At 41.5% G+C, this 72,089-nt stretch overlaps 2 protein-coding genes across 2 annotated transcripts in view; one reads left to right on the forward strand and one right to left on the reverse strand.

Moving 5' to 3' along the window:
* LOC308092732 (uncharacterized protein) overlaps positions 1 to 3,573 on the reverse strand; it is a 19,707-nt gene extending 16,134 nt beyond the window's left edge. Inside the window, exon 1 of the mRNA XM_080438833.1 lies at positions 3,292 to 3,573. Within this exon, the coding sequence (XP_080294959.1) occupies positions 3,292 to 3,562 (271 nt within the window). The 5' untranslated portion in view covers positions 3,563 to 3,573. The remainder of the gene's footprint in view (positions 1 to 3,291) is intronic.
* Positions 3,574 to 12,122: 8,549 nt separating this feature from the next.
* Positions 12,123 to 30,511, forward strand: LOC308093671 (uncharacterized protein). The gene is made up of 9 exons (XM_080439999.1): positions 12,123 to 12,360; positions 13,574 to 13,708; positions 19,049 to 19,327; positions 24,155 to 24,461; positions 24,855 to 25,087; positions 25,195 to 25,725; positions 26,975 to 27,526; positions 28,105 to 28,512; positions 29,332 to 30,511. Exons 1-9 carry the CDS (start codon positions 12,138 to 12,140, stop codon positions 29,439 to 29,441), a joined length of 2,778 nt encoding a protein of 925 aa, XP_080296125.1. The 5' UTR covers positions 12,123 to 12,137; the 3' UTR covers positions 29,442 to 30,511.
* The last annotated feature ends 41,578 nt before the right edge of the window (positions 30,512 to 72,089 follow it).

The raw sequence follows: 72,089 nt of genomic DNA on the forward strand, positions 1-72,089 counted from the left end.
AAGTCGCACCTCGTGACTACAGGCCAGTGGCTCTGACATCAAAGGGCATGAAGACCTTTGAGCGTCTGGTACTGAATCAACTGAGACCGATGGTGAGTGAATACCTCAACCCCCTTCAGTTTGCATACCAGGCGGACATTGGGTTTGATGATGCCATCATCTACATGCTAAACAGGGCATTCACACACCTTGACACCCTGGGCAACACAGTCAGAATCATGTGTTTTTACTTCAACACTATCCAGCCACAACTGCTTGCTGAGAAGCTTGCGTTGATGATGTGGACCACGGCTTGGTGGCATGGATCACAAACTACCTCTCGGGCAGACCGCAGTATGTGAGACTGCAGGGTTGTCAGTCGGAGGTGCTGGTGAACAACACGGCTGTCCCCAGGGCACAGTGCTGTCACCTTTCCTGTTCACCCTATACACATCTGACTTCCGATCAACTCCAAGACATGTCCCCTACAGAAGTTCTCAGATGACACTGCGGTGGTCAGCTGCATCTCAGGTGACAACACTGTTGAGCACGATAGCATGGCGAAGGACTTTGTGGACTGGAGCGAGGCAAACCGCCTCCGGCCCAATGCTAGCAAGACCAAGGATGATGGTGGTGGACTATGGCACGACCAAGAGGGTACCTCCGGTCCCCAGCACCATAAATGCTGAGGTGGTGGAGATTGTAGCCAACTACAAGTTTCTAGGAGTGCACCTGAACAGGTTGTTAGACTGGTCTGACATACTCTAATGTAGGAGCAGGCTGTTCTTCCTGAGAAGACTCAGATGTTTTGGCGTGTGCAACAGGATGCTGCAAAGAGCTGGTGAGGAAGGTGGGCTCCGTCGCGGGGACCTCACTGGAGGGGGTGGCTAAGGTGCGTACAGTGAGGAGGCTGGACGCCATCATGGCAAACACCTCCCTCTCCCTTCACAAGGATATAGTGGGGCATCCCGGGGTAGATTCACTTACCCCGGGTGGAAGTGTTTGAGACTTGACATGTCTTTTGTGCAGGTAGCTATGAGGATTTACAACGAGACACACGTTGGTCGCTCTGCCAGGTCAACTGTCTATAAAGAATACATCACATGGATGCACCTGGGACGTATCATCAGTGTTGTAGCCTGAGGTCATAGGGTGTTTCGGGTCTCGCAACATACACCCTCGCCCAGGTGACCCAGCCGGGGTTGATCAAGCCCCAACGTACGTCCCAGGTAGCTACCCACGGTCAGTCCTATAGGGAAAGACAGGGCCACTCAGTCCGCTTCTCTGGAACTACTCTGCTGGAACTCGGGGAGGCTCTGGCACGTGGAGGTACTAGGCTCTGTGGGTGGCCTCCTGGCCGGGCTCCTCCTTCGTCTCACCAGGTCCAGGACCTGAGCGCTGTACCAGATCCGCTGCACCAGATCCGCTGCACCAGATCCGCTGTAACACCCCGATCCAAACATTTCCTTCTGGCGCGATGGTTCCTTGGGCCGGTTTGCTTGAATGGCCCTCCTAAAGGCCTCACCGTGGGTTTGTTGAGCTTCTTCCTCAACGAAGACACAGGCTGGGGGCGCTAACCCATACTGCTCCCGGTCATATAACTTGGAATAAAAGATGTACCAAGGACTCTGACCTCTAATTACATTTAGATAGTTATTTTACTGATTGCACTGTGGACACTTTGTCACTTTTCTTTGCATTGCAGTGATTGTACTGGTTGCACGGTTTGACAGGACACAGTAACCTGGTGTTATTGTTATTTTTCTGCATAGTGCAGGATAGTTTGTACAGGTGTATACTTTTGTTCTTTAGTGATGGTTCTTTATTGTTATGTCTTACCTTTGTATTGCTGTATACATTCCTTACGTAACTATGTAACTCTGACTGCTGTGCTGCCTCTGGGTGACTGAAATTCCCCTGTGCGATCAATAAAGGTATCTATCTATGCCCATATATGGGCATGCCCATTGTGCTTATATGTTGTAGTCTGGACCCCTCATTGTTGGTGAGGCATCCTCACATCGACATAATCAGGTGCTACTTTGAGATCCAGTGTTGCCTTCCTCCGCCCATGCACTCTTTTCCCATGGCCAAGGAAGGCTGATGTAGTATCACATCCTGCTAGCGCATGGAAGAGAGGAAAAGCCGGAGTTTGTTACACCTTATTATGTGGATGTGAGGAACATTGAGGTTCTACACAACAAACCTTGTTGTGTGGTTGTGTGCGTGGCCTACTGGCTATTATCTGTATCAATAGGGATGTGCGCCACTCCATTTTTCTAATGTTCGGTAAAATTGTATGTGTAACATACATAGGTTGCTTTTTTTAGGTTGTTGATAGTGGTCATATTGGTAATAAGCTAATTAGAGTGCTCTAGATAGATTTAATAATTAATCGGAGCATTCCAATGTGTTTCTAATGCTTAAAAAAACATAAAATCGACACCAAGTTTGCCAAAAGTGTCAAAGGTTAAGTTTTCACATAGCCACCATCTTGGAAATATGCAAATTAGGGTTTCAGACACACCCAATCGTAATGATAAGCATTCCAATGTGTTTGCAATGGTCAAAAAACATGAAATAGACACCAAGTTTGTATTTGTAGCTCATCAGGTTAAAAAATTACAGCCAAAACCGTTTTACATGGCGGCCATTTTGGATTTGGCCGCTATGGCGACCCCAAAGGTCGCCCGCTCGGGCGCCCTAGCTAAATCATTAGAGCATGCCCTGGGCTACATCTGGGCCAAATTTGGTGCATTTAAGACTGATTAGTGCGAAAATATCCCTAAGGCCCGGGACTATTGTCCATATAGGTGATTATGCTAATAAAAGCTAATTACGCTAATTCTGAAAATTGCTCAACATATGCAAGTTAGCATCCGGCAGTTTCCACATGCTGGGGACCCATACTCAACATTTCTAACATAAAACGTTGGTGTACTCAACATTTCCGGGTTCACATTCTGGCAAGCGGACTATATGGGTCTTCCAGGGCGTTAAAGGGAACTCACTAACGCTCTGAACCAGGGCTAAATGTTGGTAAACAAATAATTGGTCTATACTTTTGTATTTTCACTCAAGTAAATGTCTTATATCGGACTTAAACTTGTAACGGAGTATTTCTACATTGTGGTATAGATACTTTTACTTAAGTTAATTATAGTGTGAGTACGTCTTCCATCACTGCATAACAGATGCAGTCGGAAAACGGTGTCCCTAGAGAAACCATTCAGCTTCAGCTAGTAGCTTAGCTTCTAACTAAGCTGCTGTCCAACGTATGTAAACATGTATTTAAAATGCAGCTCAACCCACCTGTTCTGTGTAGTGTGATGTGTGGGTGTAAAATGTCGTCCAGCAGTTTGTTTCGTCTCTCCAGCAGAGTTTCTAGTGTCTCTATCTCTCTCTGGAAGAGGTTGAACATCAACTCTGCAGCCAAACTGAGACGCTCGCTGACAAACACTCTGACATTAAGCTTCACACAAACATCACGCTGTTTGTGTTTTTCCAAAACACACAATATCTCCTCTCGCACCGACGTCATGTGTTCATTTATAGACAGCCGTACAGACTCTATTTGACACATTTTACCTCCTTTAGCAGACATTTTTCACCGCTTAGCTTCTCACCGCCATGAAAACAACACGCATTAACTTCTGGGTTAAAGTGCTTGGCGCATGCGCAATGAAGGACTAGGCAGTAGGCACGCACGCCAGAGCGATAGATGCCTTTTGCCCCCTGGTGGAGGAGGTGTGTAACTGTCACAGACAGACAGACAGACAGACAGACAGACAGAGAGACACACACCATTTGTGTCAATTAATTAATTAATAATAATAATAATAATAATGAGGTTGAAATCTTGTTTGAAATGACCAAACCTGCCTACTGATGATGTCACTGTGGGCAGGTTTTCTGAATTGTGCCATCGTATGATGAACATTAGTGAGGACCACTAATAAGAAGATATGTTGAGAATGGGTAAAGTGGTCCTCTAAGGGCCCTATAAGAGATATAGTAAATAAATATACAATAAATATACAGTAAACATAATGTTGTATAATTAAAGATGGATGGATAGATAGATAGATATAGAGCAACTTCAACTCAGTAAAATATTATCTAGTGACCTAAGTTAAAACAAAGTTTATTGTTAAAGAGTTTAAGCTCTATATTATGATAGTAATCTATGCTGGAGTGTTCTTCATCACAATTTGACAATTTTATCTATCTATCTATCTATCTATCTATCTATCTATCTATCTATCTATCTATCTATCTATCTATCTATCTATCTATCTATCTATCTATCTATCTATCTATCTAATCCAGTGGTTCTCAAAGTGGGGTCCATGACGAGTGGCACCACCGCCTGGTTCGGAAACTGCACCGCAGCCGAACAAAAGGCACTACAGAGAGTGGTGCGAACGGCGCAGCGCATCGTGGGCGGTGAGCTTCCCCCTCTCCAGGTCATACATCGGAAACGGTGTGTGGCTAAGTCCGGAAGCATCATCAAGGACATTTTCCACCCCAGCCATGGTCTGTTTAAGTCACTGCGGCACCCACGGCCAGGCAAGCGATGGAGGAGCATCGGAAGCAGCACCACGAGACTCTGTAACAGCTTTTATCCAGCAGTAATAAGACTGTTGAATGAGAACTCAGCATGTGGACACTGTGCACTGAACTCATTGAACAATGTTTTTAATGCACAGATGATCTGATCAATGTTTTAATTGGACTCCCCATTACAAACACTTCCTTCCCTTAAATTATTATGTACATTAGCCACTCTCTTAAATGCACTTTACTGTATTTCTATTCTATTCTATCTATCTTTTTAACTGCATTAATGGGCCTGTACAATTAAGAATTTCACCCATATTACCTGTAATGTGATGTGACAATAAAGTTTGATTCTGATTCTGATGGACCCCAGGGGTCCTTGAGGGCCCTGCAATATGTTGATATAGCACCATCTGTTTAATCACTTAACCCTATACATTGGCTTATTGAAAATAGCCCATCTACATGTTCACAACAACTCGTCACGTTTCAGTAAATTATCTACATACCCCAATAATTGACCTCAGCATTGCATTGTTTGCACTTTCACCCAGCTATTCTCCATTGTAATAATATATTGTTAAAATGGCAGTTTTGTGCTTATAAATGAGAAATTACACCCAGATATTGTGTTTCTTCTGAACATTTATGATAGAAATTATCATAATATATAAATTATAGGGTAAAATAAAAATAATAATCACAGACAAGATTACGTTTATTTTAATGGTAATATAATGTACTGCATAGTGCATATAACATCAGGAAAACATGTGTAGCCTCATTATCATGGCTTTATAAACGTATAATAATGACACCATATTTAATGAGGAAAAATAAAATTAAATGGTCAAAAAGTGGACCAAGGTGGTTCACTAAAAAAATTGCCACCATTAACATAATTTAGGTTTAGTTTTAGATTTCCAACTAGGAAACAGCAATACATTTCCTTAAAGTCAATTTAGAGCCACAACCTCACACACTCAAAGGTCTTCTTCACCCTCTTCATCATCTCTCTCCTCATTCCCTTCAGCCTCCTCATCTTCTTGGTCTTCATCCTCATGTATTAGGCTTTATTACTCCCATGGGAGAATTTCAGTTTTCATCTTATTGTTGTCAGACTTGAGCTCAGGGGGTAGTTGGGGATTAAGGATCTTGGAGTCATGTGGGTCATGCATATGTAGGCTACACCTCGACACATTGCCGGGGCCGTTCTGCTATGGCAGATGTGGACCTCACTTCCTTCACACTTACAATAGTCAGTGCAACTGTGTCTTACAAGAATGGTAGGTGGAGTTTCTTTAGCTGTAGGCCTTCAATGCTCTGCAGCTGGAAGTTGCTTGGGAGTAAACAGTGGGCATAACAGCCCCTCCTTTAGCGACCTGCTCCCACCAAAATGTAGTGATGTCCCTTGCCTCTGCAGGTGTCTCGCTCTGATCTGCAACCTTCCACAGCATGACATGCACATGAGCAGTGGTAATTTTAAAGGGGAGAGGGGCAGCCCAGTTCTGATTTATTGATTAATTTGAAAACAAAATCATAATGAAACAATATGTAGGCCTATTTGTATTTTCCCCCCGATGTATTAATTGATTCATCTTGCATCTTGTGTAATTTGCATACAAGTGGCATTAGGCATTGTAAATAGATTGTGTATGAAATGAAAGCCTGCCAGGTACTTATAACAAGGTGTTAATAAAGTGACCACCATGGATGGAGCTCTCTCCCTTTGATCTCAGCTCTGCCCTGCAGGAGTTAACAAGCATAGTTTTTTCCTCTGAAAATCTAAATCAAACTACAATAATAAGGATGTCTATCTGTCACCCTGACATGTAAGCAAGCTGTGACACTTACATGGAATGTTACATTGTAAGTTACATTGTTTTGCTTACTTTGCAGCTGTCTGCTATAGTTTAATTGTTTTATTGGCTTAAGTAGGCTACTTTGCAGATGTACCATTATATTCAGTGTTCATAGGATGATGTATTTGCACTGTATTAGCCGTATACTGATGACAATAGATTAATAGTGTTGTCTCTTGATAATGTGTTGATCTGTGAGCCCACCTGCTATTTACAGAGGATACAGGACAGGTGGGCACTAGGGACATCTGGGCCCCTTGATGTAAAATTGACTATTTTGTCCCAAATGTTTCTTTTTTTTAATATTTGAAAAATGGTCTTAAGTAATGTAAAGTATTTATGATGTTAACATGCGCGGTACATCATTATCAGACTTAATTGTATCCTTCAACTTCTTGTTTATAAAAAATGACTGGATATACAGGTTTTGTAGCAATTTGTAGCAATTGTAGAAATATTACACCTTAATTGTCGAATGTTTAAGCATGTTCTAATCTTGTATACTCTACTTAAAAACAGACCTGAAAATAATGTGTATCTCCTCTTACGGTTGGGTTAGGATGAATTAAAATATTGTGAAAACATAAATCAATTCAAATTTAGACTAAAACAATCTACAGATGGTACAGAAGGGAAGAAGAGCTTAGTTGACTTATTTTTTTTTCAATTCAATTTTATTAAAGTGTCAAATCACAACAAGTTGTCTCAAGACACTTTACATGTAGAGAAGAGACCCGACATCCCACCCTGAGCAAGCAATTTTGCGACAGTGGCAACGAAAAACTCCCTCTTAACTGGAAGAAACGTCAGGCAGACCCTAGGCTCTAGGGTGGCGGCCTTCTGCCTCGACCGTGTCGGGGGAAAGAAGAGAGAGAGAGGGAGAGACAGACAGAGGAGAGACAGAAAGAGATACAGTGCAAGTAGTAACAATAACAATTGTAGCAAATATAATAGTGTAAGATAGTATATGATAATATAATATAGTACAGCAATAGTGTGTATGCAGTATATAATGGTATAATAAAAGAATGTTAAGATAATATACAGTATAGTGTAGTCTGGTATAGTGTAATGTAAGTTTGTATGAATACAATCATGAGGTATGATATAGTATATAACACTATTTGTTATATTTTATTATATTAAACTATATTATATTATTTATCATACTATTGTACTATATTGTGGTATATATCACCATATATCTATATCAAATTGTGCACATGTTGTATTATATACTGTGTTGTATACAATATTATATACTAACTAATACTGTATGGTGTACTATATATTGTATATCACATTATATACATGCCATATAACACTATAATGTATGAATCATCATATTCATTATGTGCAGGTATGTGTGTATAGTGCGTGTACGCCATGAAGTGTGCTTTATAAAAATGTTTAAAAAGGAAGGAAAAAGAGATATAAGACTCCAGGGGCAAGGCCCGACATGCCTAGTGCTTCTCCCTAGACCTTTTTTCGGACTCTTGGACATTGCTGCAGTAGCAGCAGGTAAAATACTGGCGATTTGTGAAATGTACTTCACTACTTATGTTATTTGTCCAATATCCGAAAATAAAGTAAAAATAACTGAACTGAACATTTTGGAAAAAATACCCAATTTAGAGTGGTGCCCACTCTTCCTTGGTGCCCACCTATCCTGTTACCTTTACGGATATAACTGCCACATTATCTGTAGTCTATGATCGACTGAGTTCCTTTAATATGCAACTCTCTGGAATAAGGGATTCTCTGTCTGGTATTATTTCCATATTATGTCAATATAATGTGAAAAATAATTCTATATACCGGTATCTTTTAGGTCACTGTGAGTGGCATCAAGTTCCCCAAGCACTAGGCATGGCACTTTCTAGGAGTACTTTAAGCACATACCTTGCCCTTTCCACAGGGATAGGAGGCAGTATCTTGGAGGAGGACAACCTCCAAACAAGCATCCGATATGCAGTGCATTTTGTCCAGGAATTGCCATTGAGAATGATGGTAATCATGTCACGGTCACCAAATGCAGTGGTGTTCTGTACTTAAGTACACTTTTGAGGAATTTGTACTTTACTGGAGTATTTCCAATTGTCAGTACTTTTACTTCTACTCCACTACACCTCAGAGGCAAATATTGTACTTTTACTCCACTACAATTATTTGACAACTGTAGTTACTAGTTACTTTGCAGATATAAATCATTACATTATAAAACATACATTAACCACTTAAGCTCTATTTTATACGTAGGCTATTTGAAAATAGCCGATCTACAAGCTCACAACGTGTCGCATCGCGACGCGTTGTGAGCTTGTAGATATTTTCAAACATTTTAGGACCTTTACTTTTGGTACTTTACGTATATTTTGAAGCCAATACTTTTGTACTTTTACTCAAGTACTTGCTTTGAACAGAGCTCCCTGTGCAATGGCGGTGTTCCTGGACTTCAAGAAGGCGTTTGACACCGTCTGTCACCAGGTCCTCCTGTCCAAATTAACACATTTTAATTTTTCCCCAGAAGCTATACAATGGTTTAGTTCCTATCTATCCACCAGAAAACAGTGTGTAAGTGTAAACAGTGTTAAATCCCCCTACCACACCTGTTCGGTCGGTGTCCCCCAGGGCTCAATACTGGGTCCAATTCTCACTGTACATAAATGACCTACCTGAAGTATGTAATAAACTACATGTCCAGATGTATGCAGATGATGCCGTTGTACTTGCCCATGGTAAAAGCTATGCAGAGGTGTCAATAATCTTAACCTCAGCTCTGACAAGCATTCAAGACTGGCTTATAGATTCATGTCTGCTCTTGAATGCCAAAAAGACAGTCTGCATGGCCTTCTCCAAAAGACCAGTTGTGTTGGAGTCCTCAAATGTGTTTCTGGGTGGGGAGGAACTTGAACTTGTCCCAGAGTTCAAGTACCTCGGAGTCATACTAGACTCAACCCTAACTTTTAAAAAACATGTGAAGAAAGTCACAAATACGATTAAATTCAACCTTCAAAATTTTAAACAAATTAGACCCTTCCTGACAGTTGGAGCTGCCAGATCGTATCTTCACTGTATGATCCTATCACACATTGAGTACTGTTTTACAAACTGGTCTTGCACTGGCGTGACGATCCTAAAACCCATCGAACAGCTCTACAAAAGTGCGCTCAAGGTGTTTGACAGGAAGCCTCACTCTTATCATCATTGTAACATACTCAGGAGGCTCAATTTTTTTAGCTTCGACAATTTCAAAAAGTTCAAACAGGTTGGGGTCATATACAAGACCTTACATGGTCTGTGCCCGCCCCCCCTAAGGGAATTCATTAAAAGGAAGCCTGAAAGAGGAATCAGTACCAGAGCAACCACTCGAGGAGATTGTGAAGTGCCGCACCGGCAAACAACCTTCGGTCAAAATGTCCTCTCAGTACAGGGTTGTGTAGCATGGAATGGCCTTCCTCTACATATAAGGGATTGTGCTACATTTCCATCTTTTAAATTCAATGTGAAAAGATGGTTGCTTGAAAACCAAAGCTGCAACCATTTGTGATCATATTTTAGGTTTTTTTAGGCTATGTGATGTAATGTAATTGTATTTCACCGTTTGTCTGTTTTCTGATGTTATTGTTTTTCTGTTTTTATGTTTTGTGTGAGGACTGCGGATGAAAATTTGCATCTTTGCTAAATCCGGTGTATTTACGTTCATGTGACGTTCATTAATATGCTCTGTCAAGTAAAGTAAATTTTGAATTCCGGACTTTTACTTGTAACAGAGTACTTCTACATTGCAGTATTGATACTTTAACTTAAGTCAAACATTTGAGTACTTTTCCCAACACTGATATTCAGTGATAGTTACACACCTCCTCCACCAGGGGGCGAAATGCTCTGGCGTGCACTAGATCCTTCATTGCGCGCATGCGCGAAGCACTTTAACCCGGAAGTGGTTGCTAGCTGATTTCATGGAGAGCTCCGTTCCGGTAGCAAATATAACACATCCGGTTTCTGAGCTAGCAAATATAAGGTTTCCGGTTGCCTTCAAAGTAAGAGCATCGCATTTAATGTTTTATGAAAGACATACATGCATTTCGAAAAAGACATTTATACAGTGGTGGAAAGTAACTAAGTACATGTAATCAATTACTGTACTATGCATTTTGAAAAATACACGTATACAGTGGTGGAAAGTAACTAAGTACTACTCCACTACATTTCAGAGGCAGATATTATACTAGTTACTTGTTACTTTGTATATTTTTGATTATAATTACAAGACCACTTCAGCCCTATTTAAACTTTGGAAATTTGAAAATAGCCGATCTACAAGCAAAAGATTTTTATATTTATACAAGACCACTTCAGCCCTATTTAAACTTTGGCAATTTGAAAATAGCCGATCTACAAGCAAATATTTGTATATTTAATTACATTTTGATACCAGTACTTTTACTTAATTACATTTAGAATTCAGGACTTTTACTTTTGCAGAGTATTTCTAGTAGACCTGATGATTGTAAAAGGAACTCCAGCGAGGTGGCAGCTAGTCTTGGCCGCATTGAGGATGAAACACAGAAGCTGCCAGGAATTGCAGGAATTATTGATAAAGAGCATGATCGACAAGACAATTCATATGACACTGCGGTTGATGATATATTTGACTTGACTGCTGATGTTTGTGAAGGTACATCTCCCTTCAAAGACTATTTTGAACAACTAAGGGCTACAGCCAATAATACAATTAAAACCAGCAATGACACAGGTGAAAATCAATACCATGGAGAAACTATTTTAAACAAACTGTTCTCAAACTTCCTCCCAACTATTCCAATATGGTCAGATCTACTCTCAGGTGATTTGCAGCGATTCTCTGGAGCCTATGCTGCACAAATAAACCATGGTAAGAAAAGCACAGCTATTAGTGAGGCCATGTTCAAAAACACAAAAGTGTTGCTTTTACGAAATGAGAAACACAGAATTGACGAATGTATACAGCGCATACGCTCACTATACAAGCAGTCAGCCATAGATTTCATTGCCAAAGTAGGCTACAGGATATCACAGGCATCACAGCGTCCACACCCACCACCTGTAGAAGAGTGGAACAAAAAGAGAACTCTGCCGCCACAGCTGAGACGCTCTTATCACCTCCGAAGTTCCGGCGCCAAGCACCGTCTCCTGTCCAGTGTCCAATTTGTAGACACTATTGTCTGAAAACGGACCTTTTCTGACCCCTGACCTCACTGGACGGCCCGCCACTTTTCCAAATACACCTCTCCCGCTTAGCGGAGAGTGTGGCAGTGTAGAGGGGCTCTCCCCGAACGCGTGCGTACCTCCGAAGTTCCGGCGCCAAGCACCGTCTCCTGTCCAGTGTCCAATTTGTAGACACTATTGTCTGAAAACGGACCTTTTCTGACCATTTATCCATTTAGATAAATTATTAATGTTTAAAAAACCGTTTTTGTTACACAGAAACATAATATGTGTTGTGTAGAAACATAATATGTCGTTTAAATGCTTAATTTATAGTTTTAATGTGCAAATTAACCGTTTTTCAATGGCTCCTTTTTGCTCTAGAGTGTACTCTTATTCTGAAGAGATCGTCCACCGGAAGTCTTATATTTGCTCCGTTATATTTGCTGATGGAACACTGCTTTCATGGAGCACGGTGAAAAAAATTCAGATAAAGGAGGTAAAATGTGTCAAAGAGAGTATCTACGGCTGTCTATAAATGAACACATGACGTCGGTGGGAGAGGAGATATTGTGTGTTTTGGAAAAACAGCGTGATGTTTGTGTGAAGCTTAATGTCAGAGTGTTTGTCAGCGAGCGTCTCAGTTTGGCTGCAGAGTTGATGTTCAACCTCTTCCAGAGAGAGATAGAGACACTAGAAACTCTGCTGGAGAGACGAAACAAACTGCTGGACGACATTTTACAGCCACACATCACACTACGCAGAACAGGTGGGTTGAGCTGCATTATTTTAGCTACAGTCACGTCATATGCTGCCTGTAGTACTTAGGGGAATGTCACGTTTTGTCTTCATTTTTCATAATGGTTGCAGGTCCCTAAACTACGAGACGTGTTGTAGCTTAGTGCAGTGGTGGAAAAATAGAAAATACTCATTATGAAAACTGTCCCATTTGACAAGTTTTCAAATGTATAACATTTCTAAAAATAGCAGATCTTTAAGCTCACAATATTGTGAGCTTGTAGATCGGCTATTTTTAAATGGCCGAAATGTATATGGGCTGAAGTGGTTAGTTTGTTTTGTAATAATAATAATCAAAATCTAACAAAGCAAAGTTTTCAAAGAATTGTAGTGAAGTAAAAGTACAATATTTTCCTCTGAGATTTTGTGGAGTAGAAGTAAAAGTACTGAAAATACTCAAGTAAAGTAAAAAATACCTCAAAATTGTACTTAAGTACAGTACTTGAGTAAATGTGTTAGTTACTTACTTTATACCTCTGATTTAGTGATTCTCAAAGTGGTGTTAAACTGAATGAATTTAATTAACTGAATCAAAACCAATTACCAATTTAATACAAGTTTTCTGAAATTGTATATTTACATATGCAAATTAGGAAAATATGCCCGAATTTGCATAACTTTCCAGAATCAATATTGGAACATTGGACAAAGCCAGAGTCAACATTCTTATTTCATTTTGTTAAGATGTTGGAGTCAAAGGTTTTTAACGAGGGAATATTCAGTATTTGGCTCAATTTTGGGGCTCTGGCTCATGGACTAATTTGGGTCCAAAGGACCCCTTCGGAGACCTCGGATGTCATACACAACGGGATCACACACACACACACACACACACACACACACACACACACACACACACACACACACACACCAGCTGCCAATCACTAAGAAATATTCTATTATTATTTGTATTAGTAGTAGTAGCTAGTAATCCATTTGAGTAGGCTATGTTTAAATAAAAAATACACAAAGATTGGTCATTTCACTACATATATATGTTGATGTGTGACCCTTTTGATAGACATGGCATGATTTGAAATGAAATGAGAGATTATATTTATTTAAAAAAAAACACTGGTAATTGTTACAAAACAAGTTGGAGAATCAATCTAATCCAAAGAGAAACGCATTTTGAGTTCTGCTGTGCTGATGCTACCACTTCTCTCCTCCTTCTGTGTATAAAGAGGTTTCCCCTCGACATGAGGAGAGCAGTCCCTGTCTGGTCAAGGAGGAACCACAACTTCCACAGATTAAAGAGGAACAGTTAGAGGAGGCTGATGTGTCAACATTGACATTACTGATGTGCAGCACTCTTTCAGGTACATTTTTACCCGCTTAGCGAAAGCTGCGGGTCTATGAAGAGGCAGACCTACGACTCATCATTCGACAAATTTGCATTCGACAGATTCATTTGCATTCGACAGATTTGTTCGACAGATTTGAGTCATTGGCTGTCGTTTAAGCCAATGGGATACTTTCCCATACTCTGAACGGGCGGCCTCGTCCTCCCAAGCTATGGGACTATGCAGTCCTCCGAGCGCTAGCCGATCCGATTTTGGCTAATAGTTAGCTTGTATGATGTTACTAACTAACTGTTTTTAGCCAAGCGCGCTAATGTCCGCTCCCCATTAGTTATCGACACAATTCGCGTTATTACTCTCGTAATTTTCATGTATTGTACATCCCAAAATAAAATTTATTAACCATGTTATGGTGCTGTAATGACTTTATATTTTCTCAACATAATACTGTCTTTCACACGGGCCTTGGAAAAGAGGATCACTTCCGCCATTTTCTTCTTTGTTGGTCTAAACAATGACACGGTTGCCAGATTTTGAGAGAAAAATAAGCAACCAGGTCAATGAAAACAAGCCCAAAGACTTAAGTGACTATTAGGCTACATGCGCACTTTAAACCTATATGCATCGGCTATTTGATAATAGACGACTTGGCAATAGCCGATCTACAAGCTCACAACAAAATAATAACAAATAACAAGCAACTACCTACATTTACAAGCAACTTCACAGAAAACAAGGTCGCTTGTAATTAGTATACATGGCAACACTAGTACGAGTACTTTTCCCACCACTGTTGCTGTTTTTAACATGACTGCCCTGTTTACAAATGAATGAATACACACTACAACCACGGTTACAGTAGCAACATTTTTCATGTAAGGTATGACGCTAAAATCAGCTGCATTTTATCAGAAAAAAGCAGATCTACAAGCTCACAACGCATCGCCGCCTTGTGAGCTTGTATATCTGCTATTTTTTATTATGACGTTTTATTGAATACTTCATTTACAAAAGACATTAATGAAACCAAATGGACCCATTTGGGTTTTTCTTTCATGTAAGCCAGTAGTGAAAAGGGCAAACTTGCAGTTATGCATTACAACTCAAGCCTAGCTGTTTCAAACAGTGCAATCAAAAGACAAGTTGTGAGCTTCACTTTTATAAAGGGTTAGGGTTACATTGCAGTATTGATACTTTTACTTAAAGGGATACTTCACTCTCGGGCCGGGGACACATTTAAAAAAAATATTAAAAATAAATGAAAAAAGTTATGGAAAATTCATGGCCCCCTCACACATTAGTAGGACACTCTAATGCGTGAGGGGGCCATGAATTTTCCATAACTTTTGTAAATGTGTCCCCGGCCCTAAAGTGAAGTATCCCTTTAAGTAAAACATTACAGTACTTTTTCCACCACTGTTGCTGTTTTTAACATGACTGCCCTTACGCTACCTGTATTCTATGGACTCACTTCGTTTATTGTGAAAATAGTTTCTTTCTTTCATACATAAATGAATACTAACTGGTCACCACCGGTCTTTTGTCCAGGAACAATGCATACAACACTATCAACCAGTCCTCCTGGGTGTGTGTGTGTGTGTGTCTTCATTTTTGTTGTTCATACATTTCTAAGTGAAACACTGTAGTTTTGACTTGGGTAAGGGTAGGCTACATTATGAAGTAACTATATCAGCTGGTGAAAATAGCAGATCTGTGAGATTGTAGATCAATTATTTTCACTATCATTGATATTGTACACACACACACACACACACACACACACACACACACACACACACACACACACACACACACACACACACACACACACTTTATATTGGTAGCCAACCAATGAACCTCTGTGGAGTTATTTTTGTTGCATTCGAATGGCTGAGATTTTATTTTAATGACAACTTTTACATTTTGTGCTGCAGATTGGGGCAAAAATAGCCTGCCGCAAGCGGGTAAATTATGACTTTGTCATTTCTTGTTTAAATACAATAATACTCACTTTATTGGTCTAACAAGACTAAGGTTCCTATCTTCTGCCTGGCCCAATGTGCATTCTCTATCGTCCCGCTGGCGCAGTGTTTCAATTCAAACTTAGTGCGCCACGTGAATCAGTTACATTGGAAACTTTGTAGAGATGAATGACTATAAGCTTAAAGGATCTACACCATGAATGAAAAAATATATATTTAGTATTTAATATCATATTGTTTATGTACCTCAAACGTTTTTCAAAAGGTTTGAGCCTAAATCAAGCCTCAGATATACTCATTCCAACTAACTTCTCTCTAGCATAAAGCACTTTCACCTGCAATACCACATTGTCCTGTTTGGCACGGGGCGCTTTTGAGCCAGTTTGTAGGCATGTTATCTCCTGCTTCTGTGTGGAAAAAGTAAAAAAAAAAGAAAAGTTAAACATTTACTGAAAAAAATGGGAGGGATTGTACCGAACGTGATGTCACGTTCGGGTGAAAATCTGTTTGGTCTGTTTTGAGACCAATTTACAGAAAACCCCATATATGCTGTGAAAGCCTGAGTGTTCAAACTGGGGTGTTTTTTTGGGATAGAAGAGAGGTAGGGGAGACCAAAAACACACAAAAAAGAAGGAAAAGTAAAAATTCATGCTGTAGTCCCTTTAATTTGAAAATCCAAATGCAGTTTGCAAGCATGATGTCACTGGGGGAAAAAAAGTTTTGTGGAAAACATGTCATACATATATTTACGCCAGATATCTCAAAATATACTCAAGTGGTTTTAAAAGTCTGGGGACCTCCAGGGGTCCTTGAGGGGGTTCCAGGGGGTCCCCAGCAAAATGTGTTTAATATGGCATCAAAACCAGTCTAACTACTGTAACCCTCTATATCGGCTATTTGAAAAAAGCCGATCTCACAACGGGCTCACAACGCCGAGCTCACAACGTCCTTAACGTGAAAACGTTTGAGAACCGCTGATCGAACCGCTGATCTATACTATATAAGACTATGGGTTCACACTTTAATTTATTTGTATACTGTATATATATATCATATTGTCGCTGTCAGGCAGAAACCAGCTATAACCATTTTGCAACTTTAATTCGTTTTTTAATCAGTGCTATTGAACACCCTTAACGTCTGTGTGTAATATTGAACCAATGAAAAGTATTAAAACATGCTACTGACTTAACCTCCCAACTCCATTGGGTCCTCAAACTGTCGTGTGTTAGATGTCCACCCATCCATGGTGAATAATACAGCAGATGCTTTTGGATCAGCTTTAGCTTGTTCTCATATATAAACTTTATTTCAGACACGATAGGTCCATATTAAAAACAGAGACACAACACTTCGCATATTGGGAAAATACACACTGGGTCCCGGAAGTTATTCTAGCGGGGCGCAACGTCACGTCTGAACAACCGAATAACGGCACCACGAGTGGTCTGTATATAGCGGATTGCTATAGGTTTTAAAAAGGGATATTTTAACATCGTCTGTACACATTTTCATGCCAGCATGTTGGCTTGCCCATATAGTTGCACTGGCACTGCACATCATCACCATCACAGAGATCATCCCTGATTATGTGACCAAGGTATTTAAACTTTTTCACAACCTCTAATACTTCACCTGCCAATGAGAACGAGGGAAAGGTGAGCTTCTGATCGTCCTTAGTTCTAGAGATCATAACCACCCTATTTTTAGAGTTGAACTTTATATCAAACAACGTGCCATATTTTGAGCAGACCCTGAGAAGCTGCTGTAAGCCAGCACTGTAAGGAGACAGGACAACTAAATCATCAGCATAAATCATATGATTAATAAGGTTATCCCCTGCCATGAAACTAGTTTTACACTCATTTAACTGTTTTGATAAGTCATCCATGTACAAATTGAAGAGTACTGGCGAAATTATTCCGCCCTGGCGTACTCCATTGGACATTATAAAAGGTGTGGACGTACTCATTCCCCACCTAGCTTGCATAGTTTGGTGAGAGTACCAGAACTGCAGGATCCTTGTTATATACAAAGGGACACCTCGCTCTTGTAGCTTTAAAAACAGTTTACCATGGTTGATACGATCAAATGCTTGAGGCATCAAGGAAACACATACATTTTGTACTACTAAATCCTCTGTACTGACTGACAATTTCCGTAAGTGTATAAATACATAAATCAGTGCCATGTTTTTTCTTAAAATCAAATTGATTGTCAGTAGTTGCTATGTATTCTTTGAGCCTTTCCATAAGGATACATTCTAGTTCCTTGGACAATATGCTTGCCAGTGCAATTGGTCTATACTTTTCTATGCTAGTTAATTTAAGAGTTTTGTTTTTGACTTCTGGCTTAAAGGTCTGGTATAACTTTATGGCTGAAGTGTGGACGTGAAGGAATCATGACTCAGTCACCTTCAACATGTGTTTAAATCATTTGTTCTGAACAACTGCATATGGTCGTAGATCTGCTGCTATAAAAACGCCAATGATGTATTGTAGCCTACTATTGCACCACACTGGTTCTTTTAGCAGCTGAGATATGCCGCTTCAAATGGTTAACAGGTTTGTTGTACTCGATTCTAGTTGAACAGCATGCTTTTGTCGTATCCACTCCCCTTTCTCCGTTGTTGCTCACTCCCCTTTCTCCGTTGTTGTCCACTCCCCTTTCCCCGTTGTTGTATTTCACTAAGAAACCAAAGTGTTCCCCACACCAGAGACCTCAACGCTAATGCAGGGTCTTCAAGTTCTTGTTTTTTTTCGGCTGAGTCGGCTCCCTACATGGTGATCTATGTATGTCTAAAAACGCCCGATGCTTCTGTAGTAGCCTTCTGGTTCAAAGTGTGCATTTATTCATCGCTTTGGCATTGCTTGTCATGTGATTTAGTAATGTTGAGGTAAAGGAAAATGAGCACTACTTTTCCCCAAACACCCTCTCTAAAAAGAAATAAATATGTCCATGTGTAATCTCTGCATTTAAGTTCCGCTATCAAAAACATTGTCCATGTGGAATTTGGGGAACACTAAACTCACTTGTCCCCCTCTTGTTAACAGAAACTGATTTTATACAACGAAGAATTACAACAAAGAATTTTAAAACCTATCACTTCCATTTAGTATATTCTTTTCAGTAGTGCGTAAAGATCACGGCAATGAGAAGAGACGAAGCAAAGTTCAAGCACTGTAGAGACTATCCATCCTAGAGTGCTCCTATGAACCGAACCCTTATGTGGGTGCAATTTGCACCATTGACAATGATGTTGCAAAACACGCCATCTTAGTTTCCTTTTTATATAGGCATTATTGTTTTATAAAACAGACAGAAATAATAAATCCTGCGTCCTCACTCTCTTTCTCGCTCTCTCTCACTCACTCAGATGTCTCCAGTATGATGGTACAGCACATGGTGGTCAAACCTCAGAAGCGTGGCCGTGGCCGTCCGAGAACGTATCCCATCTGTCTGCCCTCCCTTGCGGTACAGTGTGTGGTGATAGAACCTAAGAAGCGTAAACGTGGCCATCCGAGATTGAGTGAATGTGACGGTCCTGTGCCCTCCCCTCTGCCAGAGGAACCGGAGGAAGAGGAGGAGAGAGCAGGAAGAGGCAAAGAAAAAGAGGAGATGGGAGGAGAGGATAGCAATTCAACATGGCATCCAGGTGACAATGAAACACTTTACCTTTGAATTTGAGACTTGGTATTTAAACACATTAAGCAAAGTATGCCAATGTTATGCCCATATTTGGAGATCAGAGAAGAGACATGGAGATAAGAGATTGCATTTTACCAGTAATTGGCGGTTTTAGAATCACTACGACTACGTGGTCGCATCGTGTGCAGGTTATCTATATTTGTTATTATCCCTCTCTTTGTGTTTTTAATCGACACAATATATATTTTTTAATACATACAGAAGTCTTATTTACAATTTAACCGTGTGTATGGTAGCCTATATACAATGTTCACATTGTTCTTGTAATTTTGCTCTTCACGGGGGCAACAGTGTCGGTAGAGAGCTCCAGACTTCTCTTTCCCGATCAACATTAGTCACTTCCTCCTGGGGAACCACAAAGCGTTCCGAGGTCAGTGTGGAGATGTCTCCTTTCCAAGTGAAGGAGCAGCGGCTCTGTAGCGGACCCAGCTGGGTAGTAAGGTAGCCGATGAGTTGATGTGGTGGTAATCTTTATTGGCGTGAAAACTAGAAAAGGCATAATATAAATAATCAATATAGGTTATCATAAACGGAGTTTCCTACATGAATATTGCATATTAGCACTAGCTTCTCTTTAAATATATTTCACCATAGATGGATTTGAGATCAAAGGCAACTCACAGATGGATTTGAGATCAAAGGCAACTCACAGGTTTCCTTCCTTTGTTTGTGAACAGTGTAGTTGAACAAAGGGTTTCACAAATCTGCCTTTCACAACCATCCCACTAAAACACTTTGCAGCACTCACTTTGCTCTGTTTGGCAGTCTGTCCATCCAGACTAGAGTCCTGTTTCCAAATGACTTATTCCTGTTTGACCGTGCAATCGGTAATGAACAGACATTTCCCTCCAGCTCACCTGAGCTAGATTTAAAACAGTCCTTCAACTTTTATTTTGAAAGGTCTCGTTGGAACAAGGAAGCCAGAGTGCACCAGCTGCGAGAGCTATATATTAGACTAGATGTTCCTAGAAAAACCTAGTCCTGTGTTAAGCTGATAAGAGCAATGGCTACCAAAGTATGGCCATTTGAAGTGGTAAACACTGCTATAACACTCCTGTTGAGCAGTGATGCACTTGCAGCACCCAGTTCCACTGTCACACCTGTGCGACCTTGCGTTCGGGAGGTAGAGTGTGTGGGTAAAGTTTCAAGGCAGTCCGACAAACCGGAAGTAGGAAGGAAACACCGGAAGTGGTCGTTTTTGATGAAATTGGAAGTCTGTGGAACCATGCTGGGAACTGCAGTTATGGCTGCCAATAGGAACACAGAGCGGACGGGTCTTAAGCAATTACAACCTGTCCCTTTTGGCTGTGTAAGAGCACCTTTCAAGTTTGTGGCCTTTAGTATGCTATTTTAATTACATTAAATATAAAAGATACAGGTTACATTAAAATAGTCTAAATACAGATAACCTTGTGCCTATGCCCTAAGCACCCTGCAGTGCAGTTGTGATCTTCATAATTGCTCTAATGATTTAAGCATCCACGTGTTCATGTGTGTGTTGTTGAAAAAGGCACCAAGCCATGGGCTATTTTTAGCACCGCCTTCAGTGGCAGCAGGCACTCTGCACCGGGCTGCTCACGTATGAAACCACCCTGGCTCAACTTGACTTATTCCTGTAAGCTCCTAGAAGGAGTATAGTTTTCTTCAGCTGAGCCCACAATAGTCTGGTTGTCTTTGCCTCACTCTCAACTGATCTTCTCCAGGTCTGTTTTGGCCTCCCCACTTTTCTTTTGCCCTGTGGATTCCAGTCCAGTGCCTGCCTAGTGATGTTGTCAGTTGGCTTTCGGAGGGTGTGTCCAATCCACCCCCACTTCCTCTTCTTCACATCATGGCTGATGGCGTTTTGGTTGGTTCTCTCCAACAGGCTGGTGTTTGATATTTTATCGGGCCACCTGATGTTCAGGATGTGTCTTAGGCATCTGTTAACAAAGGTATGGAGTTTGTTGGTGGTAATATTTGTCACTCTCCATGTCTCTGATCCATAGAGGAGAACTGACTTGACGTTGGTGTTGAATATTTTGATCTTATTTTGGAGGGACAGTGCCTTGGAGTTCCAGATGAGTCGCAGCGTGCTAAAAACGTGTCTGGCCTTGTTTATTCTGCTTTTGATGTCATCGTCTGATCCACCATCGTTGCCAAGTATGCTCCCAAGATATGTGAAGCGGTCTCTTTGAGGTTCTCTACCTGTAGTTGGACTGGGAGTTCCTGTTTGCGGTTTAGCCTCATCGATTCTGTCTTCTTCACATTTATCTTTAGGCCAGTCTTTCCTGCCTCTTCGGAGAGTAGTGTTAGCTTTGACTGTGCATGTTGATGTTTGTGAGAAAGAAGACAGACATCATCTGCAAACTCCTAAACAACTTGAAAGGCCTTCAAGTTGTTTAGTGAAGGTCCACTGGATGCCTGTCTTACTGGCCATGGTTGTGTTTCTCATGATCCAGTCGATCAAGAAAATTGTTGGTGACAACATGCAGCCTTGTCTCACCCCGGTCTTAACTTCAAGAGGGCAAGTAAGCTTTCCGTTGTGGATGATTTGGCAGTTGGAATCCTCATACAGATGTTGGATGATGTTGATGAGTTTCTGAGGTATTCCATAGTGTTGCATCAGTTTCCAGATGGTCTCCCTGTCCAAACTGTCAAAGGCCTTCTCAAAATCCCTGAATGTTAAGTAGAGAGGAGACTGCCATTCAATGGACTGTTCGATTATCATACGCAAAGTAGCGATGTGGTCTGTACAGGACCTGTCCTGGTGAAACCCTGCTTCCTCTGGTCTTAGTCTCTTGTCCAGGGCTTCCCTTACTCTCTCCAGGATGACTCTGGTCAGAACCTTGCTAGGGACAGATAGAAGCATGATTCCTCGCCAATTACCGCATTGCGACAGATCGCCTTTCTTGGGTAGTTTGACCAGGTGGCCTCGCCTCCAGTCTGCTGGGACTTGTTCCTGCTCCCAGATCTTTCGGAGGAGGGGCTGTAGCATCTCTGCTGATGTTATTGGGTCTGCCATCTGGACCACCAGCCTTGCCGTTCTTCATCTTTTTGATGGCCTTGATGATTTCAGGTTTGGTTGGTGGGTTGATATTCACATTAAGCTGCTCAGTTGCTGGTGGTATATCTGGAACAGTTAATGGAGGTGGTCGGTTTAGGACTTCCTTGAGATGTTCCACCCACCAACTCAACACCATGAAGCAAAGAGCAAGCAACAACAACAGGACACCGCCACACCATCAACATCTTCGGTACTGGTCTACACATGTGCCATCTGCGGCCGAGTCTGCCTGTCACTTCTCAGCCACAGCAGCCGCTGCGTTAAAACCTACTCCCAGGCACAAGAAATCTATGGTCTTCCGAAACTGCGATGCCGATAAGTAGCTGTCTGCCGGTGTCGGCTCTCAGGTGCATTCAGCAACTTCTTTTCCACACCTTCCAACCAACTGATCTCTAGAGTCAACTGATCTTCATTCGACTGCCAGTCTGTAGTAGTCTGAAGTAGTCAGTTTGGTGCAGAGCCACCTTAAGACGGTGTCTGTCAGGCACACACTGAGTAGTTGTTCCCTAAATAATTCAACAATGGTCTATGGAACTGGTTTAGATATTTCAAAACCGACATGGTGCAAACTAAGGTTATTTGCAAGATTTGCAACAACAATGTTCAAACGTCACTCGATGTTACTGTTTAACTGAACACGGGAGAAATAGTAAGAAAGAAGCCTTCCATTTAGTGAAATTGATAGGATCTCCACTGGGCTGTACTTTCTTGAAATATGTGGGTGAGGGAAGCAACATCTGGGTAATGGATGTAATGGTAATGGATGTAACCTTGTGCTGCACATTTACTTCATCTTTCTCTGACTCAGTTAAGGGGTTTGGGTTGAAAAACGTTGGAAGACCCCTGGTCTAGCCAGTGGTTTTTGAAATGTTTCTCCCCCAAGGCACACCAAAGTGCAAGTAAAAAAAGCACACCTGTATTCATATCCATGCAATATAGCCACTATTCCATATCTCTGCTGTCGGGCAGAAACCAGCTAACTGTCCAATGAATGAACCTCCAAGCTCACAATGAGGTTGGAGGTCAAAAGGGGGTGGAGCCTGGAGTCAGCAAAACCAGCTAACTCCACCCCCTTTGGTGGTTTTAGCTGGTTTAGCAGAAAGTTTGAGGATCCAAGGGAGTTAGCTGGTTTTGACAGAAGCACTTTTTAATACTTTTCATTGGTTCTTCCCAACACAGACGTAAAGGGTGTTCAATAGCACTGATTTATGGGAAAAAAATGATTTTAAGTGTCAAAATTGAGTTCGCTGGTTCCTGCCCAACTGCAACGATATGTCATCACTCTTATTTCCCAAAATGGCTCAATGATATCGAGGTCAGGAGACTGTCTAGAACCTTCACTTCTTCTGCTGTAGCCAATGACGGGTTAACTTGGCCTTGGGTTTTGGATCATTGTCATGTTGGAAAGTACAAGTTTGTCTCATGGGCAGCTTCCGGGCTGATGAGTGCAAATTATCCTCCAGTATTTTCTGATTAACATGCTGCATTCATCTTGCCATTATTTTAACCAAATTCCCTATGCCGCTGTAGTCACACACACCCAAGCCAAAATATCAGAGATCCACCTCCATGCGTCACATTAGGGATGATGTACTTTTCACCATAGGATCATTGTTGGATCATTGTTGGCTCCAATCCAAACATAGTGCTTATAGTTGTGACCATCAAGTTAAATTTGGCTGGCTTTGACTGATGAAACTAAAATGTACTTTACCTGCTGGGTCAATGAAGCCGGACCATCGCCTGACTGTGGAAACGGAGTCGGACCATCGCTTGACTGGGGAAACGGAGCCGGGCCATCACCTTACTGGGGAAACACAGTGGGTCATACAACCAGCACGCCTCTCTACTGGGGCAAAGCAGCCGGAAACACAGCTAGCCCAACCCACCAACATGCAGCAAGCCAACCACTCTACTGCATCAATGAAGGCAGCCCATCACCCTTCGAGTACACCATAGCTGGCCTACCATACTATGGAAGCGACACCGCTGGTCTATCACCCTATGCAGGCCATTCAAGTGGCCCATCACCCTATGGGTAGGGTTGTCACAATTATTACAAAATTGCTTGATCACAATTATGTGAGGTCACAATTATTAAATAATCGCTTGATCACAATTATTTGAGATAATTGTATGTAAGTATTAAGCATAATCATCAGAATATTTTAAATTCATCGATATAAATTAATCTATTTAAAATGTTCATATATTTTAAAAGATTTTCACAAATAATGGAATTAGCCGTTCTACAAGCTCAACGCAATTATTATTATTAAATATGACCTGTTTTGGCCATTATTTATGTTTTAATATTGGTACCAGTCATTGTCAAAGTAATGTATTTTTAAATTGTAGTTATCTGTCATATCTACCATGGGCAAGAAAGGCAAACAGTAATTTATGTTCAATGTGAAACATTTCATGATAGTGACAGCCCTACCACCACTGGTTCATCACCCTACGGAGTCCATGCAGCGTTCCCATCAGCTTATGGGGGCAAGAGTGCTGGTCCACCAGCCTACAGAGTCTATGCAGCTGGCCCACCACCCAGTGGCAACGTCCCACCAGCAACTGCATGGAAACCATGCGATGGATGTAAGGGGGAGGTTGAAAGAATTATACGTGAGAAGCGAAGGGTCGATGAAGTCATCTCGAGAATAGGCAAGTAATTTCTGTTAATTTCTGTTGCTTGGTTCTATTGCTTTGTTTACCTGGTGATTTGAACACATCATAATGAATGTACCGTTTGTGCTATTTCCCTCTCTCAGACCCAGGCCAACTCATAGAGTTTCAGAATCTCATTGACTTCATTGGAGAGCGACATCGTGAGCAGGACACCACCCGCGAGAAGGACACCCCCCGCGAGCAGGACACCACCCGCTTGCAGGACACCACCCGCGAGCAGGACACCACCCTCGAGCAGGACACCCCCCGCGAGCAGGACACCACCCACAAGCAGGACACCGCCCTCGAGCAGGACGCCGCCCTCGAGCAGGACACCACCCGCGAGCAGGACACTACCCTCGAACAGGACTCCACCCGCGAGCAGGACACCACCAGCACGTCTGCCCCATCAGGCCAGCAGGAGCTGTTTCCTGACAGCGGCTTGTTTGTCTCGTCATTCCGCCTTGCTGCCATGCATCAGGCAGCAAAACAAGACTCCACGCGTCTGTTTCATTTGCTGTTTGATATTTTCTTCACTGTGGAGGAGTGTGAGAATGCAGTCGCCTTTGGTCGCCATGGCAAGGTCCCAGAAGGAAAGAGGGTCCTTGAACGGAAGAAGGTCAACGCAATTCTAAGTACGTTTTCTCAAAATTAGGCAACTTCATTACTTAAAAGTGATGCAACTGATTTTTTTTTGCCCCTTTAAAATAAAATGTTTAAATATTTATATTCTGATAGCAATCAACAAACAGAAAATACATTTACAGGCCAGGATAGTAGGGATAGCAATTTCATCAGGACAGAGGGCTTATACATGATTGGTTAGAACATTTTTGTAGGAACATTTGTATTCTAGAAGTTGTGTAAGGTTTGTGTGTTATGAGTTATTTGTCAAATCTTCAGAAAAACTAATAACGCACATCCTCCGTTCTTTGGTGCTGAGCTTTAAAGGAGCTACACCATGAATTAAAAAAAAATATTTGATATTTAATATCATATGGTGCATGTCCCTCAAACCTTTTTCAAAAGGTTTGAGCCTAAATCATCACTCAGATATACTCATCCCAAGTCAATTGTCTCTGGCTTATACAGCACTTTCAGCTGCAATACCAAAACGTCCTCTTGGGCAGGGGGGGGCTACTGAGCAATTCTGTCTGTTAATTAAAAAAAATATTTAAAAAAAAAAAAAAAAAGGAAAAATTCTGCATAAAAAGAAGCATCTAAGAAAAATACAAAATCGAAAAAAAACACTTTGAACATTTTTTAACAATTCCACCAAGTGTTTGAGGTGCCTGTTTCACCCACTTCCGGGGGGCGGAGCCAAAATCCGAGCCCGAAGTATTTGTTCGTAGACCCCCACTTAGGGGGGGTAGAAAAGGTTTCGGAGCGATTCGGGCACTTTTCATTTAACATTGGGTTTGCCATCATTAATGTTTGTGACATCATAAACATTTCCATTCTGAGATCGCCTGTTCAGACACGCCCATTCTGGAAATCCATGAAATGAGAAGGAATGACTGAATTTAAAAAAAAAACATTTTTTTGGGTACAAGAGACACTGGGGACCCCAAAAAATACAAAAAAACAAGAAAAAAGTGATTTTCATGGTGTAGACCCTTTAACTGTAAGAACAGTGATAATGAAACAAAGATGAGGCTCGCAACTCACGTTTATGCTCCAAGGTTTTATTCAAACAAACAGCAGATACGACGTTTCGACCCTGTCGGGTCTTTTTCAAATATATGATTGTATATACTTGAAAAAGACCGAAAAGGTCGAAACGTCGTATCTGTTTGTTTGAATAAAACCTTGGAGCATAAAAGTGAATTGCGAGCCTTATTTGTCAAATTACTCATACCAGTTTTGAATGCTTTTGTCTTACAGCCTATGTCCTGAGATGTACGACCTTGCCTGGTTGGACAGCAGTCGACGAAAGCAAGCTCAAGAAAGCCTTGATCAACAAATGTAGGGCCAGAGACTTCATTGGAGAGCGACATCGTGAGCAAAACACCACCCGTGAGCAGGACACCACCCGCGAGCAGGACACCACCCTCGAGCAGGACACCACCCACGAGCAGGACACCGCCCTCGAGCAGGACACCGCCCTCGAGCAGGACACCGCCCTTGAGCAGGACACCACCCGTGAGCAGGACACTACCCTCGAGCAGGACTCCACCCGCGAGCAGGACACCACCAGCACGTCTGCCCCATCAGGCCAGCAGGAGCTGTTTCCTGACAGCGGCTTGTTTGTCTCGTCATTCCGCCTTGCTGCCATGCATCAGGCAGCAAAACAAGACTCCACGCGTCTGTTTCATTTGCTGTTTGACATTTTCTTCACTGTGGAGGAGTGTGAGAATGCAGTCGCCTTTGGTCGCCATGGCAAGGTCCCAGAAGGAAAGAGGATCCTTGAACGGAAGAAGGTCAACGCAATTCTAAGTACGTTTTCTCAAAATTAGGCAACTTCATTACTTAAAAGTGATGCAACTGATTCTTTTTTTGCCCCTTTAAAATAAAATGTTTAAATATTTATATTCTGATAGCAATCAACAAACAGAGAATACATTTACAGGCCAGGATAGTAGGGATAGCAATTTCATCAGGACAGAGGGCTTATACATGATTGGTTAGAACATTTTTGTAGGAACATTTGTATTCTAGAAGTTGTGTAAGGTTTGTGTGTTATGAGTTATTTGTCAAATCATCAGAAAAACTAATAACGCACATCCTCTGTTCTTTGGTGCTGAGCTTTAACTGTAAGAACAGTGATAATGAAACAAAGATAAGGCTCGCAACTCACGTTTATGCTCCAAGGTTTTATTCAAACAAACAGCAGATACGACGTTTCGACCCTGTCAGGTTTTTTTCAAATATATGATTGTATATACTTGAAAAAGACCGAAAAGGTCGAAACGTTGTATCTGTTGTTTGTTTGAATAAAACCTTGGAGCATAAAAGTGAGTTGCGAGCCTTATTTGTCAAATTACTCATACCAGTTTTGAATGCTTTTTCTACAGCCTATGTCCTGAGATGTACGACCTTGCCTGGTTGGACAGCAGTCGACGAAAGCAAGCTCAAGAAAGCCTTGATCAACAAATGTAGGGCCAGAGACTTCATTGGAGAGAGACATCGTGAGCAGGACACCACCCGCGAGCAGGACACCACCCGCAAGCAGGACACCACCAGCACGTCTTCCCCATCAGGCCAGCAGGAGCTGTTTCCTGACAGCGGCTTGTTTGTCTCTTCGTTCCGCCTTGCTGCCATGCATCAGGCAGCAAAACAAGACTCCACGCGTCTGTTTCATTTGCTGTTTGACAATTTTTTCACTGTGGAGGAGTGTGAGAACGCAGTCCCCTTTGGTCGCCATGGCAAGGTCCCAGAAGGAAAGAGGGTCCTTGAACGGAAGAAGGTCAAAGCAATTCTAAGTAAGTTTTCAAAAAATTAGGTGACTTCATTACGTAAAGGGGTACTGTGTAAGTCCCAAAATAACGATTGTTAGCAACCTCTGCTGGTCACTACCGTCATTGCAGGTATTTAGTGAATTCCTGCATTTCCCAGAATACCATTTGTTTTCACCGGAAGGCAGAAGCGTTTCAAAAAGCGTTATTTTTGTTGTTTTATACTATCTGCGGATCTTTTCTCTTAGCAAGTGGAGCTTTAGTTACCGGGAGCTGTGTTTTCTGTTGCTGTTGTTTTTCCATCTTCAAATCCTATAATGCCATAAAAACAGCGTGAAATTCCTTTTTGTTGCCACCATGGTAGTTCCGGGACAAACAGGAAACCGGTGCATTTCCGTTTCTGTTTTCCCGACGGATGACGTCATTTTCGCGGGAAAGACGCCCCAGTCCACTTTCAATAGAAAATATGTTTATAAAAGGCTTTCGGGGGCGAAATTCACGGAATGGGCGTTGTGAAACATTTGCCACTCACAAAAGATATGCAATTTTACTTTTGTTTTTTGAAAAACTTGCCTAGTGTTACTTTAAAAGTGATGTAACTGATAATTGTTTTGCCCCTATAAAATAAAATAAAATAATCTATATTCTGATAGCAATCAACAAACATAAAATACATTTACAGGCCAGGATAGTGGGGGTAGCAATTTCATCAGGACAGAGGGCTTATATACATGATTGGTTAGATTTTTTTTGTATTATGTTGCATTCTAAAAGTTGTTTTTTTAGGTTTGTGTGGTATGAGTTATTTGTCAAAATCACTCAGTTTTGAATGCTTTTGTCTTACAGCCTATGTCCTGAGATGTACGACCTTGCCTGGTTGGACAGCAGTCGACGAAAGCAAGCTCAAGAAAGCCTTGATCAACAAATGTAGGGCCAGAGGAGGAGCTAAGCAGTAGGCCACTGCTATGGCCTACAGTATGTGGACTGCTTTCTCTCTCACTCTTTGTCTCTTACAGTGGTTTTGGTGTCATTTTCCATTTTAGCATCAAGAGCAAACTTTTCATCTGTGCGTGGTGGCCCTTTTGGATCTGTAGCTGTGAATGGAAATGCATGAACATCCCCTCTCCCCAGTCTTCAGTGTTTCCAGTCTGCTCACATTTATGACATCCATAGTTCCCATTGTATTGCACTGAACTACGTACTAAAGCTTTAGCAGGCAAGTCACGTGTTCTAGCAATGGTAAGCACTTTACACACAAAAGGTTCAGATTCGAACTCTGCAGGTTGCTCAAGAATTCCATCGTCTTCAAGTTTTCTCAGGGTGTCTCTTAGTACGCTAAGACATTTAACCATGGATGTTTTTGAATCACCATACCAAAGCCCAGCAAATATCATATGTTGTCTTTGTGAGCGTTCAATGAAGCTCAATTTGTTAATGACACGATACAAAGGCCACACTGAAACCGTGGCGATTTGAAAATAGGTACCCCATTTGTGTTCCAAGTAAGCGAGATGTTTTTAGGGTCAATAAGAGGACCACCCCTATCTATAAGCTGTTTGTAAATGTCTGCATCATATATAAAGTTAAGCTTCTCCTGAAAACAAGGCTTGAGAAATAATTATATTATTTGAGCATCAATTGGACGAAAGGATGATCCTTTGTCTGACACACTGGTCCCACAAGACCGACATTCTAATCCTTCTACTGGAGTCTACATTCTAACTGTTTTATGTTGTAAAGTAATGGCCCTACATGATCATACTACAGACGTATCAAAATCAGATCCACAAGCTCGGAATGCGGCGCGAAGCGACACGCTTTGAGCTTGTAGATCTGCTATTTTTGCTTTTTTAATTTATTTTTCAGCACCCTGGAGCTATTTGGGAGTTTCAGTGTAACCTTGTTCAAGGACACACTGATGGTGAAAGTTAAGGAAGGAGATTCTGTCCTGCTCACTTCATGGTGACTTTACAGCCTTTTCTTGTGATTCAAACCAGTGATTTTTACAGGTAGAAATATTCTTCTTTAATTTGTATGCACAAAAGCTGCCTTGCTCTTTTCTCATCAGGTCAATTCCTGTACCGCAAGTATTTTATTTTAATACATTTTTAGGGCTCCTCCTAGCAGTGATGCTGCAAGATGGAACCGTATTGTGTTTCATCTCATTATTCTTTTTCGGTAAAAAGTGTTTGTGCAGCAAAAAGTGTGATGGAAATTGGAAATTCCACCCAAAGACACAGAAAATGGCAATCATTGACCTCAAGGTGGCACTGTAATAATCAAGTATAAGTTTTTGCAATTATGTTAGTGATTTGGCGGATAGCTATAAGGGATCTGTGTGTGTGTGTGTGTGTGTGTGTGTGTGTGTGTGTGTGTGTGTGTGTGTGTGTGTGTGTGTGTGTGTGTGTGTGTGTGTGTGTGTGTGTGTGTGTGTGTGTGTGTGTGTGTGTGTGTGTGTGTGTGTGTGAAAATCGAATGAACATTGAAAAAAACTTTGGATAAATCACTGTGTAAAGTTTGGCTAAGTTTGCTAGTTAGTGGCTAGCACTCGGACCCCAGAATACCGATAAGAGTATTAAGACCAGTGGACCAGATGGGTAAAAGTTAACATTTTAGATGTATTGGCGATGGCATGGAGAGGAGGCCTGGGTGGTGGTTACGGCTAGAGAGGAGGCCCGGTCGGAGGTGAAGCCCGGGTGGTGGCGAGGCTCGAGGAGAGGCCTGGGTGGTGGCGACAGCTGGAGAGGAGGCAGAGGTGGAGGTACTACTTGGAGGGAAGGCGCGGAAGGCGCTTGCGGAGTGGTCGGTGCCAGAGAGGACCCTGGAGCTGGGGGCACCGCTGTCGGAGATGTGGCTGGTGGCGGGTAGGACCCTGGGGCTGGAGGCACCACTGGAGGCCTGCGAAGGGGTTGGTGCCGGGGATGGCTCTGGAAGCACCACTAGGAAGGGAGCTGGTGCTGGAGGGAAGCTGACTGGAGGCACCACTGGAGGAGAAGGCGCAGGGGACGCCTGGAAGTGAGCTGGAAACTGCTGGGCCGTAGGCTGGACTGGAAGGTGCTGGGCCGGTGTCTGGACCGAGTAGTGCTGGGCGGCCGGCTGGGTTGAAGGCTGGGTCTGGTACGGCTGGACTGGAGGTTTGGCTGCGTACGGTTGGGCTGGGTACTGCTGGGCTGGGTACTGCTGGGCCGGGTACTGCTGGGCCGGAGGCTGGAGCTGGTAGGTGTAGTGCTGGGAAGCCGGCTGCTGGAAGGCATACTGTTACAGCGTACTGCTGGCAGGCCGGCTGGGCTTAGCACTGCTGGGAGGCCGGATGGGCTAAGTACTGCTGGGAAGCCGGCTGGGCTGAGTACTGCTGGGAGGCCGGTTGCTGGAAGGCATACTGAGTCGGGTAGTAGGAGTTCCAATATTGTTGCCATGCATTTTGCCATATATTTCCATCTGGTCGGTGTATTATTGCTGGTCTATGCCTGATGGCCAAGTACTTCCGGCTCAAAGAACCATGTAAAGTTTGGCTAAGTTTGCTAGTTAGTGGCTAGCACTCGGGACACCAGAATACCAATAAGAGTATTAAGTGGACCAGATTGGTAAAAGTAAACATTTAAGATGTATTGGTGATGGCATGGCATACAGGTTATGGATTTGATGTAGTGGATTGATGGAAACAGTGATGATGATTTTAAGGCTATGGAAACAAAGAAAAAAACAAGTAGTAAAGTACACATAATACGCCTTTGAAAATAGTATGTCTCGGCCTAAAATACATAGTAAAAAAAAAGTACACATGAGCCGAGATGCAGCCTTTTTAAGTAATAAGTTAACCAGGAAGTGAATGGAGCAGTACATCTTCGGATCACGTTATCGCCTGGTTCTGTTTTTTTTTTCCTCGTCCATTTCCTTCATTGGCAGTGTGAGCCTTTGCAGAATCGGAGCCTTTGCCATGGACATGAAAGAGTTAAAGGCCCCACTGCAATCAAGTGCAGGTGGTGCTGATCGCAATAGCATTCAGGTGTGTAGGGTAAATCCCCAGCCCAGAGCTCCTCCCACCTAGGCCTGGGCAGGAGGGAATGTTTCTACACACTATATAAATGCACAATTTATAATAAAAAAAAGTTGAGAATGTGAATGTGGATATAAAAGGTTTCTGCCCGACAGCAGGTTCTGGTGCCAACATGCGGGTAAAACACAGCTCATGGAACCATGAATGACCATCCAGGGTTGTAATGGGAGGTCTTATAGTCGATGGTCACAGCAACACAGCTCGTCAGAACACTGTTGTAGCACTGTGATCCACCCAGAGAAGTGTGCGCACGTTGGAGTCCACCTTCCCAACACAACCGTTGCACAATGTCTGTGCAACGGTGGGAAAACCATTGAAACCCATCTGGAGTGATGGGTCCTGCATTGTTGACAGTGGCAGGCCAGAGTGTGTTCAACCAGGCTAGGTGAGGCGTTCCTCATCACGGTCCTGCAGAGACACTGGAGCCAGAGGGAGCACACGCATCTCTGTGGCAGACAACACGGCATGGACGCTCGATGATGGAAGAACTTTGTCTGGAGATGAGTTTCTTTCATCAGCGCTGGTGCTGGAGATGATGATCTTTCTGTTGGGGGCTTTTCTGATGTCCTCCCCTGAACTGTCATCCTTCTCTTCTTCAGCTTCAGAGCTGTCCTTTGTAAGTTGTTGCTCTGCCTCTTCTGCTGAGCTGTCATCAGAAGGCACCTTTTCCCTTAGGATATTTTTTGGATGCAGCTTTGCTGGAGCTCTGTGAGGAACCCATCTTCACTTTCTTCTGCCGTCTTCTCAGAACCTGACATTTCCCTGTGGCCCACAAAACACTGGTCTGGTGCAAAGAAAAGGAATGTATTTACATTAAGGTGATTTTAACAAATGGTTGAAAGGACTAAGACATAGGGAGGCAGGGCAGTGCCAGTTGTTACCAAAAAAAAACTCTTAAACTAACTCAGGGGTTTAAAGCTAACCTAAATAATCTAATGCAAAAATAAGGGAATAACCCAAAATAAACCTGATGGTGACCATTTCATCTCAACATACCTTTGTCAAGGAAGTAGGCAGGGTTTTCCTCGTTTGCCACACTCTCGCTCACCACAGCAGCAAAGCAGTTTGCAAGGCTCGGATCAGCCTGTTGCGCATCAATGAGCTTCTCTCGAGTGGCATGTATTGAGAGCTCAGTATCTGCTGTGGTGTCACCCCTGCCAGTTTCCCCAACACCCTGTGAGGGTGCTGCACCACTCACAGGAGACTCCTCACCGGCAAGCAATGGCATCAACCAACACAGTGTCAAACAGGGGGATCTCCTTTTGCCACTTCCTAGACTGGGAGCGAGTGAGCACACAAGCTGTAAACACATTTGGGAAGGATATCTCAAGATCATCAGCTTCAATGCTGTTTGGGATGTGATCATATTCTTCGAGTGTAAGAGTCACCTTACCTCCAGCAATGTCATTACACAGTAAGAACTCCACCCCCTGTACAGGCAACTCTGCGCACACAGCCACATTGAAGAATCCAGTGATCATCTTGGAATTAACAAAAACACGATGCTTTGGCACCAATCCCATCTCTATTCCCTGGACTATCGCACTAGCCCCACAGGCAGTTTCAGGTGTAAAAGGCAGAACCCTTGTGAGCATAACAGACTGTGCCCCCCTGTATCTCTCAAGATACGGATGGGTTGCTCATCACTTGAATCTCCTGTAAGAGATACAAACCCATCGGACATAAATGGCTTGAAACAAGAATCTGGGGTCTAGTCAATGCTACTGGTAGCCGGTGAGGGAACAGTTTTAATTAACCCCACCCCCTTTTGCTGGTTAGAACCCTGAGACTGTTGCTGTTCCGTACGCTTTCGGGTTAAACTGTTAACAATAACGTGACCATTTTCTTTTTTGAGATTTCTGAACACGCGGTACGCCGTCACGACTCCCTCTGGGCTGTCCCACGTGATCCTCAGCGAGGTGGAGTTGATGTCGGAGAAGGTAAGGTCCTTGGGCCGGTCTACAGTTGTCACAGCAGTCTCCACCAGTGGGGGGGAGGGCTCTCTCCATCTTGACCCAGAGCATAGATGCTCAAGAAGTATTCCATAGTCGGCATCAGGCCTGAGAACGTTATCTCTGTCTGATCTGGAGCGACCACCCTGGATGGGCCCCTGGGCCGGGGTCCACCTCACAGTGATACTGCTGTCTTTCACATCAGTCACCTCCATCTCAGAGGGAGAGTCAATGCCTCTGTTTTGATAGGGACTGAGAGTTGCAATCGGTTCGGTTGCAAACAATGCAGATGCATCTCCTTCCTCCTCCGTTGGAGAGTCTTTGGAACCCTTGCCTGGTGATCCTCTGTCCTCAGAAGAGGAGCTTGTCTTCTGCTTGTGCCGTCCACATTAATGAAAAGTCCAAGCCTATCACCAGAAATGCCCCCCACCCCAAAATATTTACTGGACATATTTTTCTTTTAGATTACTACTCGTTTATGATGTTTTTGCATAGTATTGTATATAGTTTGTCATTAAATGTTTCGCTTATTGAATACACAGGACCCCAATGGAAACAAGCCATAGTGCTTTCTTGGGTTTAATCCTTTTAGCATCCTTTTTTATAGAACTGCACTTTCTGTGCTTTTTTTGCAAACTGTTAATATAGTTTTCAATCAATCAATACCCACAATATTTATGTAATATAGGGGATGAAGCGGAGTGGGTGGAAAAGGTCTTTGAACTTCTGTACATTGTTTAAGCAGTCTGTGTTCAGACTATCAGGACAACGCAATTTGGACATTTTAAAGGGACTACACCATGAATTTTTACTTTTTCTTCTTTTTTGTGTGTTTTTGGTCTCCCCTACCTCTCTTCTATCCCCCCCCAAAAAAAACAGTTTGAACACTCAGGCTTTCACAGCAAATCTGGGGTTTTCTGTAAATTGGTCTCCCGTTGGTATCCCTCCCGTTTTTCAGTTTTGAATTTTTTCTTATTTTTTTTCCCCATTTTGTTTTTTACTTTTTCCACACAGAACCAGGAGATAACATGCACACAAACTAGCTCAATAGCGCCCCGTGCCAAACAGGAAAATGTGGTATTGCAGGTGAAAGTGCTTTATAAGCTTTATAAGAAGTTAGTTGGAATGAGTATATCTGAGGCTTGATTTAGGCTCAAACCTTTTGAAAAACGTTTGAGGGACATAAACAATATGATATTATTATTTTTATTTTTTAAATTCATGGTGTAGTCCCTTAAGTAAGGGCCTTATCAGTTACTTTGACAGTTTACGTAAGCCATGATGAACAAAAGGCACTCTGCAACAGTTATTGATGCATTGTCATATAATGGTGTGTCTGTTTTGTCCTTGGACGTTAACTGCATGTGCTCACTCCTCACCCAAACCCTCAAATCCTTCACTGAAGATATGTCCATATCCAAGATAGGTCCAATCCCTGTCATCAGGGAACACTTCTTCAAAAGGTTCAGATGAATCATACTCATCAACAACATTGCCATGTAGTTCAGTTAGAACATCCTTCCGGACCCTGATGTGAAATTGGAAGCTGCTTCTTCATTGTCTTTGTTAGTGTCAACAGTTGACACACTTTCTTGTGGATTTGTAATTTGCCATTTTAGCATCAACAGCCCTTTGGATCTGTAGCTTTGGGGAGAGACTGTTCATGCATTTCCATTCAGTCTTCAGTGTTTCCAGATTGCTCACATTTATGACTCCTTTCTTTGTCTCTCTTCCTCTCACGTTCAACTTCTTTTTTTTTTACAGTAAAGGGATCTCTTCTACTCTTTAGTAAACAGAAAATGTATTTTCTGTTTACTAATGAGCTAGAGAGATATGGAGACCCCTGTTACTGAAAAACACTAAAGCAATGATTGCTGTCGGAATATAGTGCTATTTATCAGTTATATATTTAAAAAAAAAAATGTTATTGTTAAACACAAGGCAGTTATCTCTTCACATATCCCTCCTTGGTTGTTAGTGATATGTTTTTGTCAAAAAGAAAAAAATGCTGTTTAATGTCTGTATTCCGATGGTTATCATTGCAATAGTGTGTTTGACAGTAACAGGGATCTCTCCTGCACTTTAGTACATACATTAATATGTCAGGTCAACTCTGAGCTTCAACATTAGTGGTCCAATTGTGTAAACATTTGTGGTCCAATTGTGTAAACATAATTGAGTTTCTCTTTACTAAAGAGCTGGAGAGAAATGGAGACCCTGTTACTGAACAAACACTAGTGATGATTGCTGTCGGAATATAGCGCTATTTATGTTGTGGGCAGTTGAAATGTATCTTCTTTGTATATCCCTCCTTAGTTACACATATTTTAGTTTTGGCCCTATATTCCAATAGTAATTATTGCCATAGAGTGAATTTGTTACAGTAACAGGGATCTCTCCTGTTTAACTAATGGGCTGGTGAGATGCGGAGACCCCTTTTACCGAATAAACTCTCTATAACAATGATAGCTGTTGGAATATAGCAAAAATATTACTTTATTTGCAATGTACACAAGGCAGTTAAAATATCCCTCCTTATGCTACTACCTTACATACCTTACAGTGTTTAATTTATTTTATGCTTTTGTTATGGGGCTGTAATAAATGTTGCTGTTTTAAAATGGTGTTTTAATAGCAAATAAATGTTTTAAACTGATCAATGTATTGTGAGTGAGTATTGTTTTTACATAATTCTAATTACTAAAGATAATTAATTTAGATTAAATTCTCAATTGTTCCTCATAATTCTCAAATATTGCTCAAAGCAACCTTCTCATATATAGCAATAGGGCATTGAAGAGAAATGCATGAGATGAGGAAGAGACATTGGACACTAGGGCTCATACTTCTCAGATTTGACTCATAGCAGGCTCCGATTCATCTCAAAATGTTCTCTTTAAGATCTCCTTTCATTTCATAGAAGGCTCAGATTCTTCTCAAAATGTTGTCTTTAAGATCTCCTTTTAAATAACAGACATGATTGAGATCATGAATATAAATGTGTATATATACAATTTCAACATTTGCCATATAATTTTTTTCATATTCAAATTATATTTGAAACCTGAATTTCGTTCTGACAACACTAGTAGGGAGTCACACTTTTTCCCTGCCTGAAGTGCACAGTTCATTTATCATAATCCAGGCAAAAGCTTTTGTGATATTGATTGTCCACTGCTGTGGTACCGTGATACTGTGGTAATGAGGTGTCTGATGAAGATGTACTGATGAAGCTCAAAGCGTTGAAACCGTCCGAAGCAGCAGGTCCATGACATCCCCACCAGATTTTTATGAGATGCAGCTGAAGTCATCACGCCCTGCATAACTTTTTATAACAAACTTGTCCATTAATTGTGTAATTCATGTTAGTTCCCCCTTAGTGGTGACGATAAAATACTGTGGTACAATTCACAATCTGACGGTACAATTCACAATCTGCCTTTTCAGAGAGATTGTGGTACAGTTAGTGCACATTCTATGATTTGCAGTTCTATACCTTAATTTATACTTCTGTTGTACGTTCGCCAAAAAATAACAGATCTACAAGCAAAACATTTGTTGACGCAATAAATTGCTTGCAATGAAGATCTGTTCGTTTTGCACATGCATGCGTCCCCTTATAGCCGCCGACATCAGTCATATGGAACTGGTTTGGATATTCCAACCTAAGGGCTATGTGCTGGCGCTGCAGAGGGTTCACAAAGTTGAGAGATTTAAAAATAAATACATTATGTAAACAGCAGTATGTTAAAGTGTGAGATTGAGTCAAAAGTGACACTGAGAGATGTAGTTGTTCACTACATGTATAGCCTTGCTTTTAAAAGGGAAATTAAAACATTAATTCATACTGCGAAAAATATTTAATCATTATGTAACTTGAGTCAGGGGGCACGGTGGCGCAGTCACTAGCATTGTTGTCTCACAGCTAGAAGGTCCTGGGTTCGATTCCCGCCGGGGACGCTGTGGGTGCTGGGGGCGTGTCCTCTCCTCCGCATCAGTGCCCATACCGTAGGTGGGGTTGGTGAAAGGGCCTTTCTGTGTGGAGTTTGCATGTTCTCCCTGTGTCCCCTAGGGTAGGTACCCTCACAAAAAACATGCAGTAACCCTGGTCTCTATACTGCCTCCCCCTGGTCAGCCGGAGCGCCTAATGAAGGGGAAAGGAACTGGTTGGAATAACGTGTTCCTTCCACGCACTACGTCCAATCAGGGAAACTCCGCCCTGTCAGGTGATAAGAAGTGGCTTGCTAGCTCCTCATGCATTGAAGGAAGCATCAGCTCAGTTCTGGGCTCTCCCCAGGCTGGCAGAGGGAGAGTATCGCATAACCTGAGTCATATGTGCTATTTCTGCTCCATGTTTTGGAGTTACTATTTCAATATCCTGTCCAAGGTTTTGGGTTTCAAAATACAGACTAACCCCCTAATAGCGATATTTGGGGTCACAAGTGGTTGTTGTACTCGGATCAACTCCACACAATCAGACATATTAGCTTTTACATCCTTATTGGCGAGACATTGGATTCTACTTTTATGGAAGTCTTCTAAAGCTCCATCCACCTCCATGTGGCTCAGGGATGTAATGTCCTATATTAAGGTGGGGGGAAAAAATATGTAAAGGGCAACTCTGCAATATTTTCTCATAAATGGGATCCATTTATAACCTACTTGAAATCACTACAAACTCTTCCCCCTGACTAGGTCCCCCCATAACTCCCTCCCCTGTTCCTCCCCTCTTTCTCTTTTCTTTCTTTTCATCTTGTTTCCTCTCTCCGTTTTTTTCTTTCTCCTTTTTCTTTTATTAAATTTAACTTATCCCTATTTATAACAGCCTTATTTAACTCATTTCTGACAACAGTAATTTGTATTTCTCTTTCTACTACTCTTTTTTTTTACTAATCTCTTTTTTTGTTGTTGATGATGCAGGGTAAAAAAAAAGAGAGATATAATTGTTCATGCATATATTGTGCACCTGTACCTTTGTAAACCTTAAACTGAATTCCCTAATAAAAATACAAGTTTCAGTGCTCAGAAAAGGTTTACAACCCCTGCTTTATAATTTCAGAAACTATGGGAGACAGATCGTAGTACACTGTGATGTAAGCATCACAGCTACAACTAATTAAATGAATAATGGGTGTGTTAGATTTAGGTATATCATTGTGCAAGCATTGACTATTGACAAATCCACGGAGCGCTGCACTGTCAGACTCCTGCTGCCGTGTGCATTCTGAGACCGCAGTTATGATTGTGCTAGGGGAGTGCTCTGTGGTTTCGTCTATAGTCAACCGTATTATAGTCAATACATCCTAAGTGGTCACCATTCAGGTTAGGGCGACAATCAAGGGATGATTTGAGAATCAAGTAGTAAAGTTGAGTAAATAAAGTCCTGATGATGGAATATGACAAGACATAATATTCACTTTGAATTTTGTAGCCAATAACAGATGTGTTTGATAAATTAGGATAGAATTATGGTTTGGAAATGGAGCACTTATTTACAACATATATTCCTCCAAGTACCATAACTATGAAACAGAGGATTCATGGTATATAAATATGTTAAGTACAAACATTCAGTGGCTTTCTCTCGTTATATCTTTTGCCTAGACTTCCTGCACAGCCCTGTGTGTGTGAAGGGGGACTTTCCCCTGAACAACTGGAGAGGAGCCCCAGTCTGGTCCAGGAGGAACCACAGCATCCAGTGATTAAAGAGGAACATGAGGAGCTACTTCAGAGACCAGAGGAGGCTGATGGATCGACTATTACATTACTAGAAATGATCTGTGAAGATGATGACGACAACATAGAGACCGAGCCTGTTGCCAGCACCTCAACTGAACACATGAAAACACAAGCTGATGCAGAGGACTGTGGACAATCTCAACCAACTAGTGAAGACCAGGTCCTCTCGTCACACTGTTCTGAATCCGACACTGAAGTCAGTGATGAGTGGGAGCCCGGGGAAGAATTTGACACTGAAGACAGTGATGAGTGGGAGCCCAGAGAAGATCAATCAGCTGGGAAGCCATTGAAATCACACACAACACAACATGTGGAAGGACAAAGATTGTCTTTGAGCAACAAAATGTCACAGGACCTAACATCAAAACAAACTCATTCCATAATGAGTCACAAAGGGAGACCCTGTACATATTGTGGCAAAGTCTTAAAGGGTCATCTGAGAAGACACATGATGATTCATACGGGGGAAAAGCCATTTATTTGTACAGTTTGTGGCAAAGAATGGAGTCGAAAGGATGATCACAAAAAACACATGATGACTCATTCAGGTGAAACGCTCTTTATATTGTCCAGTTTGTGGCAAAGCCTTTAGTAACACAAGTCATCTAAAAATACACAGGGAGTCACACAGTGGAAAAGCCCTTTACTTGTGAAGTTAAAGGATGTAGATGTAGGTGTACACATCTTATGCAATTGTTACAGTAGAATGTTGCAGCCAATAACAGATGTGTTTGATAAACTAGGATGAAATTATGGTTTGGAAATAGAGCACTTATTTACAGCATGTTGTAGACATTATTTTTAATGAGAAGAACAATAATAATAAATCCTCTCTCGCTCTCTCTCTCTCTCTCTCCCCAGGCTGGCAGAGGGAGAGTATCGCATAACCTGAGTCATATGTGCTATTTCTGCTCCATGTTTTGGAGTTACTATTTCAATATCCTGTCCAAGGTTTTGGGTTTCAAAATACAGACTAACCCCCTAATAGCGATATTTGGGGTCACAAGTGGTTGTTGTACTCGGATCAACTCCACACAATCAGACATATTAGCTTTTACATCCTTATTGGCGAGACATTGGATTCTACTTTTATGGAAGTCTTCTAAAGCTCCATCCACCTCCATGTGGCTCAGGGATGTAATGTCCTATATTAAGGTGGGGGGAAAAAATCTGTAAAGGGCAACTCTGCAATATTTTCTCATAAATGGGATCCATTTATAACCTACTTCAAATCACTACAAACTCTTCCCCCTGACTAGGTCCCCCCATAACTCCCTCCCCTGTTCCTCCCCTCTTTCTCTTTTCTTTCTTTTCATCTTGTTTCCTCTCTCCGTTTTTTTCTTTCTCCTTTTTCTTTTATTAAATTTAACTTATCCCTATTTATAACAGCCTTATTTAACTCATTTCTGACAACAGTAATTTGTATTTCTCTTTCTACTACTCTTTTTTTTTACTAATCTCTTTTTTTGTTGTTGATGATGCAGGGTAAAAAAAAAGAGAGATATAATTGTTCATGCATATATTGTGCACCTGTACCTTTGTAAACCTTAAACTGAATTCCCTAATAAAAATACAAGTTTCAGTGCTCAGAAAAGGTTTACAACCCCTGCTTTATAATTTCAGAAACTATGGGAGACAGATCGTAGTACACTGTGATGTAAGCATCACAGCTACAACTAATTAAATGAATAATGGGTGTGTTAGATTTAGGTATATCATTGTGCAAGCATTGACTATTGACAAATCCACGGAGCGCTGCACTGTCAGACTCCTGCTGCCGTGTGCATTCTGAGACCGCAGTTATGATTGTGCTAGGGGAGTGCTCTGTGGTTTCGTCTATAGTCAACCGTATTATAGTCAATACATCCTAAGTGGTCACCATTCAGGTTAGGGCGACAATCAAGGGATGATTTGAGAATCAAGTAGTAAAGTTGAGTAAATAAAGTCCTGATGATGGAATATGACAAGACATAATATTCACTTTGAATTTTGTAGCCAATAACAGATGTGTTTGATAAATTAGGATAGAATTATGGTTTGGAAATGGAGCACTTATTTACAACATATATTCCTCCAAGTACCATAACTATGAAACAGAGGATTCATGGTATATAAATATGTTAAGTACAAACATTCAGTGGCTTTCTCTCGTTATATCTTTTGCCTAGACTTCCTGCACAGCCCTGTGTGTGTGAAGGGGGACTTTCCCCTGAACAACTGGAGAGGAGCCCCAGTCTGGTCCAGGAGGAACCACAGCCTCCAGTGATTAAAGAGGAACATGAGGAGCTACTTCAGAGACCAGAGGAGGCTGATGGATCGACTATTACATTACTAGAAATGATCTGTGAAGATGATGACGACAACATAGAGACCGAGCCTGTTGCCAGCACCTCAACTGAACACATGAAAACACAAGCTGATGCAGAGGACTGTGGACAATCTCAACCAACTAGTGAAGACCAGGTCCTCTCGTCACACTGTTCTGAATCCGACACTGAAGTCAGTGATGAGTGGGAGCCCGGGGAAGAATTTGACACTGAAGACAGTGATGAGTGGGAGCCCAGAGAAGATCAATCAGCTGGGAAGCCATTGAAATCACACACAACACAACATGTGGAAGGACAAAGATTGTCTTTGAGCAACAAAATGTCACAGGACCTAACATCAAAACAAACTCATTCCATAATGAGTCACAAAGGGAGACCCTGTACATATTGTGGCAAAGTCTTAAAGGGTCATCTGAGAAGACACATGATGACTCATTCAGGTGAAACGCTCTTTATATTGTCCAGTTTGTGGCAAAGCCTTTAGTAACACAAGTCATCTAAAAATACACAGGGAGTCACACAGTGGAAAAGCCCTTTACTTGTGAAGTTAAAGGATGTAGATGTAGGTGTACACATCTTATGCAATTGTTACAGTAGAATGTTGCAGCCAATAACAGATGTGTTTGATAAACTAGGATGAAATTATGGTTTGGAAATAGAGCACTTATTTACAGCATGTTGTAGACATTATTTTTAATGAGAAGAACAATAATAATAAATCCTCTCTCGCTCTCTCTCTCTCTCTCTCTCTCTCTCAGATGTTTCCAGTATGACGGTACAGCACATGGTGGTCGAACCTCAGAAGCGTGGCCGTGGCCGTCCGAGAAAGTATCCCGTCTGTCTGCCCTCTCCTGCGGTACAGTGTGTGGTGATTGAACCTAAGAAGTGTAAACATGGCCGTCCGAGATTGAGTGAATATGACGGTCCTGTGCCCTCTCCTATGCCAGAGGAACCGGAGGAAGAGAAGGAGGGAGCTGGAAGAGGCGAAGAAAGAGAAGATGAGCTGGGAGGAGAGGATGAAGAGGGGATAGGAGGACAGTGTGATAGCAATCCAACATGGCATCCAGGTGACAATGGAACACTTTACTTTTGAATTTGAGCAACTTTGTATTTAACAACATTAAAGGGGTCTGTATACACCTTAGAGCTGAAATGAGAAAAAGGTTATCCCCTTCTGTGTCGCCTAGAACTGGATAATTGATTGTTGGGGTCATGTGATCAGTGACATACAGAAGTTGTACTCTTTGGCCCGCCCTCTAGGCTGCCTCATTCACTAGAATGGGGAATCTCACTTCCAGCTGAAGCAGTGCGACTTGTAGTAGTTTATAATGGCATATGGTTATATAACATGCTTCACAAGACATAGTACATGTAGATAATAGATATCAATTGGCTGAAAATGCTCTCTAACGAGTCTTAACTGTATATTCAAGTCGTACTGTTTCAGCTGGAAGTGAGATTCCCCAATCTAGTGAATGAGGCAGCCTAGACGGCAGGCCAAAGAGAACACCTTCCTTATGTCACTGATCACATGACCCAAACAATCAATTATCCAGCTACAGGCAACACAGAAAGGGGGGGGGGGTGTATGTTTGTTTTTCTTATTTCCACTCAACAGTTCTAAGGTATATATATAGTTCAATGTTGAAAATGAGTGGTATTCACCTTTAAGCAAATGCCACTTTGGTAGAGGTTTGGGTTGTGTTGTTACCATGATGTAACTCCAAATATTAGTGAGATAACGTTAATAGTTTCTCCATTGATTAGAAATGTATATAACAGAAAGTTTGCAAAAACAATGTTTGAACGTCACTCAACGTTACTGTTTAACCAAAACGAACCTAAGGTAAACAAAATAATTAATATATTATGTAAAAAGAACGTTAAAACGTGTGGGATTGAGTCTAAAGAGGGACAATCAAAGGATGATTTGAGAATCAAGTGGTAAGGAAGTTGAGTAAATAAAGTGCTGATGATGGAATATGATAGGTTTACAAAACCTATTAAATTGTTAAAGTAGAATGTTGCAGCCAATACTGTGAAACAGGATACACTGCATAGAAATAGAAAGTAAAAACATTAAATGGCTTTCTCTCATTGTATCTTTTGCCTAGACTTCCTGCAGAGCCCTGTGTGTGAAGGGGATCTGATCCGGAAGGAACCAGAGCTTCCAGTGATTAAAGGGGGACAGGAGGAGCTACTTCAAAGACCAGAGGAGGCTGATGGATCAACTATTACATTACTAGAAATGATCTGTGAAGATGATGACAACAACATAGAGACCGAGCCTGTTGCCAGCACCTCAACTGAACACATGAAAACACAAGCTGATGTAAAGGACTGTGGACAATCACAACCAACTAGTGAAGACCAGGTCCTCTCGTCACACTGTTCTGAATCCGACACTGAATACAGTGATGATTGGGAGCCCGGGGAAGAATTTGACACTGAAGACAGTGATCGGTGTGATACCAGGGAAGATCAATCAGCTGGGAAGCCACTTAAGTCACAAGACACACAAAATGTGGAAGGACAAAGATTGTCTTTGAGCAATAAAATGTCACAGGACCTAACATCAAAACAAACTCGTCCCATAATGAGTCACAAAGGGGGGGAAAGGCCCTGTACATATTGTGGCAAAGTGGAATCGAAAGGGTGACCTGAAAAAACACTTGTTGACTCATACAGGGGGAAAGCTGTTTGCTTGCACAGTTTGTGAACAAAGGTTCAGTCAAAAGTATCATCTGAAAAGACACTTGAGGACTCATAGAGGGGGGGGAAACCATTTAGTTGCAGTATGTGGCAAATACTTGTCAAAATGCACATTTAAAATTTGAGAATGCATACAGGTGACAAGCTATTAGTCAAACTGTAACAATATTTGTATTTACTAAGAAGCCATCTGAGTTGTATCACAGACAGCAGTATGATGCAAATTGAATTCCTATCTCAGTCATTTCCAATACTGTTTTTGTTTAAATTGATTACTTGAATGACTAATTGACTGACTGACTATATATATGACTGTTACAACCCCAAGTCACACTAGGGGATGAGGGGAGTAACATCTATTAAACGTCTGGGGACAGATAATAAATGATGACCAATACTAAAACAAAGTTTTTTTTCTTATTTGCAAAAGCATAAAGAGTAACAAAACCACCACTGTTACAAATAAAAGTGGCTGATTGCATCAGTGCTCAATCAGTCGCTGAGGGAGGAAGGGAGCAGGACCTGGAAAGATACCCATGAGGCAATGAACCACAGACACATCACACTGAACCTGGATCTTTTTTTTTATTAATTTTTTTTTATCCCACGATTTTGTAACCCCATTTTTTACACCCAGTGCGAATTGTCTATGTAATCCTGGGCACTACCTTCCCTCTGCCAACCTAGGGAGGCCAGGGCCGAGCTCATGCCTCCTTCAATGCATGAGAGCCAACTGACCTTCTTGTCACCTGACAGGGGAGAGTTTCCCTGGTTGGACGTAGCACGTGGAAGGAACACGTTATTCCAACCAGTTCCTTTCCCCTCCATCAGGCGCCCCGGCTGGCCAGGGGGAGGCAGTATAGTGACCAGGATTTTACCTGTATCAATGATAGACATATCCATGATAGACAATGATAGACATATACTGTACAGGTGGCTGGACAGAGATAAGCATTAAGAGACCTAGGTAATGCGAGACAGAAGGATACATAGAACGCATTAAGAGACCTAGGTAATGCGAGACAGAAGGATACATATAACATTAACTCTTTGGCTGCCAATGACGAGATTTCACGTCATATTTTGCTAAGGCGTAGCCAGCCAATGACGATATTTTGTGTTTTCAGTGGTTATCCACTAGATGGCGCTGTTCGCTCGCCTACGGGTCACCGTTTGGCTCCCAGAGAAGGAAAGGATCCAGTGATCGCTAAACAAACAGCCCGCTGTCTTCCTTGTAATTCGATTTGGAAGAATGGCTTTTCCTCTGTTTCTGTTGCTTTTTGGCGAAAACAGCCTACATTCAACTGCCCACAACTATGGAATGGATGATCGCGGCTGCAATGTCCTGCTCATCCAGAAATCTATCCTCAGAGATGCTATGAGTGATCTGGCTCTGCATTTCCTCAACAAAGGAAGGGGAAGCCGCTCACTCCGCCCCCCCCCCCCCCCATCTTTTCCCATCTCTAGATAAAAAGCAGCTTAGTAGCCGCTCGTAAATTACAGATGTATTCCAACGACTGCTTTGAAGTTTTGGAACTAAACTTCAGCTTTAACTTAGCCAATTCAATGACGTTATATATAAACCAAAGGTGTACTTGCTGGTACTGCAGGGGGTTCACACAATTGGGGGAAAATGATTTTTATTACAAATAAATATATTATGACATGCCCAGAGGGATGCAAGGGTTCATGTGGTTAAGATATGCACAGCATATTCTATAAATAAAAAGTATAACTAATTTACAATCTATCATCAGTAATATGCACATACTGATAGATACTCTCCAGCAGCTACTTTGAGTACCTAATGTGGTTGGCTTGAGTAAAAGTACTTAAGTATTGGCATCAAAATGTACAAAAAAGTTAAAGTACTCATTATACAGAATGTCCCATTTCAATCACATTGCGGCGCATTGTGATCTCGTAGATCGGCAATTTTCAAATGGCCAAAATATGGCTGAAGTGGTTAATGTATGTTTTGTAATCAGAATCAGAATCTACAAAGTAACTAGTAACTAAAGTTTTCAAATAATTGTAGTGGAGTAAAAAATACAATATTTTCCTCTGAGATATAGTGGAGTAGAAGTAAAAGTATTGGAAATAAGAACTCAAGTAAAGTGCAAATACCTCAGACATGCACTTAAGTACAGTACTTGAGTAAATGTACTTAGTTACTTTATACCACTTGAGAGGGCTTGCAAGCCTTGGCCTAGCAAGTTAGGCTGTTAGGTCCTGCTATGGTGATCATCTTAGTTTGAGTAAACTTGTCAGGATGGATGATCATCTTAAAGTTTGAATAAACTTGTCTATTCCTTCATCCAGAGTTGGGGTATTATATATATATATATATATATATATATATATATATATATATATATATATATATATATATATATATATATATATATATATATATATATTCTATAACAGTTAACCCCTAATAGGGATGCAAGGGTTCAAGTTGTTAAAAGGAAATTATGAACAGGGGTATGATGCAAAAACATTTTTATTCACTCAGGATAGGCTACAACGGAGTAAGAAAACAGTAATACCAAAGATGTCAATTAGGAAGCTTGATCTACAGTAATGAATGCTGTTGAGCAGTGGGAAGACAAATTAAATCGTGTACCACATAAAAGGCACAGCACCAACATCAGCACTGATGCAATGGCAGGTGCTGCTTGGCTTGTTATACAGTATGGCTGACCCTGGCCTGGTGTAGCCCAGGGTCTTGTCTCCATCTTCCTGGGACAGAGACATGATGGGGTCCTTCCCTGTCAACTATTCCCTCCATGTACAAGTTACCGCCCTCAGAGTGCATGGAGAGGTGCAGAGGGCAGCAAGCCAAAACAGCAGCCTCAACTGTTGCAGTGTCCTGAAGGTGAATGGTCATGATAAAAAGGATCCCACATTGTTCATTTCCTGTATCCATCCAGATAATTGCAGCCTTGTGAATCCCCTGATTGATTGTTTGGAACAGTGGTCTCCAATTGATTTGTGACCACATGACATGACAGCTATGTATGGACTTACAATCTGATACACAAATACGTTGACAAGCAGTTGTGGAAAGTGATTACGTACATATACTCAATTCGAGGTACTTTTACTTTACTTTTTAAAAAAGATTTATACTTCTACTGCACTACATCTCAGAGGCAAAACGTGCATCCTATTTTTTACTCAATAATTAGAATTACTTATATCTTTCTAATCGCTTGAATCACATGTTGGTCGCTGGGTGTTGCACTGGGACAAAAGTGTTCATTAGGTGTTCAACTACTCGCCTCGTCGTGCATGCTGTCCATCACTGTACACATAGGGAACGCTTTTCCATTTCGACGCACCTCCGCTTCGACACACCGGGGGTCCGAACCACCGCGAGTCCGACACATCGCTAGTCCAACCCGAAATGGATATTTCACCCCCCCCACTCCGAAAGTGATTTTTCAAGTCTCTGCATATAAACTCATGCGTAAAACCGTGCGTAATATGCAGCTGTGATGCTCAGATTGACAAGCTCTACAGCAGATCTACAAGCTCATCGAATATTAATAATGTTATTATTATTATTATTTATTATTTATTATTTATTATTTATTTATTATTTATTATTATTTGGTCCCTGAGTCCCGATGAGACTAGACAAATCCACAGCGCCTATATTTATTTTATTATAATGTCAATAAAAATATGTATTCTCTAAATATTAATATACTAATATTTCCTGAATGAATGAACTTGGTGAAGTGTCTCGTAGGGTCGGGGTGACGTGTTGCTATAGTTGCTATTAATTACCCCAACCAACATCGAAGCACCTGCGTGTATTAATCCTTCATTAATGTCTGTCTGTCTGTCTGTCTGTCTGTCTATAATAGCCGATCTACGTTGTGAGCTTGTAGATCGGCTATTTTTGGCTAAATTTCTCCTCAGAAAAGGGATGCTAGGGTTCAAGTGGTTATAAGGTAAAAAAAAAAAATCATATCACACAAAGATTTGGCAGACCCCTGTGTGTGTGTGTGTGTGTGTGTGTGTGTGTGTGTGTGTGTGTGTGTGTGTGTGTGTGTGTGTGTGTGTGTGTGTGTGTGTGTGTGTGTGTGTGTGTGGGGGGGGGGGAAGCCCAGTGGTAAATTGGACACTAACGCAACCGGTTTTTGCATAAACTCTCACTGGCCCATGCAGTCCTAACCGGACTGATGTTTCTCTGGAGTGGAAAGGAGCAGACGAGCATCTCTGAGTCTGTGATCAGTCTGTCATTCAACACGCACGCAACAGTGGTCCCTCCTTTTCCTTTGGAATGCACCCCCCAAAACTTTCATAGATGCGCCCACCTTCCAATCCTTCAAAACCGCCATCAAAACCCACCTCTTCAATATCACTAAGCAAAAAGGTGTAAAACATGAATAAATAGACCGCCTATTATTATTTCTTAATATTTCAAGAGGTTATTCAACTCTCTCCAACTATCTTTTAACTGCTCCCCATTTGCGCGTGACAGCAAGGCTTTAATTTGATTAATTTAATCAGTAAAGACAGACAGGTCAGTACCATAGACAGCTCCTCGTCATCACTACCGACAGACAGGCAGTTCAGCACCACAGGCAGCTACTCATCAGTGTATTAATCATACAGAGATATTCACTTTTAAGTCATGAGGTGAGGCTACAGTTCATTGACTATCAAATGATGGTAACATTGTACCTCTAAGAGAAACTCTAGGGTGTTTGAACTTCAGTGATTTTTAATATTATCCTCTAAAACACATTCTAGCGCGTTGGACTGTGCAAAAATATTTGACTAATTACCCCAAACCACCACCCCAATATCTCCTGGATTAAGACAGTCCAATGTTTGCACCCCTGGCCCTGACTCTATCAGTGTTATTACCTTCTGCTGTGTTCACTCACTCTTCTCGCTTAAAATGACTGTCTATCACTGTATTCACCCTCTCTCATCATCACAAGCGTTTTCAGTGTCAGTGACAACTTACGTTCGTTTGTTTGGAGAATGGCATACCTGCAAGTGGCAAACAGCCGGGGAGGGAGAGCCCTTATATTGGATAGTTTTCGCTACCTGCGTAACAAGACAACTGCAGAAAAATGTATTGGCGTTGCGCCCAGCCGGGTTGCAACGTATACATGCAAACCCGAGTTGTCGAATTAGAGGCGGACAATGCCAATATTGTCGTGTTGAGGCCTCCTGGTGACCATGGCCACGCGGCGGAGGAGGATCTAGTCGCCACCACAGCGCTAATTGAGCGCATGCTGCAACAGGTGGTGGCTGATCCAACACTCCCTGTAAAGCGGGTCTACGACCAAGCAATTACTCAGGCCCAAGCGGCAGAGCTGCGGCACATGCCGCCATTTAATGCCGTGAAATCACGGCTGGAGAGACATCGGGCCAGCTTCATGCCTCCCATTCCCCGCACCGTGCAGGAGGTCGACATCCAAGGCGAATGGGCTGTGACCTGGGGAGGGGACCAGTTCCTGTCGAAACACCACCAGCAGCACGGTTTCCTTGTCTTTGCCACTGAAGACAACTTCTTGAAGTTGAGCCAATGCCGTAAGGTTAGAACCCCTCTCTCTCACATAAAACGTCCTGTCATTCAAATGAAATGTAGCCTAATAACAATGAAATTATTAAATGTTATCAATACTTGAAAAAAAAAAGTGCTCAGGTAGAATATTTGTAATAATGTTTTCCCGCAATAATATAATCTAGGTCTAATTTATATCAGTATGATTAAAATGAAATGTGTTTGTTTTTTTAGATCTATATGGATGGTACCTTTAAAACCTGCCCAGGGCCATTTTATCAGTTCGCAACGATTCATGGCCTCTACATGGGCAGGGTGGTGCCAATTATAATGGTGTTGATGAGCGGCAAGACCGAAGCAATGTACCGCACTGTGCTCCGCCACGTCAGGAGGAGGGTGGAGCGTGTTACAGAAGAACCGTAAGTTTGTGTGTGTGTGTGTGTGTGTGTGTGTGTGTGTGTGTGTGTGTGTGTGTGTGCGTGTGCGTGTGCGCGCGCGCGCTTATAACCTCACAATGCGTAGCATGGCGACGCATTGTGTGAGGTTGTAGATCGGCTATTTTCAAATGGCTGAAGTTGTGTAAGTGTTTGACTGTTGTTTTGTGGTAATAATCTAAATCTGCAAAGTACTAAAGCTGTCAAATAATTGTAGTGGAGTAAAAAGTACAATATTTGCCTCTAAGATGTAGTTGAGTAGAAGTAAAAGTACTGAAAATTGGAAATACTGAAGAAATTAAAAAAATCCTAAAAGTTGTACTTGAGTAAATATACTTAGTTACTTTACTTTACACCACTGTACTTCAATGCTAAGATCCGATCTTTACCGCACCAAATAAAACCAGATCTTTAAATGTCATTTAAACGCAATGCCTGTTATGCTGCTGCTGCTGGCAGTTCAGCACCATGGACAGCGATATAGTCTTCAGCACCATGGACAGCGGCTGTAAGCCACATATTTCATGGCTTTTCTTTTTTTACTCCCTCTAGTCTTTAGTTTTCTTTAAATACACTTTTCATGCGACTATGTTTATAGCATGTACCATATAAAGCACTTTGAATTACCTTTGTATATGAAATGTGCTATACAAAAAACAAAAACTACAATAACCTTTGCCTCTGTAACTACCATTGCTTGTGAAAACAGTAAGTTAAAGTAATAGCATAATATACATCAACACATTTCTAACTGTGAAAGAGGTACATGTTACAGATAAAGCAGTATCAGATGTAGGTTAATGTAGCCAATTATAATTCATTGGGTAGAAGCTTTTTGTTTTTTTGTAAATAATCTTACTATTGAGTGCTGAGTGCTGAAATCAGTATTTCAGTAAGTTCACTCAACTTTTGCAGCTCCATTCAGGCAGGACAGGAACCTCAAAGAGTGGGTGAGAAAGGCGATGGCCACAGGCTACCTCCCCGTTCTGCTCCTTTGACAGAACTTCCGGCGTTTCGTCCGCAAGCCGCTAACCCGCCGTCTGATCCGCCATTACCCCACATTGGCTGACTTCATAACTTATATGGAGGACACCTACGTGGGGGAGCATGCTCTGTTTCCGCCACCGCTGTGGAATGTACATGATCGTCGCTCCGACAACCGGAGCAACAATCGCGTGGAAGGTAACAACTTTTTTTTATTAGTATTATTATTAATATTATTATTAGGCCTTGCATTATTGCTCATTCCAAATCTGATCTATTTGCTGCAATATATATATATAACGTGGGAATTAAATGTCAATAGGCCATGTGCTATGGGTGCTGCATGTAGCGTAGTTCTTATAAATCTATGATTATTTCAGGTTTCCATCACAGATGGAATAACAGAGTCGGCAGGCGTCACCCTTCCATCTGGGTCTTCATCCGGCGGATGAAAGATGAACAGGGGCTGGTGGAGACCGAATGCGGCGTCGCCAAACGTGGCTCCTCACCACCGACCCAGCGGCGCAAGTGGAGACGGCTGGAGGAGAGGTTTGAGAGTTTCTTTATACTAAGAATAATTAAATAATAAAAGGCTGTAGTGTAGGCATGGGGTCCCGGGAGCAGGAGGAGGATTTGGCATAAGCTTAGCTTGGTCATTTGAGGAGCATACTTAGGGGGGAAGGAGAAGAAGCACTGACGCGGAGCAGGGGGAGTGACGATCTGAGGCTGAAATGCAGTGGACTGGCGTTTTTGGCATGTTATATAGAACTTATTGTGCACGACAAAAATGTGTTCCCCTAACATTGATATTACTATATTAATTAATTACTAATATTAATGAACTTGTGATTTTCCCCAACAGGCTTCGGAGGCTCCGTCGACAGTACAGGCGAGGAGGGAGGACCCTGGAGCAATATTGGGATGCGGTCCAGCAAAGAATCCACAATTTTGTGTAAGCTTTCTCCCAAATCACAGTACAATTTTGATTTATTTTTTACTTTAGTTTAACCACTTTAGCCCGTTTGGGTTTTTTTATTTTTCATTCAATTTTCAAGTAGTGGTCCAAAGGAACAACTCAGTACATGGTACTTAAGTACAATTTTGATTTATTTTTTACATTAGTTTGACCACTTTAGCCCGTTTGGGTAATTTTGTTTTAATTACATTTTCAAGGTAGTCCAAAGGAACTGCACATGAACTAAGTCAGTAGGCCTTATACGGTACTCAGGTACACTTTCTTTTTTTTCTTTTTCTACTCCACCTGCTCCCTGGACCCCATGCCCTACAGCCTTTTATTATTTAATTATTCTTAGTAGCAAGAAAGTCTCTACTACCACTTTAGCCCGTTTGGGTAATTTTTATTTCATTAAATTTGCAAGTAGTGGTGCAAACTGTACATTTACTCACTACTCAAGTATGGTACTTAAGTGCAATTTGATGTATTTTTTTTTACTTTAGTGGAATAATTCAACCACTTTAGCCCGTTTGGGTAATTTCTATTTATTATATTAGTTGGTGGAGTGATTTGTCTTTTTGATTCCGATAACGAACGAGACTACACCTTGTTAACTAGTTTCACGCCCCCGTGTGGTCAGCGTTTGGCCACATGAGAAGGAACAATAACAACAGGTTTTTACTTCAGTGAAGTATTTAAAATGTTCAATACTTTTATTTCGAGTACTCCACCACATCTCTGAAGAGAATATTGTACTTTTACTCCAGTACAATTATTGTCTCCGCCAGGCCGAAAGCATGGAGGAGAGTATGTATTACCCCCTGTCCGTCCGTCCGTGTCCGTCTGTCACCAGCTAATCTCCGGCACCGCCCATAGGCTAAGCTTTGCAGGACGTGCTGCAACCTGACCTGGCGGAGACCTGTGCTCCGAGGAGCACATCTTCTAGTTTGAAAACTGTAATTACGAGTTGCAGTATTTTCATTATATTTTCATTATTATTACAAAACATACATTAACCACTTGAACCCCATGGGAGCTTTGGGTAATTATTTAATGTGTTCTTTAAATCCCGTAAGTTGTTATAATTTGCGAGTGTCACTTGGGTGATTTTTTTTTGTTGTTGAATTATTCTTGCCTTTTCTCTTGCGTGACTGTACATATTTATATTGTGCCTTTAATCTTCATCTGTACACATAATGTTTCGGGAACTACTTAGAAATGTGTTTAATACATTAACATTATCATCATTGTTATGTCAGTATCATTTTATTATCTGAAGTGTTATTTTACTTCATACTTTGTGCTGTCAAGGCTTTATTGCCAGCTACAGTATATTAGGTTAATTCATTTTTATTCGACTGTATTGTTTATACTATAATTATTTTCCTGTGAAATTATCATTGCTCAGCAATCATAGTTGTTGTGTCTGCTTTGAAATAAACCCCCTCTTGCCTTTTGAAAAGGAAATGGCATTGTTTTGTTGCTGTGAAATGCTTGTTTCACTTAGAGACAATTAATCTGTCCATATCCATATGATGGCGTGTTCACAGGCTTGTTTAGTTCAATGTTGTACTACCTAAATGAGTCAAATGGAAATAGGCCTATTCTAAATGAATCATTTGAGTCCTTTAGCAAAGGTCAATGCTGTCCTACGTTTTATTAAAGTAATACTAGGTAACTTTTTCAATAAAACTAAAGTTAAATTGTATATCTTTTGTGAGTGGCAAATGTTTCACAACACCCACTCCGTGAATTTCACCCCCGAAAGCCTTTTATTTATATATTTTCTATTGAACGGTGTCGGGGGGGACTTTCCCGCGAAAATGACGTCATCTGGCCGGAAAACGGAGGCGGAAATGCACCGGTTTCCTGTTTGGCCAGGAACTACCGCACCGGTTTCCTGTTTGGCCAGGAACTACCACGCTAATAACAAAAAGGAAACGCACGCTGATTTCAAGAGATTGTATGATTTGAAGATCGAAAAACAACAGAAAAAGAAAACACAGCTCACGGTAACTAAAGCTCCACTGGCTAAGAGAAACGATCCACAGATCGTATAAAACAACGCTTTTTGAAACGCTTCCGTCTTCCGGTGAAAACAAATGGAATTCTGGGTAACAGAGGAATAAACGAACGGCCTGCAGTGACGGTAATGACCAGCAGAGGCTGCTAGAAAACGTTATTTCTGGACCTGCATTGTATAACTTTAAGTTCAGAGACTATTATGCAATCTTAAAAAAATGTTCAGATAATCATGGGGCTTTGCCAAAAAAAAAATTCTTTACTTGCATTTGTTTCCTAGTTGGTTAGTTATACTTTTGTGTTTGTATGTCAAACTATGACATGGGAATGGACATTTGCCCATGCAATATTTGGTGTATTATATATTATAATATTTTAAATGCTCTGTTTTTTTCAATGCCAAAAGCTATATTTTTAAAATGTCATTTCTGTTATATTGTTTACCTTTATTTTATTTGAAATGTCTTCCACCTCATTTGTCAGTGAGCTGTGAGAGCACATATTGTAATATTTGGCTCATGACCCTCTCAATGCTGTTGAAAAATACTTAGTGATTATGGAATATTATATACATCATGTCCCCACACTTGCTGTTTGGGTAACCTGGCGGGTTTCCCTAAGACATGCTGCGTTGGGACTGCATGCCGCGGTCCTTACGAAGGTCTTACGTGCGTCCACACAGGCTGCGCAGATAGCTTCGGGAAACAGCGCGCACATACTCCTGGCCTGGGAGAGGCTTCGTAGCCTAGTGCTGCTGTCCTACGCAGGAGTTTGTATATAATAATAATGAGGTGCGGTTAAAAGACAGTTGGAGAGAGTTGAATAACCACACACACACACACACACACACACACACACACACACACACACACACACACACACACACACACACACACACACACACACACACAGGGGGGTCCTCAGGGTTACTACAGGGGTCTGCCAAATCTTTGTGTGATATGATTTTTTTTTTTTACCTTATAACCACTTGAACCCTAGCATCCCTTTTCTGAGGAGAAGTTTAGCCAAAAATAGCCGATCTACAAGCTCGAAGATTGGCTCTACTGCCCGGGACAATGTCTTCACATTAAATTAAATTAAAAACAAGTAAATGTAGTAGCCTACCTATTTTTCAATAACAAAATATTAAATCATTCTGCAGTAAATTACAACTTTAGAATGGTGCTGCATTATTCACAATTCAAGAAGCTTTATTTCTTACTCATTTATACAGATACAAGCAGCAAAATGTTATTGGGACTTGTCCCGCAGATTGTTCTACATAATAAAGAAGAAAATAAGATATTAAGCTAGAAAATAAAATAGTGAATAATACAAATATAATACAGTTGTAGGACCATATGTCCTAATACTAGGGACTTGTCTTAAATAGGCATATAACATCTAAACTGAGAAGGGCACTTCAAAGTAGGTTACACACAGTAAAAACCTTAGTGTTAATCAAACTCTGACTCTTTGTTAACTCTCTCAGTGCCAATGAAATAAAAAAATGTTCCTACCTTTTTTTTTAGATAAAACAAAATAATAAGTTAAACAAGAAGTGAATGGAGCAGCAAATCTTCGGATCACGATATCTTGGGTTCTGAAAATTATTTTCCCCCCAAAAAATAAATAAATAAATAATATATGTATATATATATATATATATATATATATATATATATATATATATATATATATATATATATTTATTTATTTTTTAACTCGGGATAACTCGTTCTTGGCACTGAGGGCATTCAGAAAAAACTCGGGATAACTCGTGGCTTGGCATTGAGAGAGTTCAATTAACACTGCAGGTTACTGAGAGTGTACGGGACTCGGGAGACGCAATGTATTGTGAGTGTGTACAATGCTCGGTAAAACGGCTGTTGTAAATCATAGATGATTAAACTCTCTGCTTTGAAAACTGTGCGACTTGTTATGACTATGACTCTCAGCCTCACTCTGTACCTCAGAGAGAGAAGGAACGGCAGTAGCGTCGCAGCATCACGTTGAGTGCAACGTTGCCTTCAAAGGAAAAACAACAGTCTATATATAGGCTATAATCGATTAGGTCATGTCACCGCATGATTGCATCGATGCAAAATCGCACACCCATTGATTATTTTCCACACCACTACTGGAAATCTAGTGGTTAAAAATGTATCAAACTCGTTACAATTGATACATTTTAAATCCTAGATCTGTCGAAATAGGTTTTGATATTGTATCGATTAGACTTACGGCGGGTATTTAAGTTATTGGTAGTAGTAGTTGTATTTTCTCTATTTGTCATGTTGTCACTGTGGTGTACTTGTATGTGAAACTACGGATGGAAATTACCTTCTCGCTAAATTTGGCATATTCACATGACATCATGTTTATGAATTGAAATGTTCAATCTTCAGATGTTCTCCCCCCCTGTGTGTCTCCCCATATGTCTTTTCATATCACCATTTTGAGTAAAAGCTTTGCCACAGACTTTACACATATAGGGCTTTTCCCCTGTATGAATCCTCATGTGTGTTTTTAGATGTCTGTCATGAAAGCCTTTGCCACAAACTATACATATTTTAGTCCCTTTGCCACAGACTATACATATAACAGTCTTTTCCCCTGTATGACTCATCATGTGTCTTTTCAAAAAATCATGTTTTTGATTAAAGCCTTTCCCACAAACTGTACAAAGAAAGCGCTTTTCCCGTGTGTCATTCCTCATATGCTCATTTAGCCTGTGCATGTGACCAAAACCTCACAAACTTTACAGATACAGGGCTTTTCACCTGTATGAGTCCTCATGTGATTTTTGTAATTTGTAATACTAAATTCTTTTCCACAAACTGTACAAAGAAAGCGCTTTCCCCCTTTATGACCATCCATGTGTTTTTTAAAGACACAACTATGAATAAAGCCTTTGCCACAAACTGTACAAGTAAAGGGCTTTTCTCCTGTATGACTCCTCCTCCTCACATTCTTTGTATGAGTAATCATGTGTGGTTTTAGGTGATACATCTGACTCGATCTTTTGCCATAAATTGTACAAATAAATGGCTTTTCCCCTGTATGACACCTCACGTGACGTTTAAGATAACTATTACCAAATGCTCTGTCACAAACTGTACATTTAAAGGGTTTTGCACCTGTATGTGCCTTCATGTGTCTTTTTAAAATGCTACTATTACTATAGCCTTTGCCACAAACAGAACAAATACAGGGCTTTTCACCTGCATGAATCATCATGTGTGTGTTCAAACGACATTTTTGATCAAAGCCTTTACCACATTCTGTACAGCTAATTTGTTTCTTCCCTAACTCACTCCTCATGGAGTGAGTTTGTTTTGATATTAGGTCCTGGGACAGTTTGTTGCTCAAATACAATCTTTGTCCTTCCACATTTTGTGTCTTGTGTGATTTCAGTGTCTTCTGAGCTGATTGATCTTCTCTGGGCTCCAACTCATCACTGGCTTCAGTGTCAGATTCCTCCGTGGGCTCCCACTCATCACTGTCTTCAGCATCAGATTCAGAACAGTCAGATGATTGGAGCTGGTCATCACTAGTTGGTTGTGATGTTCCACAGTCCTCTACATCAGCTTGTGTTTTCATGTTTTCAGTTGAAGTGCTGGCAACAGGCTCTGTCTGTATGTTTTCATTATCATCTTCACAGATCATTTCTAGTAATATCATTGTTGATCCATCAGCCTCTTCTGGTCTTTGAAGTAGCTCTTCCTGTTCCCCTTTAATCAGTGGAGGCTCTGGTTCCTCCTGGACCAGACTGGGGCTCATCTCCAGCTGTTCAGGGGAAACATCCTCTTCACACACGGGGGTGTGCAGGAAGTCTAGGGAAAAGAGACAATAAGAGAAAGTCATTGAATGTTTGAACTTCAATATCTGTACGATGGATTAATTCCACAATGTAATGTGGGAGCATTTGTTGCATTATGTAGTAGATTGCCTTGTGAGCTTGTTAGCTGAATTAGAAGGGAAGCCAAAAGCGTTGAGTGCGTGATGACCGGATACAGTAAGTGGGCTGTACACCGGATCCGAGCACTAGGAGAAAAGCAGCTCCCCACAGCACGGGACGTCGGCAGAGGTAAACAGACACCCATTAAACTACAGTATCTATGCAGGATCTGCAAACTGCAATTGAACATAGTCTACTGTACATTGACATTAAAAGACAAGACAACTATATATACCTTCTACATCCAGGATCATATGATCAAGAACCAAAAATATTTTAAATGAAACATTTTAATTTAAAATAGCACTGTTACCCTTTAGCCTGACATTTCTTTAATGAAATCATACAGTCAGAAGATGAGAAAAGGTACCATAGGTGGCTTTTAGTCATTTTGATTTATATTTATGTATTTTATGAGTAGTAGCCTGATAAGCAGCTGAGCAAAATTGTATAACATGCACTTTTTAATAAATCATTCATCTTTATTGTCTTTGTTAGTTAGAACATGCCTAAAACCTAAAATTATAAGGTAATTGCTAAATAAGTGCCCAAATCCGATTAATCGATTAGCACTCGCGAGATTTTGAAGTCAATTATCTTTGCTCATTAAGTTCTCAGAAGGTTCCCCTGCCATGACTTTTCCTAAATATTGAAGCCAAATGGCCCCCTTTTTTTCATCTGAAATGTTTTCCAAATATGAAATTAGGCACCATTATACCACTCCTGACGTAATTAGTTGGCTAAATTGACCACTCTCACCCATTCTCACCCCAGGCAGAAGGTCTTCACACCTCCAGACCACATGGAGATGCGTCATTGTTCTAGTTAATGGGATTATTTGCATTTCACTGTCAGCTCGAAACCTGCAACGCAAACTCTCCCCTCTAAATAAAAATGACAACTGGTGTTTATAATAACTCCAACCCAAACCTATAAACCTAACCTCTAAATGTTGTATTTCGTCTGAGCAATGTGCACTGCTGCAAACAGCCCAAAGTGCGTGCGTGCCTCAAAACGAAGCACAGCGCGCAAAGGCATACTTTCAACACTTGGAGGTATTGTCATAATTCTGAGTTTGTGTCAGTCAAAAGATAAAAACATTGATGTCCATTGAAAACTTTGTGCGGACAACAACTCGCTTTCAACATCTGCGCATCTCTCTCTCGCTCAATCACACACACGACATGCAGTAAAATCCTCAATGTTCATGTGTCCAAGTAATAGTCTGACGTATGCGGAAGTGCCTTTTAGACCTGTGTAGGCTATAGGTCTGTGGCGGTGATGTGTCACATACTTAACCTATGGGTTTTGGAGCCTATGTAGCGATCAGCTGATTCATACGTGTTCTTCAAATATAGTCCCCCCAGGATTCCGCGATTCCGTCATCGTGGAAATTACCGCAGATTTCAAGGCCGTCCGTGGATTTCAAAGCCGTCCGCAGAATACAAGGCACAGTGCAGAAAACAAGTAGAATCTCGGTAAAACACCGTTGTATGGATAAGTATTCTATCTTTCTCAGGGCACTGCTCCCCCTCCCCCCTCTCACACACACAGGCATGCAGAGAGTCTGGTAAACTTCAAAGCAGGTTAACGATGGCTCGTTGACCCCGATTTGACCACTAGGCAATCAACAGCACTAATTAAATGGCAGCTGTAAACGCTTGTCTTGTGTCTGTGTCGTGTGTGTATGTGTGTAGTGTAGGCTATCAATTGTTTATGCTGTAGCCTAGAGAGATATCAAGTAATTCCCTGTAGAGGGTAGACCCTCTCTCATGCTAACCTTAAAGTGACTTCTAAGTTCTACTTTTCCTACTACTTTTCCCATCCTCAATGACAAGCCAAATATTATTATTGCATTTTGGCTATGTGCAATAACTGCAAGTCAATGTTCTGAGGCAATGTCAGTATTTGTCTTAATTTCTTTCATTCATATTTCTTTAGTCGCCAATGATTTAACTGGAAGCCAATGTTTTGAGACATATTGTATTTTATTGTTACAAATACATTCTACATAAAAAAATAATAATAATAGAAAATAGAAATGCCCTCCCACATGATTGGATCGGTGATTAGTATCGGCCTGATTGGACCATCTCTATTTATAACCAATAACATTGACTCAATTACTAGGTTCCACTGCGTTTTTGTGTTTTAGATTGGTATAATAATTAATTGTATCAATTTCATAAGTGATTTTACTTGATTATTAAAACGTAATCTGTTTTTGCTTGATAACTGGTCATTTTAGGTTGTTTTTTAATGTCCGCGGAAAATTAACTTTCAAGCTGCGGAATCAAGGATTGCTCCCCGCGGAATCAATACTTTTTCTCTACGGAATCCTGGGGAGACTACAGAGATATGCATCTGGGCAGTGGGCACATGGAGAGTCTGTCTGCGGCTTCAGATAGCAGGCATACCTTTGACTTTAAAAGTTATTCTGTGTAATTTAAGTAAAGTTTTCCAAAGTAAAAGCAACTGAACTGCGAGTATTTAACGACATGGATTGCTTGCCACTGCAGATGTCTGTCTCACCTAGACACAGGATCTGACATGATTTTTTTTTACCAGATGGTCAACATTCAATGTTTCCCCTGAGCAAGCAGGCAGGCTCTATAGTCTATATCAATGATTACATGATTAATCAGAATATAGTGTTTTAACCTTTTAACAAAACACTTTGTTTCAACCAAAAAATATCACTTACCCTACTTAACAGTTTAAATGACAGCATCACAATGCATTGTAAGCTTGTAGACCTCATATTTTCACTATATTTGAAATAGGGCTCAAGTGGTTAATATGATGGACATGTAATGGTTGTATTGTATTGTATTGAAATGAAAGCAATCAGGCATTGATGGATTCAATGCCTGAAAGCTTGCTGACTTTAATATTTGGCATCGGTCACCAGTTTACAAGGTCACCAGTAAATACACATGGAACACTAGTTGCTTTGTTGCTTTAGATCACTTTTGGTGTGAGTCCACTTAACAAAGGCAACACAACTAGTGTCAGGACCTCAACTCAAACTCAAAAACTTTTTTTGGTCTCAGGTCACCCCAGTAGGGCCTGTAAAAAAAACGTTCTAATCCACGGCACCCCTGATTTACATTGTTACGTTATATCACCTTACATTTATGTTATATTACGGTAAGTAAATATGTAAACATCTCCCTCTAGGATACAGTATGTCATGAGGAAAACTTGAGAGAATATCCCTTAACCGTGACTTGAACCCCAGTACCACTATTCTGGGGGGAACATTCACCAAACATCGCAGATCTACAAGCTCACAACGCACCACAACGTGACACGTCGACAAAGAACGCACCAAGTACAGTGCAACTCAGGTCCGATTTATGAAGTATAGAGGTTAAAACGTAAGTGGTTAAACTGATAAATTCCAAATATTGTCAAAGTATTCTGTGGCACACCTGGACACCCACTTTAATAAACCCTGAAATAAACCCAAACACAGAACACAAAGGCACCAAACCAAGGACGCAGGGAGTAACATAAACTAGACTTGACTTAGATAAACACTGTTGTTTTTAGATTAGTACCAATAAAAGTGATTGTTTTTACCTGTGCCAGTCAACGTCAACGCTGATCCATCAGATTGCATTGGTCTTTGAAGTAGCTCCTCCTGTTCCTCCTTTATCGGTGGAGGTTATGGTTCCTCCTGGACCAGACTTGGGCCCCTCTACCCTTCTTTACACACAGGGAGGTCTAGGTAAAAGAAACAAAACCATTAAATGTAGTGTGAATAGGACTCAACACTAACTTTTAGAAGTGTTTGTCGGCTTGGTAACCACTATCACACTTTTGGTTGCCAAAGCCAGAAAATCCCCACCCAGTCATTTCAATTAAACGTGCTCACCCAGCGCATATGTCACTATGGAGCACCATAGCACCCTTATCTTGCCTACAATGTAGAGTTATCTTAAAGACGAGCTGTGAAAAAAACAGGCAACCCGAGTATCTTGTCTGATGTAATGTAATGAGATGATCCGTTAAGCAGTTAATTGACTTGAATTGAAGCAATTTGGTTTTATGGAGAAACCAACTACACGCGCATCCCGTCGTCGCGTCGTGGAGCCACAGAGAACACACACAAACACCCGCGCATAAACAGTTCCAACAGGCGGAGCCGTCCCCCGTCGCGAACACACACAGCCGTCGCACTAACACAAATAATGTACTTTCTGACACGTGTCTCCCGCCTTTCAGGCTTATGAATGTGACTATGAAGAGGATGCATTGATTCTGGCCAAGGCTGCCAAAATTGTGCGGCGTAATATATTTGACCACAATAGGTTCAAATGTAATGCCTCATTCCCCTCTGAATGCCAACAGAACTCCATTCCCAACAGTCTCAAGTCTGTGGTGACCATGATGCTGGTCGGAGCTGACCTGAAGGAACAGAGCTCTACTGACTCCCAGGCCTGCCTCACTGTCTCACAGATCATCCTGTTTAACTGTAAGAAGAGGGCCCCAACTAACAAATCTCGGCATTCGGTGGAGTACGAACCACCCTTGCCCTTTTACATGGGACTAAGTGTGCACACGCAGACCAGGTCAAAGAAATGTATTACACAGCTATATGAGTTGGGCCTGAGTGTAAGCTATGATCGGGTCATGGAAGTGGAGAATCATTTGGCTACTGCCATCTGTGAGAACTTTGAGATGGTTGGTGTGGTGTGTTCTGCTCAGCTACGTAAAGGGCTCTTCACCGTGAGTGCCCTAGACAACCTTGATCATAACCCATCAAGTACCACTGCTCAGGGGTCCTTCCATGGCACAGGCCTCAGTCTCTTTCAGTGCCCCTCTAAGTCTAATATGGGACACGTCCAAGACGAAATAAGCATGCCTTTGTCAGAAACAAAGATCATCGGTTGCCTGACAACTACACCACTGTGCTGGCAGTTGCCCTCAAGAAGACCAATGTGGCTGTTCCCAAGACACCCAATCCGATTAACACTTTCGAGGGACACCTGGGTAGAGCACACATGAAAGAGAAACATTGGATTGAGCATTCAACCAAGCTGAAGAAGGAGCTAGACATGGGAGACATGTCAGCCTTCCATGCATCTCTCCATAATCAGAGGATTTACATCCTGCCTTCACACAGCTCTTGCCACTTTTCAATGAGAAGGCTGCTACAGCTTCCATGATCAAGCATGGGATGGATGTACAGTGCGAAGCCACACAGTTTCTGAATCCTGGACAGATCCCAGTAATGGCTGTGGATGCGCCACTGTACGCACTGGCCAAATGTGTTCAGTGGAACTGGCCACAAACACACGGTGAGGACAAGTGTGTAGTCATGTTTGGTGGTCTCCATATTGAAATGGCAATGTGGAAGACATAATGGAGACTACTTTAGGGCCTCTGGATGGACCACTGCACTGACTGAGGCTGGTATCGCATCCTCTGGCACAGCCGACTCCATCCTCAAAGCATCTCACCTCACTAGGACCAGACATGCCCACCAAGTAAGCGCTCTGGCGTTGGCAAAGCTGCAGCAGGATGCCTTCTTGGACATGACTGAGGGACCACATGATGAGAAGAACAAAGCAGCTTGGAGAAAAGACATGATCGCCAAGAGTCCAACATTCCAGTACTGGGACACCATCCTCAACATGGAAATTCTAGGTCTAATATTTGTGCGGGCCCACAGAGAACAGGATTTTCCCCTCTATGTGGAGTCACTGAATGCTCTCATCCCATGGTTCTTCGCCCTTGATCACCACAACTATGCCCGATGGATTCCTGTCCACATCCGCGACATGGAAAGCTTGCCAACGTCCATTCATGAGGAATTTGCAGAACATTGTCATTGGGTTGTTCCCAAGACCACGAACAGATTCTCAAGCATACCAATAGACCAGGCTCATGAGCAGAATAATGATCTAGTGAAGGGTTCTGGAGGTGCAGTCGGACGCATTCAAGAGGTGGATGATCGCAGGGCCTGAACAAGCGCGACTCCTAAAAGAGTTTGAGCAGGAGTATGTTTTAGAAAAAGGAAATAAACAACACCACCATGAAGAAGGAATGGCTACACAAAAGACTTTCAAAGAGCAAACACTAGCACTTGTGCACACCATCAGTGGGATGGGCAATCCGTTCCTAGATGATAGCCACGAGCTTCTAATGTTGGACCACACACAGTCCATTCATAAGCCCATCAAAAAGAACTCACTGCCTCTCTTCAGATGCCCAAGACTCAAGAACAAGACCAAGCAGGCAGGGCAGATCTCAATGTTGAAGGATGATGTGGCACTCTTCTCCCGGTTATATATAGCCATGCAAGAGCATACACAGGGTGGGGAACATGAGCACCTTCTTTAAACATGAAAACCATCCATACCCTCCTTCTCTATCTGACAGAGGGTAACTACGGCTGGGAAAGAAGTCAGATCTGCTAAATGTTCTGACACGGAAGACACAAGAAGAACCTCCAGCTACGCTTGATGTCAAAGTACTCGATGGAGCTGCTGTGGTGCACTTGCTGTCCACTACCAGCAATTTTGACTTTTTCTACTTTACTGAAGTATTTCCAATTTTCAGTACTTTTACTTCTACTCCACAACATCTCAGAGACAAATATTGTACTTTTACTTCACTACAATTATTGGAAAACTTTAGTTACTAGTTACTTTTGTAGATTTTGATTATTATATTACAAAACATATATATATTAACCACTTAAGCCCGATAAAAACTTTGACTGAAAATAGCAGATCTACAAGCTCGCAACGTGACACGTTGTGAGCTTGTAGATCTGCTATTTTCAAAAGATGTTTATACATTTGCAAACTTGTGAAATGGGACATTCTGCGTACTTTAGATTACAATTAAAAATTTAAATGTTTGATTTTGATACCAATACTTATGTACTTTTAGTCAAGTACATTTTGAATTCCTGACTTTTATTTATAACAGAGTATTTCTACATTACAGTATTGATACTTTAACTTAATAAGTAAAAATAAAAAAACATACCTTTTTCGCACCAATGGTGGTCTCGCTAATCTGGCAACAATGTTAGAGACGCAAACAAGTACAACACAGATACCAGCTTTGCATTTCAGATATACAATTGCATTGCATTTTATATGCAATTATAAATTGTTCTATCCCAACATTAAACTATGGTTGCATACTGTAGTGTGCAGTAAACATGTGATATAAAATGCAGCTCAACCCACCTGTTCTGTCTCTCCAGCAGAGTTTCTAGTGTCTCTATCTCTCTCTGGAAGAGGTTGAACACAACTCTGCAGCCAAACTGAGACGCTCGCTGACAAACACTCTGACATTAAGCTTGCCTTCACACAAACATCACGCCGTTTTTCCAAAACACACAATATCTCCTCTCCCACCGACGTCATGTGTTCATTTATAGACAGCCGTACAGACTCTATTTGACACATTTTACCTCCTTTAACAGACATTTTTCACCGCTTTGTTTCTCACCACCATGAAAACCCATAGAGGTATAGTCTCGCGGCCAGACTGTTGCCTCCCACAATTTTCAAATGTTTCCGGTTTCGGAGATTGTGGAATAGTTGTCTGGCTACTCGAGACTAATAGAGGTATAATCCAAGAGGAAAATAGCAAGAGTCGCATTCTCCGGTTTACTTCCCGTTTCTGCGTGACGTAGGTGGACACCTTTTTAGGAGACAGGAAGCAAGTTGGAGTCTATTGATTCCAATGAAAGAGTGAACGTGAACACAGCTTCTGAACCATTCTTTAGCTCCATGGTCACTGAACTAAATATTGGACCCGATCGTCACAAGACACAAAATATGCACGATTTTCATACTAAAATGCCTTTTTTTTTTAAGTGACACAAATTAGGAGAAAATCAACTTTGTTATCGACTTTTCTCTATCCCAGTGTAGCAGGGCGGTATGAATTAATATATCTATATAGCCAACTACGCCACCTGGGGAGTTGCACCCCAGGAAATGTGTATAATATAAACCAGGAAATATGTATAATATAAACCAACCGCCAGAACATATATTGCTCCTCACACAAGTTCGTTTGTACAATTAAGGTAAAGGCAGAAACAGTGTTTATACAAAGTACAAAAAGCTTTATTGTATTATAACAGCAATAATAAAAGTAGCAAAACATTTAATAAGTAAAAGCAATGGGGCAATGCACTTAATAATAAAACCTATTCGCTTATAGGGCCAGTGCTGGGGGTTAAGGGGGAGGATGAGCAGGCCGGCTGACCCAGAGGAAGGGCACCCCAATATGGCACGACAAAACAGAACTAAAATGATTTCACCCCACAAGCACAGCAAGCCCCAACTGGGCAGCCGTCACCTGCTCCCTCACACCAAGGGGTCCCCAGCCACAGGCCTGCAAGACAGGAAATGAGGTTTAGGCAGTGCAGGGAAAGTAGATTGAATTAACTTGTATCATATTTTATATATACATATATTATAGAGTATATATATATATATATATATATATATATATATATATATATATATATATATATATATATATATATATATAATAGAATGCCGTCTGTAGGCCTATAGTCTAGTCTAAATAACCAAATAAATAATAACCCAAAATAAACAATAATAAATAATAACTAAAATAAGCGATAATAATAAACAATAATGCTAAATAAACAAGGAGGCTGGCTGTGAGCCTGAGTGTGGACGGATGCGTCAGAAAATAGTACTTTTAACCCCATATAAGGGCGTGAGCTCGGCTGAGCATGTGGTTCCACGGCCGTTTAGGAACGGGGGGAAGGGAACCTCAGCGTGTAGCATCAGTGTTAAAGGGTTCGTAATGCGTGGGTGATTCAAACCCTGCAAAGCAGCAGCAGGTATCACGGTGCCTGAAACGACAAACGGCCGTGTCATTCTACCAATCTATAATACTAATATTCATTAAGACAGGAGCAGAGAGACAGACAGTAACGTACCGCTATGCAGCAAAGGCGGAAGCCACGATGGCCCGCTTGCAGCGGCGGACAACGGTAGGAATAAACTGTAGTAATAATAAAGGCCATGATTATTATAGTGCCTGCCTGACATCGAATTAACTTGTTATACTGCGGAGAAGGAGGACCACCAACATACCAGTTGTGCAGATTGAAGCAACACGCACGCCCGGCGCAAAACACCAACCAGCTGGGTAGACACACCGGGGCTACAAAGACACAAACGGTCATGGTCAAGTTCAAGACCATGCCCTACGCAGCATAAAACAATAGCATAAACGGCAAGACGGAGAGACATACCTGCGCTGATGCGCGATGCAGACACAGACGAGCCCAACCTGAGCTGAAGGTGGACTAGTATGGAGACAGACAGCTAACTGTGTTTGGAGGTGCGTTGGCGTTGCTTTAATACTGTTGCCAATCAGCCCACTGATGAGTGGGCGGAGGATGGGCCGTGGGTAGAATGGGAACCAACGCCCATCCTGCTACACCAGCAACACACTCTCGCGAGATTTGGGAAGATATCTGAAGGGTCCATCTCGGTCCATCTGCAGTCTGACGTACGAGACATAGAGGGCTCTGTCCCATTATATTTTATTATTAGATTAGATTTTAACTCTATGCTCTGTCCCCATAAGATGTTCTAAAAACTGATAAACTGAGATTCTATATGTGAATGTAGTAGGCCTACGTGAAATCATTATGGACATTTCAAAAATTAAATACATTTTTTGTTCCAATGCTCAATATAATATCATTTTCCATAAACTGTCTTGGTTGATGGGGTATGATTTGGGAATCATGACATTTTGCTAAACATAACATTCATGCTAAACACATTATAGTCTAAGTGGTAAAATATATACCTTATAAATAAAAGGACCTGTTACAATGTTGAGAAGAAACAGGAGCACATCTAGCATAATAAGACTGAATAATACGTGTGTGTTTGTTGGGGGAATTTCATAGGTTTCTTAAAAGCATCTTTTCCAATAACAGTTTACTTTCAAACATGTAAAGCATTTATTTTCTTTAATGAAGAAAATACACAAATACACATCCATATGACGTTGTCAGCCAGGGAGAGGGGAGGGGGAGGGTGGTGGGATGGTCGGGGGAGAAGCAAACCACGTCTACTTAGGAGACCATTTGTAGGATTTGTGTACTACTTCGCCTCTAGTGGCTCCAATGGAGAATGTGTATCTTCCTATATTAACAATCTTTGGTATAATATAACGTGAAAACCTCTGGTAAAAACTACACGCACTTACTTCCGGGTCAAAATGTTTCACGCATGCGCAATAAAGGATCCAGAGTCCAGAGTCTCCAGACCATAGAGTTAAAAATAAGCTCCAGACACATTTGCATCAGTTGCATGGATGCCTTTCGCCCCCTGGTGGAGGAGGTGTGTAACTGTCAGTCACTGAAGCTCACAACGCGCAGTATAGCTAGTGTTCTAAGCTTGTAGATCGGCTATTTTCAAATAGCAGCTGTAGCCTACCTGCATTTGGATTAAAGTGATTTAACTTATTTAATCACCCCAGGACCTCACTTTGAGAACCACTGGATTAGATAGATAGATAGATAGATAGATAGATAGATAGGAGACAAGCTAACACAAATCAAGCAGATGTTTTATGATGGTAAGGTTGACATTTGAACTTTCTCTGAAACTAAACTTGATCATACGATAATGGACTCTGAGATTGAAATTGAAAACTACAAACTCTTCAGAAATGATAGGAGCATTAATGGGAGAAATGGGGGTGGTGTATAACCTGACACCGTCAAATGGAAGAAAGCTTGCGACACACATTTTGTTTCACAGCGTACTTGCATCTGAGACTCCGGGCGCAGAATCGATGACAGACAGTTTTTCTTTTTTTCAAGCTACTAGGCAGGTGATTGGATGATCCCGCCCCTAGCAGCCGCTGATTGGTTCGGACACGCAGTGTTCGGCCATCTCTACTCCCTTCGCAATCCCAGACCTCCCTGAAATCAAATGCAAATGAGATTTCCGGAGGGAGGGGGTTTACCAGGCTAGGTGGTGTATGCATGTATGTACATAATGACAATGACTGCATCCTTCGCGAAGACCTGAAGGATGCAGCCATTGAAGCTGTGTGGGTCGAGATCATTTTTAAACATGCCAAACCTGTGCTAGTCGGTACCATATACAGACCTCCTAACTAGACTGATTTCTATGAAAGACTTAAGGAGTGTTTAGCTAAGGTGGAATATGCGGAGACGATACTTCTTGGTGACTTTAACACAGACATGCTCCGTAAGGAAGCGTCAGTGTAAGGGGTTTTGTCATCGGCACTCATTCCACCAGCTGATCACTCAGCCCACAAGGCTGTGTGTTTCCACTCAAACTACCATAGATCTCATTCTAGCAACGGACAGAATCCTCAATAGTGGTGTTTCTACCTGTGGCATATCTGATCATAACATGATCTTCTGCACCAGAAAGAAACGTAAACCTAAGACCGGTTACCACAAATCAGTCACGATCAGAGACCTCAAAAACTATAAGAGTGAGGACTTAGATCACAGGCTAGAGGAACAGGACTGGTCCGACGTACTAAACAGCACACAGGTAGACGAATCTTGGCTTGGTTTCAAAACCAAATTCATTCAAATTTTGGACAGTGTGGCTCCCATGAAAACCATCAGGGTCAAAACCCGCTCGGTACCATGGATGAATTCGGACATCCTTACTGCCATGAAAGTCAGAAACAAAAAGTGTTCTGAGTTTCATAAAGGTAGGATCAAACTCGTCAAATGTTTTAACAAGGGTCTCGAATCCCACGTAGCTAAACTTGAAAAAGAAAAAAACAAGCTAAGAAACAAGGTTAATGGCATGCTCCTATTAGCAGAAAAAAGCTTCCTCGATGACAAAATTGAGGGAAATCAAAGCAAACCACGAGAGCTTTGGAAGCTATTCAACAACCTACTAGGCTGCAGCAAGAAATTGAAAACCAGGTTTACAAACATAAGCCTCAAGGTGAATGACACTCTCACCACATCCAAACATGAAGTGAGTAAAATCCTCAACATATTCTTCACGACCATAACCTCAGATTTGGTTGAAAAACTACCCCCTCACTCTGGGTGCTATGGTGAAGAGTATGTTGACTAATTTTACGAAAAACAGGGTGTACGCAAAGATGATTTTAAACTCTCCCCTGTGAAATCAGAAGAGGTGTTTAAAAAACTGAGTGCTCTTCATCAACACAGAGCCACAGGCCTCGACAATATCCCCGCCAAATTTCTAAAAGACTCAGCCGCCTCCATTGCTCCAATCATTACCCACATAATAAACCTCTCCATCATACAGGGACGGGTCCCTAACGATTTCAAAAAAGCAAGGGTGACCCCTCTGTACAAAAAAGGAAACAAATTAGACCCTGGCAACTACCGCCCTATTTCTATTCTTAGCTCCATCTCGAAAGTCATGGAAAAAATTGTCTATGAACAGGTCGATAAGTATCTTGCCGAGAAAAATCTAATCTACAAATTCCAATCTGGTTTCAGAACAAACCACTCCACTGACACATGCCTTCTCTATTTGAACGACTCTATCAAACAAGATGTCGACAAGGGCAAATATTGCGGCATGGTAATGTTGGACCTCCAGAAGGCCTTTGACACCGTTAATCACCCAATCATGATCAATAAGCTCAAAGCTTCATGATAAGTCAGTGAACTGGATGAGATCCTACCTGGAAGGGAGGGAGCAAGTGGTGGAAGTAAACGGCACCCAGTCCCCCCCCCTCCCTGTGACTTGTGGTGTTCCTCAAGGAAGTATACTAGGACCTTTACTGTTCCTGATATATGTGAATGATATGTCTTCAGCCTGCGACTGCAAACTGTTCCTGTTCGCAGATGACTCGGCCCTGCTAGTCTCGGACAGGGACAGGCTGCAGGTTGAGAAAACTCTCAGCTCTGAAC

This window comes from Gymnoscopelus braueri (genome assembly GCF_963280865.1).
Source record: "Gymnoscopelus braueri genome assembly, chromosome: 10".
Lineage (NCBI taxonomy): Eukaryota > Metazoa > Chordata > Actinopteri > Myctophiformes > Myctophidae > Gymnoscopelus > Gymnoscopelus braueri.

Excerpts from the sequence above, each read along its gene's own strand:
- LOC308093671 (XM_080439999.1), top strand. The coding sequence starts at position 12,138 with ATGACGTCGGTGGGAGAGGAGATATTGTGTGTTTTGGAAAAACAGCGT. Across the intron at positions 27,527-28,104 it reads GAAGGTCAACGCAATTCTAA|CCTATGTCCTGAGATGTACG; the intron begins GTACGTTTTCTC and ends CTTTTTCTACAG. Across the intron at positions 28,513-29,331 it reads GAAGGTCAAAGCAATTCTAA|CCTATGTCCTGAGATGTACG; the intron begins GTAAGTTTTCAA and ends TTTGTCTTACAG.